At 34.9% G+C, this 72,089-nt stretch overlaps 5 protein-coding genes and 1 pseudogene across 9 annotated transcripts; 3 read left to right on the top strand and 3 right to left on the bottom strand.

Moving 5' to 3' along the window:
* Positions 1 to 9,937: 9,937 nt before the first annotated feature.
* LOC112779341 (11 kDa late embryogenesis abundant protein) lies at positions 9,938 to 11,118 on the top strand. The gene is made up of 2 exons (XM_025823583.2): positions 9,938 to 10,122; positions 10,642 to 11,118. Exons 1-2 carry the CDS (start codon positions 10,015 to 10,017, stop codon positions 10,942 to 10,944), a joined length of 411 nt encoding a protein of 136 aa, XP_025679368.1. The 5' UTR covers positions 9,938 to 10,014; the 3' UTR covers positions 10,945 to 11,118.
* Positions 11,119 to 12,128: 1,010 nt separating this feature from the next.
* Positions 12,129 to 16,426, bottom strand: LOC112775777 (protein EMSY-LIKE 1). Of its 4 annotated transcripts, none has more exons than XR_003189673.2 (10): positions 15,971 to 16,423; positions 15,172 to 15,337; positions 14,969 to 15,078; positions 14,742 to 14,859; positions 14,297 to 14,527; positions 13,977 to 14,045; positions 13,291 to 13,530; positions 13,129 to 13,211; positions 12,964 to 13,027; positions 12,129 to 12,512 (listed from the first exon to the last, which is right to left on the bottom strand). XR_003189673.2 is itself a non-coding variant. In XM_025819619.2 (10 exons), exons 2-10 carry the CDS (start codon positions 15,256 to 15,258, stop codon positions 12,463 to 12,465), a joined length of 1,038 nt encoding a protein of 345 aa, XP_025675404.1. In that variant the 5' UTR covers positions 15,259 to 15,337; positions 15,971 to 16,426; the 3' UTR covers positions 12,129 to 12,462. The 4 variants fall into 4 exon arrangements, 2 of the variants coding, with proteins under 2 accessions (XP_025675404.1, XP_072085119.1); XR_011878167.1 differs by having other exon boundaries at positions 15,172 to 15,845; positions 15,971 to 16,383; XM_025819619.2 differs by having other exon boundaries at positions 13,129 to 13,197; positions 15,971 to 16,426.
* Positions 16,427 to 42,063: 25,637 nt separating this feature from the next.
* On the bottom strand, positions 42,064 to 46,451 carry LOC112777996 (protein FAR1-RELATED SEQUENCE 5-like). The gene is made up of 5 exons (XM_025822368.1): positions 46,353 to 46,451; positions 45,669 to 45,822; positions 45,351 to 45,559; positions 43,612 to 45,240; positions 42,064 to 42,099 (listed from the first exon to the last, which is right to left on the bottom strand). Exons 1-5 carry the CDS (start codon positions 46,449 to 46,451, stop codon positions 42,064 to 42,066), a joined length of 2,127 nt encoding a protein of 708 aa, XP_025678153.1.
* Positions 46,452 to 49,041: 2,590 nt separating this feature from the next.
* On the top strand, positions 49,042 to 50,175 carry LOC112779678 (uncharacterized). The gene has a single exon (XM_025824014.3). It carries the CDS (start codon positions 49,042 to 49,044, stop codon positions 50,173 to 50,175), a length of 1,134 nt encoding a protein of 377 aa, XP_025679799.1.
* Positions 50,176 to 53,215: 3,040 nt separating this feature from the next.
* LOC112779676 (geranylgeranyl transferase type-2 subunit alpha 1) lies at positions 53,216 to 58,796 on the bottom strand. Of its 2 annotated transcripts, none has more exons than XM_025824013.3 (9): positions 58,420 to 58,796; positions 57,773 to 57,898; positions 57,484 to 57,646; positions 57,221 to 57,381; positions 56,497 to 56,601; positions 55,447 to 56,244; positions 55,150 to 55,330; positions 54,142 to 54,325; positions 53,216 to 53,894 (listed from the first exon to the last, which is right to left on the bottom strand). In XM_025824013.3, exons 2-9 carry the CDS (start codon positions 57,886 to 57,888, stop codon positions 53,500 to 53,502), a joined length of 2,103 nt encoding a protein of 700 aa, XP_025679798.1. In that variant the 5' UTR covers positions 57,889 to 57,898; positions 58,420 to 58,796; the 3' UTR covers positions 53,216 to 53,499. The 2 variants fall into 2 exon arrangements, with proteins under 2 accessions (XP_025679798.1, XP_029151208.1); XM_029295375.2 differs by having other exon boundaries at positions 57,221 to 57,328; positions 58,420 to 58,621.
* Positions 58,797 to 65,382: 6,586 nt separating this feature from the next.
* Positions 65,383 to 66,201, top strand: LOC112777995 (tubulin alpha-5 chain-like; annotated as a pseudogene).
* Positions 66,202 to 72,089: the final 5,888 nt, after the last annotated feature.

The following is a 72,089-nucleotide window of genomic DNA, read 5'->3' as shown; positions in this document are numbered from 1 at the left end:
GGAAGGAGAAACAATTGATGAAATGTTTGAAAGATTCAACGTCATCATCAATGGCTTGGATGCTATGGGGATCACTCACTTTGAACTTGTGCTAGTAAGGAAGGTTCTGAGAAGTCTCGCTAAAGAGTGGGAAAATAAAGCTATAGTTATAGCCGAGAGCAGTGGCATTGATCAAATGACATATGATGATATAAGAGGAAATTTACTTGCTTTTGAAACCCCTTATTTGAAAAATGACATAAAAAGGAAAGGAATTACTCTCAAATCATTCACTGAGTCCCTGAATGATGAATCTAATGACAATTTATCTGATAACAAGTTTGTTCTTTTTGCTAAGAAATTCAGGAAAATGATGAAGCTGAAAGAACGAAGCAAAGGAGGCAGTTCAAGAAAATTAAAAAGAGACCTAAGCAAGATCATATGCCACAACTGCAAAGAGGTTGGACATTACGAGTTTGACTGTCCGAAGATGAAGAAAGAAGAAAAGGCCAAGAAAGAAAAGAAGAAATGGCTGATGGCCTCTTGGAAAGATTTGAAAAATGATTCTGATGAAGAGGATGAATCAGAGACCAAATTCCAAACCTGTCTCATGGCCAATCAAACTGATGAGGTAATTTTCATTGAACCTACTACTGAAGACCTTCATCTTATGATCGATCATCTCACTGAGAAACTAAGATGCTTCTTGAATGAAAATCATGAACTTGAATATCAAACTGACATCCTAAAGGCAAAAAATGGTTTTCTCAAAAATAAATTAAGGGAAGCCAAAACCGTTGTTGATCTTGTTGAAGAAAATAAGCGGCTAAATGCTTAACTTAAGGGTTGTGAGAAACAATATTCTGTGATTTCATACTTAAATTGTTTTGAAGAAAATGAAAGGTTTCACAAAGAAATAAAAAGCCTTAAAGAGGATTTGGCTAACTTTGCTCAAAATTCTGAAAATCTGAATAAACTTTTGGCTAGTCAAAAACCTCTCTATGATAAGGATGGTCTGGGTTTTCATAAGAAATCTGAAATTGTTTTTGAGAAAAATTTTTTTTTAAATATGGCATCCACTTCGGATGACATAAAATTTCAAAACCTAACCAATCTGAAAAAACAACAGTAAAAAAGGTTTTGTCATTTATACAATTGGGATGGACATTTTCCTATTCAATGTTTCATAAGTGAAAGAATGATTGGAGACAGAGTGTACAAAGTAGTTGGCAACTACAATGGTCTCGAGCAAAAGAGGTGGTTTAACATACAAGGATCCAAAGAGATTTGGATACCTAAGGTCACTTGAGATTTTTGTGTAGGTATGCCTAGCGTCCAAAAGAAAGGACAACATGTAGTACTTGGACAACGGATGCTCTAAGCATATGACTGGAAGGTCTACATTCTTCATCAAGCTAGACGAGTATGATGGAGGGTTTGTAACCTTCGGTGACAATGGCAAAGAAAAGATAGTGGCCATAGGTAAAGTGGGTAAAAATTTTTCATCTTTCATAAATGATGTTTTTCTTATTGACGGTTTGAAACACAATTTACTAAGCATTAGTCAATTGTGAGATCTTGGATATTTGGTTATATTTAGAACATTAGACTGCTTAGTTATTTGTGAAAAATCTAGTGTTTTTTTTAAGCAAAAAGATGTAACAATGTGTATGGATTCACTCTAGAGGATTTAATAGATCAAAATGTAATTTGTTTTACCTCAATAGAATCCGAAAAATGGCTTTGACACAAGAAATTGGGACATGCAAGTATGTATCAAATTTCCAAGCTCGTAAAGAAGAATTTGGTTAGAGGCATCCCTAACATAAAGTTTGACAAGGATATCACTTATGATACTTGTCAATTGGGCAAACAAACAAAATCTTCTTTTAAGCTCAAGGATGAAATCTCTACCAAAAGGCCATTAGAAATGTTACACATTGATCTTTTTGGTCCCACTAAAACTCAAAGTTTAGGAGGTAAGAATTATGGCTTGGTGGTGGTTGATGACTACTCTAGATTCGGATGGGTTCTCTTCCTAGCTCACAAAAATGATGTGTTCTATGCATTTTCTTCTCTTTATAAAAAGATTCAAAATGAAAAAGGATTTGAAAGTTGCCCACATAAGAAGTGACCATGGAAAGGAATTTGAAAATCAAGATTTTGAAAATTTTTGTGATGAATTTGAAATTTCTCATAACTGTTCATGTCCTAGAACTCCTCAACAAAATGGGGTTGTTGAAAGGAGAAATAGAAGTTTCCAAGAAATGACTAGAGCAATACTTTGTGAGAAAGATGTTCCAAAATTCTTATGGGTCGAAGCTATGAACACAACTTGCTATATCCTAAATAGAACCATAATTAGAAAAGGATTAAAGAAAACACCTTATGAGTTATGGAAAGGAACTCCCCCTAATCTTAAGTACTTTCATATATTTGGATGCAAATGCTTTTTGTTTAATAACAAAGACAATTTTAGAAAATTTGATCCAAAATCATATGAAGGTTTATTTGTTGGATACTCAACCAATACCAAAACTTATAGAGTTTACATACAAGAACATAGAACTATTGAGGAATCCATACATGTGTCTTTTTGCGATACTAACTTCATACTAAGTACTGTCTTAGATGATGATGCAGGAAATGAAGATGAGGGAAGTCCTCAAGTGAATCAAGATAAAGTCAATTCAGGTCCTTCTATGAAAAATGTCAGTTCTGAACCTACTCCTCAAAATGAAAGAGACATTTCATTTTTGTCTCCTGATGATGCCAGAGAAACCAAGACGATGAATGATGTAGAACCAAGTCAAAGCCGAGTTGAAACCTCATCTCAAAAGCCTAGGGAATGAAAGTTCTAGAAGAACTAACCTCACGAATTTATAATTGGAGATCCATCCTAAGGAGTCAATACTAGATCCTCAAGCAAGAAAGTCGAAACCAACAATGTTGCTTTTTTTTGTCCCAATTAGAGCCTCAAAATGTGAGACAAGCTCTTGAAGATCCCTCTTGGGTAAAGGCCATGGAAGAAGAGTTAAGTTAATTCAAAAAGAATGAGGTTTGGTTTCTTGTACCTTACCCAAATGATAAGAAAGTAACGGATACCAAGTGGATTTTCAAAAATAAATTGGATGAGGATGGTAGTGTTGTTCGTAACAAGGCTAGATTAGTGGCCCAAGGTTACGATCAAGAAGAGGGAATTGATTTTGATGAATCTTTTGCACCGGTAGCAAGAATGGAAGCTATTCGGTTGCTACTTGCTTATGCTGCCCACAAAGGTTTAAAATATTTCAAATGGATATCAAATGTGCTTTTTTGAATGGGTTTATTGATAGAGAAGTATTTGTAGCTCTACCCCCGATTTTGAAAACAAAGATTTTTCTAATTAGGTTTTTAAACTATCCAAGGCTCTTTATGGCCTTAGGCAAGTTCTAAGAGCTTGGTATGAAAGGCTTAGTGAATTCTTAATGCAAAATGATTTTCTAAGGGGTACTATCGATACTACTCTATTTATTAAAGAATCTAATAATGATTTCTTACTTGTCTAAGTATATGTGGATGACATAGTGTTTGGATCGGTAAATGAATCCTTATGTGAAGAGTTTGGAAATCTAATGACTAGCGAGTTTGAAATGAGTTTGATGGGAGAACTAACATTCTTTCTTGGACTTTAAATCAAACAAACTCCTAGTGGTATTTTTGTTCACCAAGAAAAATATGCCAAAAAATTGATAAAGAATTTTGGTTTAGAAAACTCCAAACTTATGGGTACTCCTATGCATCCAAATACAAAACTTGACAAAGATGAGAATAGCAAAGATGTTGATGAAACATGGTACAGAGAAATGATAGAATCACTCGTGTATCTTACATCTTCTAGGTCGGACATAGTTCAAAGTGTGAGTGTATGCTCTAGATTTCAATCTCACCTAAAGGAATCACATCTTTCAGCCATTAAAAGAATTATTAGATATATAAAAGGCACATCTGACCTTGGCTTATAGTATACTAGAACTAATGAATTTTGTGTAGCTGGTTATTGTGATGCAGATTATGCGGGTGATCGTGTGCATAGAAGAAGCACTTCGAGAATGTGTTGCTTTCTTGGAAAGTCCCCAAATATTTGGTCAAGTAAAAAACAAGCCACAGTTGCTCTATCCACAGTAGAAGCTAAATACATATCCGCATCCGCTCGTTGTTCACAACTCATTTGGCTTAAAACTCAACTTGCAGATTACAAACTAAAAATTGATAGTATTTTCTTACTTTGTGATAATATGAGTGCAATACATATTTCGAAAAATCATGTATTACACTCAAGAACAAAGTACATTGAAGTTAGATATCACTTTATTAGGGAACATGTGCAAAAGGGAACTATTGAGATTCAATTTGTTAAATCCGAAGAACAATTGACTGATATCTTCACTAAGCCAAAATGTGAAAAAAGATTCTGCAGATTGAGAACTGCATTGGGAATAGTTGACATCAATTCTATGAATTAATTGAATTTTTTCTTTTCTCTATTCTGTTTTGTCTCACAAGTAGCAGGGAGACAAAACTAGGCAAGTAATGAATTCCTCTCAACATGGATTTCTCAAAACTCAAGAATCTTGGGAATAAGAAAACTGGAAAAACTGCTCTCCAACAGTCCAGTATACTCTTACCTTTGGGTTTCAGTAAGACATTTTGTTCATATGAAAGGGGCTCATTTCTAATATCATAAATTTTTATTGAAAATGTTTTTCTCTTTCTTCTTCATATCAAGTCATGTCAATCAGAAACTCTCCTCATTCCTCTTGACTTGTCATTTCAAAATGCATTAATTTAAAATTCAAATCTTTTTCTTTAAAATCGTTTCATTAAAAGTTTTTACTTTAAAAGATAAGGTTTCTACTCAGCATTAATGATGGTTTATCAATGCTAGCCTCGCTCTTCCACTTTCCATCTTCGTCGCTCTCTATCTCCCTTACACCATCTCTTTTCTTTTCAATATAAGAAAGAAGATTGCAACAAGAAGAAGTACCGGAGCTTTCATGCCTCCTAAAAATCTTTCTCACTCCAAACAATCCCATTCACACACATACATTCACATTCACTCCCATTCGTCTTCTTCTCATTCTTCCCAACCATCCGAGTCTATAATTAGAAAAGTCATTCATCCAAAAGCACCTTCAGCGTGAAAGGAAGCTGAATCCTCTCGTGGTAAAGGAGGAAAAGGAAAAGGGCCCATGCATGTAGAAGAGCACCAACCTCCATCACCTCTTCGCCGTTCCACTCCGCATCCCTCCAGTCATTCTGCTCTAAGCAACCGTCCTTCTAGGGGTTCGAAAAGAACCATACTTCAAAATATCAGGGAGCCTTCTAATCTTGACTCTCTTGATTTCAAACAAAAGTATGGTAAATTACACTCTCATTATGATCCTCATCATTTTGCCAGTTGCACTGACTATGAATTTCATAAACAAGTTCTTTCAAACCGAACTCTCTACTCTTCTTTTGTCGTTGATCTTGATGCTCTGTCTGAAAAAGGGATTGATTTTAAAACTAATTTTTATGATCTGAAATTGACCAACCTCTTCAACATTAGAAAGCTTGTCTATCCGAACCTTGTGCGTGAGTTTTATGCAAATCTACTTTTTCATGAAGAGGAACTCCACTCTTTTGTTAAAAATACTCAGTTTGTGTTGAATGCTATCACTATTAGTGAAGCCCTTGGATATCAAGACATAGGGGGTAAGTGTGTATATGTCTGGTAAATGGGATAACCAAGTTGGCATCTCTCACCAAGAAGTCCTGGCTTGAATCTGTGAAAATTTTTCTTCCATAGATGGCACAACTCCCACACACAAGGTCCTAGGTCCTGTTAGGACTCTGTTACATCGCATCATCACTCATATTATCATGTCTCAAAATGGATCCTATCAAAGGGTAACAGTTTGTGACACTCTTGTACTCTATGCTATTTTGAACTCCATCCCTATTTCTTTTTCATATCTTATGATTCGTCACATGTGGGATTGTGTCAAAAATGATAAAAAGAGTTTTCTTCCCTATGGAATATTCTTAACTTGTCTTTTTGAATATTTTGATATTGATTTGAGTAATGAGCCAGTTGAGAACAAGGTGTCTACTATAAAAGACGGCAGTGTACCTCAGCAAGCAAAAGGTAAAAGTGTCAAGGGCACTAAGGCTTCAGCAATGTTTGAAAGTGAGGATGAGAGCCTTCCCTCTCCCTCAGTTGCTGGTATATCTGATTCCTACAAGTACTTATTCTCAGGAGTTGTTAAGGATGTCCTTCAAGAATTTGCTTCAATGACCAAGCAAATGGTCAAATCAAGTAAGGAAGCTCGAAAACTTGCAATGCAAAATGAAAAATCCTGAAAGAAATCTCATGATAAGGTTGCTATACTTCTAAAGCACCTGGATTCATTTGATGAGGATCTAGCACCTTCCGAAAAAGAGGATGACCCCTAAAATCTAATGCCTAATTTTACTCTTTGCTGCTTCTAAATGATCTCTATTATATTGCCTCTGAGTTTGGAACTATGATACTGTTTTAATTTATTTTGAATTTTATTTTCTGTGGATGAATGTAATAACTTTAATTTTGGCACACTCTTTGATATGCATGACTTAATATTATGGCTGCATTATTGAATATTTGTGCTTGCAGGTATCCCTCCTTGATGTCAAAAAGGGAAGAAAGCATAAAAATGAATTGGTTTTGAACTCTGTTTCAGTTTATTTTTATCTCGCTCTAATTTGTCTCCTATGTCTCTTGATTAAAATATCTGAACATGTGGCTGATTGAATTATAATTTTACCAAAAGAATAAAAATGAATTGGTTTTGAGCTCTATTTCAGTTTGTTTTTATCTTGCTCTAATTTGTCTCCTATGCCTCTTGATTAAAGCATCTAAACATGTGACTGATTGGATTATAATTTTTGTCATGTTCTGAATTGGATTACTAATTTATTGTTGGATCAGTTTTTGTATATATAGTTGGAATTCTCTACCTTGATTTTAAGGAATAACATAAAGCAATTATTTATTACAATTTTGTTCTGTTTAAAGGATTTACAATTTTTAAAATTTTTAATTTGGGTCACTTTTGCCTGATCAAAGGAACACATGTCTTATTTGAACATAGGCATTACCTCTATGAATATATTGTTCTAATCAGGTTAATCAAAGCACACATTAAGGAGGAGCATAGTGATAAAAAGAAAGGGGGAGCATCATCAAAGGGAAGTTTCCTCTCCTAATCTCTTTCAATTCATTTTAATCATGTTTGTCATCAAGGGAAACATTGTTGAGTTCGAAAAACTAATATTCAATTAAAATGATGAACAAACATTATTAAAGAATTATTAAGTGTTTATATGATCGTGTTATGCTTGCATGCAGGAAAATAAGTTTTGGAAACATGACCCAACTATTCCATACACTTTGGTTTATCAAAGTTAAGCCAAGTCCAATCACAAGCCCATAAACCAAGTATGAGGAATTAAAGAAATAAACCCAAGAGACCACAAGCCTTATACAGTTACTCCCACTTTTGGTTACTTGAATCCCAAATTCATTTCAATTAATTCCATTGAAACTTTTACCGAAAGCCAAAAAGTTCTCTCTTCTTCCTTCTATCTCTTCACTTCGGTCACATCACTCACTTAGAAAGAAAGAAAAAAAGAAAGAAAAAAAGAAAGAAAAAAAAAGAAAGTGCAGAGGCTATGAAATTTTGAAGGACAAAAAGCTTGTTGCCAAAATGAAGCAAGAAGGAAGGGTTATAACCAAGAAGCTAGTCACTCACGAACAGACCATATCAAAAAGCATCTTCCTCCATTTGTGCTACACCAAGAAATGAAGAAGGAAATCAACAAAGTCTCAAGTACAGAAGAAGCAACCATGAAAAAGGTGAAGTCAACCACAGTCAGAAGAACATCAACGCTCAAAATCAAAACTTGGGGTCAAAGGCAAGCTCAACGGTTAAGATTGAAGAAGCTTGAAGAAAAAGGATGAGAGAGAGAAAAGGTGAGTTGCATGCAATAGAGTCATTTTTCTCTCTCCTCTCTGCTGAAGCCACTACAAGTCTCTGATGATGGAGAAGAAGACAGTGTTAAGGTTGAACGTGATTCAACCTTGGAAGCTTCACTCTTATATATTAAGGGTGAATGACCAAGGGTTGAAGACAAGGAGAGTAAATAAAAAGCATAGAGTTCATTCTCATAACTACCCAAGCTGTTTGAGTTCTTCTCCTTCATGAAGTTTATTTAATATTTTCTTTTTCTCAGTTTAATTTGTCTGAGTATCATTAAAAAAGACAAACATAGTGAGGTTTGTAAGAAAAAACCAATGAGAAGTAAAAGCAGTGAGTTAAACTAGGAGAAAAAGTCATAAGATGTTTCAAAAGTTCTTTATACATCTTTCTATTTTGTTTCATGATCTTGTGAGGATTCCTTTACAAGTTGGGTCAGCACTTTGCGATTGAAAGTTAGATTGAGGTCTAGTCAAATTTAGATTGGATTAGAATCTAGATTTGTCACAGATAGGATTGGGTAGATCCTAGGAAAGAATTGGTGATTTTAATCTGTTTAAAGATAGTGAAATTTCATCACAATTGTGATGTAGACTGGATGTAGGCTACATGGCACTAAGTTGCTAAACCAAGATACATCTGTATGTTATTCCTTCTTCTCTACTTCACTTCTATTTCTGTTACTCAGGAGACAAAATGAAAATGTCTCTCAACTCATCACGAGACAAAAGTAAAAATATCTCCTGAAGTTCTTTGAAAAAGCAAAATTTACATTCAGCAAAAAAAAAAAAAAAGCTAAAATTCAACCCCCTTCTCTTAGTTACTGATAACCATCAATCTCCATATTTATCTTGAACCAAATAAATATTGATATATAACTTAATTTTGTATATTTTATACCAAACATAATACAAAAACTTAATTTAATCTCTGTCTCGTAATCTTTATCTTTTAGTTTTAATTTTTCTTCTAAACACAACTTAAGAAACTTAAGTCAATTAACCGTTAATTTTCAAAATAAATAGGTTGACTTGTTTAGCATATTCTTTTTTTTTAAAGAATATTTTTAACAATATTTTATTAATATAACATAAATATCTTAAGTTCTAACTTAAATATCTCAAATTTTATTGTTCACAATATTTTTTAATCTGACTCAGGAAGGACTAATCTCAAATTTCAGTTCAATACTCAATTAAAATATAAAATTTGACCTAAAATTTCTTTTTAGTTTTAATTAAACATAAACAATTAAGAAAAAGGTAAATGAACTAGTTCATTTAATCCCACAAGCTTCCAGGTCAAATCTCTATTTTGAAAATTCATATATATTTAATCAATCATAATATTTGTATATAAAAAAATTAGTAATTGATATTTGATATAAAATATATATTAAAATAAATTAAAAAAATATTTATTTATATATAAATATATAATAATTAATTTTTATACGTTCATAATATTTTTTATATAAATTTAATTGTAATATATACATTAAAATAATAATTTTATATATATATTAAATTACATAATATTATATTAATAAAAATAATTATTTTTTATATTAACGATATAAATAATCATAAAAAAAATAAATATTACTAGATGCCGTGTAAAATAATTTACAAATATATCAAAAGTATACTCTTTTTATATTTAGTATTAGTATATAATTTTCTAAAATAGTACAAGTGTACAACCCGCCACACAAACTTAAACAGCTAATCCCTAATCTTTTCTCCTTCTCGTAACTTCACATGTAGGTAAATTGTCTAGATACACACGTCAGTTTAGTGTCAAATAGTGACTCAAACTCAATTGCCACTACGATATTTGCCACGTGTCACTTCTGGACACTTGTGAAAAAGAGAGTGGGTCACTTCACTCTATTTAAAGGCATGCCATAATGCCATGCCTGAACCAAATATATCGAAACAAAAGAAGATCAGACATAAAGAAAAATAAAACCGAGTGTTGAAGAAAAGTTGAGAAAATGCAGGCAACAAAGAAAGCAGTAGAGAACGTTAAGGAAACTGCAGCCAACATTGGCGCCTCTGCCAAGTCTGGCCTAGAGAAGACCAAGGCCACTGTAACGGAGAAGGTTTTTCTTTTTTTCCTTTTATTTCTTCAATTATTTTCTAATTAATAATAAAAATAATTTTTTTTAATTGATTGATCCATCCCCTCTTGAATGAATTTTACCCACTATATATATATCCTTGCTTCTTCCCTTTTTATTCTCCGAATTGTTATCCATACTGTTATTATTATTATTATTGAAGATAATGATGATAACGATGATCATGATGATATTGTAGAGAATGTTCAAAGAGAATGCTCAAATGAAACAAAAATTGTCACATGATGCAAAGTTAAAAGTTGAATGATGTAAATGATTTGACACAACAAGTAATTTACATAAAAATAATTACACATGAATTTCTATTTTTCTTATGCATTTTTTTTTTTTTGACAATCTTTTTACTTTTATGCTTATGGTTTTATTAGATAAATTTAATACATTGAGAGAACATATCTTACTTGAACATTGTTTCAAATTTGGAACTAACAGATATGTCCTTTTTGTTTTTGTTTTGCGTGTGGTTCAAACTTTCAATAGGCTGAGAAGATTTCAACTCATGATCCGATACAGAAGGAGATGGCAACACACAAGAAAGAAGAGAAGATCCAACAGGCAGACATGGAGAAGCATGAGGCCCGCGAGCACAACGCTGCTGCCAAAATGTCCGCCATGGCTGGCCACATGGACCGAGCTCCGTACAGCACCACTGGGCCTGCCACTAAGTCCACTGATGTAAATGGGCCTGGGTCTGAGCCTGCTGGTGATGGACAACCAATGGCACGTCCAACTACAGGCATGGGTGCAACCGCCGCCCATGGAAAAGGGTCTAACTTCAATTGAAATTAATAAGTGTGAATCTGTAATTAGGCTGCCTTTGTGACTTGTTTCATTGTTTAGTTTGTGTAGCCCTTAGTACTATACTACTATGTCACATATCTTGTTTGCCTGTTTATTATGTTCCAGTTTCTGTTTAGTTTATAACTGTGTTTCAATAAATTGAAGTGTGTTGTTAAAGAGCACTCCTGCTGACAGTTGCGTTTTCTCTTCTTTTCTTTTTTTGTTTTTTTTTTTTCCTCTATAAATAACATGGTAACGGGCAAACGTTTCCACAAAGATGAAAATAACAATGTACTGTCATGTAACCAACGAAATCGCCTACCATTTTCAGCTGAGATGTTTGAAAATGTACAAAGCCAATCAACTGCATTTCAGGATTAACTTTATTGAAAATCTTTGAAAAAAGTTAATTAACTTCCGCGTGAACTTATCTTCAAGGCCAAAGAAAATGTCACTTAAGAACTGCAAAATCATGGCACAGTAGAAGACTGGTCGCTGAGAGGACGAATACTTAAAAGGTCACGAAGTTGATTCAACACTCTTGGATTACGGGGATCAAATTTTTTGCTATTTAATTTGCTGCTACGGGAATGTGTATATTGAATTATTGATGAACCGGTGAGGCCATAACAGGCAATAGCAATCAAAATTGATCATGAATTTGATATTCGCAGTTTGTGATCATAAAACTCAACTTGTAAACGAACAGTGACGTAGGGCTCGTTGTACTCCCAATCCTAGACAATACAACATTAAAAACTCGCACACTAGGCAATCACAAACACACCACTTAACGATTTCCTACTTGACCTTGTCATGTTTAGTACCCGGAGGACTCGCTATATTTATTATTTGTTTTTTCTTCTCTAAATAAAAATCTAATTTTAATGTAGTGTAAGTAATACATCAATAAAAATAACTATTTTTCACATTAACTGTATGAATGATCATTCAAAATAAAAGATATAATTACACAACTTTATAAAATACTTTACACTGCATCAAAATTAAACTCCTCTAAATAAATACATAAAGATAAGCCAGTTTATTTCAATTCAAAACCAGCCCAGACCCGTTTATGTTTAGTTCATGTCAGTTTAATAACTGGTTCATTCAGACCAATTTTCGAACCAAATCAATTTTCTAGTTGAAACAGCCATGCCAATCCAGATATCAACAACAATGCATACATCGAACCCCTTTTTTCTTTTGCATTCTTTTACACTTGCATGAACATTGAATATGTGCCTAATAATGTTAGTATCTATATTTCTGAATCCTGATTGTCACTGAGGACAAAACTGGCACATACAAGCACCTTTCAGTGACAAGTGTCAGGGAAAGGTTAAAATAAATACATGATAGACAAAGTGCATCATCATCATATCATCTTGGTTACTCGATCCATCTAAAGTCCTACAAGTGCATACAATTTGACTTTTGCCACAAGACTTCATGCGAGAAAAAGATTTATGTTCAAAAGACTTTTGCTCCAACATGCAACCAGTTTCTGTGCTGTCTTCAACCTCTGTCCATTGATTCAATTTGTCCATGTATGTACGGTTCTCCCTCTGTAAACAAGGCAAATAATGAAATAGTTACACAGATTACAGCCATAATAACTATTCTTAGTAAGCATACAACAAAGATCAATCTGCGCTACCTAATCCCAAACCTTAGTATCAAACAAAAAGCTTCAAACACCCCAACAATACTTTAAGAAGCCCAATCATTTGTTACTTCTGTTACTTCTGTACCCCAACATTTTACTGATCCAAAACATAAGAGATAGTAGCGTACACCACACATAACTTCTGTTTAAATTATCTCAACTAATTTAATTTTTTCATAGAGAAGACAAGAGATTCACCAAAGCAAGATGCTAAGACCTTTTTTCTTGTGAACCATACAAGAATAAATTGATCAAACCTAGTTAATTTTTATTATTGAATAAAAAAGAAAAGGAATGGGTTTGAGAATGCAACAGTATGCTGCAATAATATGTAGACATCTAATTACTACCACTTTGGCCTTCAGATGCATCTGCAATCCTTGAAATTGCGTCCACAAGTGCCTGCTCATGCTCCTGTAAAAAAACAATAAATACAGTAAATACAGTGATGAGTATAATAACCATGCACGGTGACAATGTAAAGAAGGAAAATGCTAGACGGTTGGTGATCACACTTTCAGCATTTTCTTTGCCTTCTCAAGTTCCACTGAATCAGGAGGACTCGCAGCGAAAACCCTTTCAACCTGATAAAACATCACTATTGTTGATAAGTAATAGAGTTTCCCTATTTTTCTCATCATAGCATACTGACTGCTACAGCATATCTAAAAACCTACCTCTTTAACTAGTGATTCTGTATTCAGCAACTCAATGTCATCCAAAACTCTCTTTCCAACACCATTTTGTCGCGGGAGAAATTCTTTTCTGAGCTGCTTAGGTCCTCTCCCTCTTCCTGCGCCTAAAGAATCACCACCACGACTAAAGAACTTTTTAACTCCACGACCTTGCCCACTATTTCCAATTCTACGGTGTATACCAGGATCTTCACCATCCCATCGTATATCCTCAGGAGAGATCTGCAGGTGATTGTCTTTAACACAAGATCTTCTCTAACAAATACACATCCACTAATTCACTAGCTATATACATCTTTGGATGGAAATGGTGAAATCATTTTTGTTGTTTTATTTATTTATATCAGTAAATTTTAACATAATAAAAGTATGATCTATCCTGCTACTCTTCAAACATTTTTCTCATTCTCCTTTTGGTGCATATGACTTGGCTCACAAATTTATTGTAAAGATAGAAAGCATCAATTAAAAATATCAATAACAAAGAACAATAACAACAATAGGACTGTGGTGGTGGTTGTCATCTTCGAAAGTACAACTTTGATAATAATATCAACTGGTTCAATGTCTCTCCTTTTCATTAAGGAATTTTCACTATTGCTTTACACATAAACCATTCAAGGCTGATTAGTAATGATCATATAAAACAAATCAAAAGAAACAATTACCTCTTTGAGATCAACCCATTCCCAAGTCTCATTTGCCGTACGAATATCATAAACCAGAGCATGCCGACCCTGCAAAGAAAAAAAATATATGTATATCTTAAAAGATTGATAATTTAACCAAGAAAATTATTCAAAACAACCTGATTTGCACTTACAGGATTTGGTACTAATCCTAATTAATCATAGTTTTCTATGATATCTTACATGTGGAAGCATTAGACTTGTCCACTTAATTCACCTTAAACGAGGAACTGAAACTAACCATGAGAAATATATGTATTAAAAACTAAGGACATTTACAACTATTAAAACAAACATACATCGGTATGACTGTAATCAGTTATAACAGCCTCATAGAAGTGGTTGTCTTCAGGCCATCTAGTCCAAACTTTCTTCCCGATCAATGGATCAAAAGCTGCGGCCTCGGAAGGTACATTAGATGCAAGAGCATTCGAAGAGCTGCGGCTCATGAAATGCCTAGCCCCAGTGGCTCCAGCAGAAGGATAAGGCCCAGGCCTCCCCAAAGACGGAGTAGGCAACGATTGACCACCCTGTGCCAAAATTTTTAGAAAATACAAAACCAAACAGATGTCAAGTCATTATTTTTTTTCTATGTATTTCTCTAGTAATGAAGATAATTGCAATTCAATTATTCAGCTTTTAGCCTCTGGTTCATAATACCTCCTACAATTGCAGTTGTTAATTTGAACATAGAAACAGTGCTGTTAAAGTCAACATAATATATTATACAAGAAAAAGTGGTACCGAATGGGATGTCTTTAGCTTTTTGGGAGCAGAAATACTTGGACTGGGTAAAACGTCATGAATAGGTTGAGATGTGCTGCGCCTTGCAGGTTGGTAAAGTCCAGTTTGTCTCCATTCACTGATTGTATTTTCATCACATAACATTGTAAAACAATTTAATCAATAAAATTCTGTGTCTCACTATATGCATTGCAACAACATTGCAGCTGTTCAACTAATTACAATACCGTATCCGGTGGATAATTTCATCAGCGTTAACCCTATTAAGAAGTTCTCTGTGTTCATCGTCAGAAACCCTCAACTCCTTCCTAAGCTCAGTTATCAAACCTTCCTTCTCCTGATTCATATATAATATATTGTTAATATATCTCCAAAGCTAGAAAATGTAAAGATAATAAAACAGATTTCGAAAATTAAATGAGGTATATACCCAAGTAAGAGCATCAGATTGTGCTTTGAAAGCACGTAAGACAGCAGAATAAGCTTCCTGCTCTAATTGATGAATTTGAGCCTCCATCTCACTATACTATCAAGAGTGCGGAATAGAAGCTACAGCAAATTTCCCATTGCCAGCAAAACCACTGCTGCTCAGAATTCTGTTTAGATTTGAAGGAAAAAGATGGTCATTGGCAACAAAAGTTAATGAAAAAAGGATTTTGCAGATAGGTAAACATTGATGATGTGAATGAAAATTTCCAATTTTTGTTTTTAATCCACTACTAAGGTTCTTAGAATGTGAGAGATAGACATATAGAGAGAGTAGGGATGGCAATGGGGTGCCAAACTCATTTTTCTCATAAGATCAGGAAGATAACCCGCCCATCAAAACATTAAATCAACATAAGATCAAGCATAAAGCACAATTTGAAACCAAATTCAGCAACACATTAGTTATCCTTCAATTCAAACAGTAAACAAATTCAACAATAAACCACAAAAGAGGGCGTGGTCCTTCAATTCTTCAATCGTCATCACATTTCGATTCTCCATCACCATAACTTGTTGGATACTCATGTTTTACAACTAAAACTAAAGTGTGATAAAAGAAAAAACCAGCGCAGGCTCAGCGTCGGAACAGAACGGATTCAATTGCAAGAGAAAACCCTAAATCAGAACACAACATAACAGATTCAATGGAACAATGAAATCAGCACAGAATCACAATGGAAGAGTTAGGGCTAGGGACAGGGAAGGGACGAATTGTGGCTGAGAGGGAGGCGGAGGCCTACCTGAACTGACGGCGACGAGAACCAGAAGTAAAAGCAGAGCAGAATCAGCGAGGAGAAGCATAGAAACGAGTATGGTGACGAGAATCAGCAACGCCGACGAGCTCCAACGAGAGGAGAAACTCAAGCAGGACAGAATTCACGGCGAGAGTTGAGAGAGCAGCAACGATACAAACGAGCTTCGGCGAGCGGTGACAAACCTCCGGCGAGGGGAGAAGAAGCAGCGACGGCAGAGCAGAAACCTCTCTCGGTCCTTCCAACGAAGCAAGGGCGGTGGCAGACTGGCACTGCGACGGGGTTGGAAAGGCGAGTGAGAGGAGAAAGGGAAGAGAGACAGAGGCTGAGACGCTGGACAAGAGAAACCCTAAACGGCTAAACCGAACGAAACGACACTACCAGCGGCTTATCAGTCAGACAGTCGCGGTCCTGTTAACCCGCTTTTTTATTATTATTATTATTATTATTATTATTATTAGACTCCTCTTTATTTTATAAATGTTCATTTTCCTCTCTTCTAACTTTTAAAAAATATCTTCTTTAATCCATTTTAAATTTTTTGTATTAACTAATATTAATTTTATCTATTTTCAAAAAAAATAAATTATTTTTTAAAAAAATACTCGTTAGCAAAAATTTTATTTTTTATCATTAAATTTTGCTTACCAAAATACCCTTTAATAAATTATTTTTTATTGATTAAATTGTATTTTTACCAAAATATTTTTAAAAAAACTTAATAATTAAATTATTTTTTCTAAGATATCTACTCTTTAATAATTTTTAATTATTAAATTATGATTTTACCAAAATTTTTGTTAACAATTATTTTTATATTTTATTATTAATTTTTGAGGAATGTTAGGAGGCCAGCAATTTTGGTGTTTTGTAACTATCAATTGGCCATCAATAGTGTTTCTAACGGTGTGAAATTACATCTAATGATGGAAGATCACTCACTTTTATTTTGATGGTTAAATGCTGGCCAGAAAATACAAAAGTTGCTGCCCCTAGACTTTTTCTTAATTTTTTTATATCAATATTTATTATTTTAATATTAAATAAAAAAATATTACCACTGTTAATATGTATAACAATTAATATATATTGATATTGAAAAATAATCTTACTAAAATTTTTTATTTAATGTTAAAATAATATATATAGATATTGAAAATTAATAGTAAACTATAAAAAAAATTGTTAACGAAAATTTTGGTAAAATTATAATTTAATAATTAAAAAATTATTGAAGGGTATTTTAGAAAAAAATAATATAATTATTAATTTTTTTAAAATACAATTTTTAGAATAATTTATTAAAGGGTATTTTAGTAAACAAAATTTAATGATAAAAAATAAAATTTTTCTTAATAGGTATTTTTTAAAAAATAATTTATTTTTTCTTAAAAAATGGATAAAGTTAACATTAGTTAACACAAAAAGTTTAAAATGGATTAAAGAGGAGGTTTTTTTTAAAGTTAGAAGGGAGGAGAATGTACATTTATAAAATAGAGGAGAGGGAAGTGTCATTTTAGCATCTCGAATTCATTTCAAATGTTCATAAGGTAAAAACTTTTATGATGACTCTTATTCCATTTTAAAAACCTGGTGTCCGACCTTTTAGAGGTCGGTCATTGTTAACTTAAGTTATTTGTGGGGTACGTTTTTGGACCTTTCTTAGACCAACTTAGTCATCGTTTATCTGAGTTATGGTCATGATCAGCGTACATAACTTCTTTACACTAACTTGAACCTCGTCGTTTTATCTTGCCGACCATGTAGGTCGAACAATGATTTTTGCGCTTTTTCGAGCTTAAGTTAGTATGTATCGTAGGATAAATAATGGAATTTTTGAAAGATGAATAACTTATTAAGAAATACTTTACAAATGCTTTTGTTACTAAGAGTTTTTAAACTCCTAACCCTTATCCCTCGTTATGATGCCTCGTTAAAATTCCCTTCAGGAAAATCCTTTTCAGGAAAAAACCATGAAGTCAGTAAAAAAAAGAGTACATCAAGGAACGAGGTTCACTTGTAGCTATAATAACTTTTTATATTGCACGTGTGCCATGACCTAGGGAGCTCGGTTCCTTGTAAGTCAGACACTTTATAGTAGCCTTTTTCCAAGACTTCAATAATCTTAAAAGGACCTTTCTAATTTGCTGCAAGTTTGCCTTCACCCGACTTCGTTACTCTGATGTCATTCCTTATCAGAACAAGGTCGTTTGTGGCAAAGCTTTTTCTAATAGCTTTCTTGTTGTATCTTGTGTACATCCTTTGTTTTAGTGCTGCCTCTTTTATCCGAGCTTGTTCTCGGACTTCTGGGAGGAAATCAAGCTCTTCCTTCTGAGTTTGGATGTTTTTCACTTCATCAGAGAATCCTACCCTTGGACTTTGTTCATTTACCTCAATTGATATCATGACTTCTATTCCATAAGCAAGTCAGAATGGATATTCTCAGGTTGTAGAATGAGGAGTTGTCCGATATGCCCACAGAACTTGTGGGAGTTCTTCGGCCCATGCTCTTTTTGCCTCTTGTAATCTCTTCTTTAGTCCCACCAATATAACTTTGTTTGCTGCTTCTGCTTGTCCATTAGCTTGAGGGTGTTCTGCCGACGTGAATTTATGCTTAATTTTCAGACTTGCCACTAAACTTCTGAAGGTCGAGTTGGTAAACTAAGTACCATTATCGGTGGTAATAGAATAGGGCACCCAAAATCAAGTGATAATATTTTTGTACAAGAATTTTCGATTTCTTAGAGCTATAATTATGGCTACTAGCTCTATTTTAATCCACTTGGTGAAGTAGTCAACCCCACAATGAGGTATTTTACCTGTCCGGATGCCTAAGAAAAATGTTTGAGCAAGTCTAGACTCCATTTTGCGAAAAGCCATGTGATGTTATGCTAATAAGTTCTTCGGGAGGAGCTACATAAAAGTTAGTATGTATTTGACAAGGTGGACACTTTTTGACAAAGTCAATGACATCTTTTTGTAATGTCGACCAAAAGAAACTGGCTCAGATCACTTTTTTAGCAAGTGATCAAGCTCTGAGATGATTTCTGCAGATGCCGCTATGAATTTCTTCTAAGACTTCTTCAATTCTGCAAGTTGGGATGCATTTTAGTAAGAGTGTGGATATTCCTCTTTTATAGAGGATTTTATGCACCAAAGTATAATTTTGTGCCTCTCTTATGAGTCTTCTAACTTCTTTTGCTCCTTAGGTTAGATATCGAATTTTAGGTATTCGATAATTGGAGTCATCCATCCTAGGTTTAAGTTGAAGATTGTTAATGTGTCCGACCTCTCTTCTTCCGACTTGATAATTGATAGTTCTTGTAGGGTCTCTTGGATCAAGCTTTTGTTATTATCTCCTGGCTTGGTGCTCGCTAATTTGGGGAGAGCGTCAGCTCCGCTGTTAAGTTTTCGAGATATATGTCGGGCTTCTGTCCCCGAAAATTATCCAAGCTGTTCTAGTATCTTCTCGAGATATCTCTTCATGTTGGGATTCTTTTCTTGGTAATCTCCATTGATTTGGGAAGTTACTATTTGGGAGTCACTAAAAACTGTGACTCTTGCAGCTCCATTTTCTTTAGCGAGTTTTAAGCCAGCAATCATAGCTTCATATTCAACTTGATTGTTAAAAGTTGAGAATTCAAATTTTAGGGAGAGTTCTATTCAAGTCCCTTCTTCATTTTTCAAGATGATTCCTGCCCCCACTTCCTATTTTGTTGGAAGATCCATCCACATATAAACTCCAACTTGTAGAGGTTCCATATTTTTCTCCTATGTATTCAGCCAAAAAGTCAGTGAGGTATTGAGACTTAATTACTGTACAAATTTTATATTTTAGTCAAACTCGAATAGTTCTATAGCCTATTATAACATCCGTCCTGCTATGTCTGTCTTCTAGAGGATGTGCTTTATAAGTTGGTTGGTTTGGACCTTGATGGTATGAGCCTGAAAATAAGGTCGGAGTCTTCTAGAGGCCAGAATCAAAGCATAAGCAATTTTTTCAATCTTTTGATAGTTTAATTTTAATGAAGTAGATGGGTTATTGTCCAACTTTATCGTCTTGAATAAGGGCCGAGGTTATGCCTTTGTCAGCAACAACTGGGTATAGTACAAGTTCCTCTCCTATCCTTGGTCGAGTAAGGATGGGTGGTTGGCTCAGAAAACTTTTGAAATCTTGAAAAGCTTTTTCATATTCCCGAGTCCATTTAAATTGACATCCTTTCTTAAGTAGTGAAAATAGGGGTAAGGATTTTAACGTCGATCCTACCAGGAATCTGGATAGTGCTGCTAGCCTGCCATTTTATTGTTGGACTTCTTTTAAATAAGTCAGCTTTTTCATTTCCATGATGACTTTACACTTGTCTGGGTTGGCTTCAATGCCTCTTTGTGTGAGCATGAAGTCTAAGAATTTTATGGCTTCCACTGCAAAGGTGTATTTTGTGGGATTTAGTTACATCACATGCCTCTTTATTGTGCCGAATACTTGTGAGAGGTCGGACAAGATTTTTGCTTCCTCCTTGGTTTTTACGAGCATGTCGTCCACATATACCTCCATCAAGTTTCCGAGATGGGATGCGAACACTTTATTCATCGACCTTTGATAAGTGGCTCCATCATTTTTTAATCCAAATAGCATGACCAAATAACAATAATTCGCCCTTGGGGTGATGAATGATGTTTTCTCTTGATCCAACTTATACGTCGAGATTTGATTGTATCCCGAGTATGTATCCATAAAAGATAAATATTGGCAGCCTAAAGATGAGTCTACCAATACATCAATGTTGGGGAGGGGATATGGGTCTTTTGGACAAGCTTTATTGAGGTCCGTATAATCGACACACATCTTCCACTTTCCATTTTTCTTTTTCACAAGCACAACATTTGCTAACTACAAGGGGTATTTCACTTCCTTGATAAACCCAGCTTCTAGCAGTGCTTGAACTTGTTCTTCAATGATCTGAGCTCGTTTGGTCAGAGCTTTCGTCATTTCTGTTGCACAGGTCAGGATCCAAGGTACACGGCAAGTTTGTGGTTCATGAGTTCGAGATCAATCCCGAACATGTCAGATACCTTCCAAGCAAAGAGGTTGAAGTTTTCGTATAGAAGCTTAATAAGGTTTTCCTGCAATCCCTTGTCCAAATTGGCTCCAATTTTAGTGGTCTTTCTGACTTGTACCTCTTTTATCTTCCGTTTAGGTTGTGGCCTTTGTCCACCCCCACCTCATTGTAGCATCTTCTTGCTAATTTTTTGTCTCCCCTTATAGTGGCTATCCTTGCATACGTCGAAAATTTCATACAGAGGTGGGGGTGGACACGACAGCACCAAGCCGATTTAAAATTGACCGATCTATTAGAGTATTGTAAGCTGAGGCTACGTTGACTACAATGTAGTCTATACTCAAAGTCCTAGACTTCATTCCTTTACCAATGGTAGTATGTAGAGAAATGAAGTATAAAGGCTTTATGGGTGCATCTCGTAGTCCAAAGAGAGTATCGGGATATGCTTTCAATTCTTTTTCTTCCAGCCCTAATTTTTCAAAGGTGGGTTTGAATAAGATATCGGTTGAGCTTCCTTGGTCTACCAGAGTTCTGTGAAGGTATGCATTAGCGAGTATCATGGTAGTTACCACGAGATCATCATGATCGGGTATTATGCCCTATGCATCTTCTTTTGTAAAAGAAATGGTAGGAGAGTCGGGAATCTCATTGCTCTCTTCGACTTAATAAATTTTTTTTAAGTGTCTTTTACGAGATGACTTGGTTAATCCTCATCTGATGAATCCTCCTGCTATCATGTGGACATGCCTTTCCAGAGTTCGGGATGGACGATCTCTTTGCCTTGTATCTTCTTCGTCCCTTCTTCTTTTCCTGTGATCATCCGACCTTTCTATGAGATATTTGTCCAACCTACCTTCTCTAACCAATTTTTCTATCACATTCTTTAGGCCGTAACAATCATTTGTAGAATGCCCATATAGCTTATGGTACTCGCAGTACTCTGAACGACTTCCTTCTTTCTTATTTTTAATTGAGCGAGGATAAGATGACTTCTCGGTATGGCAAATTTCTCTGTAGACATCAACAAGAGAGACTCGCAAATGGGTGTAGTTGTGATATCTTCGTGGTTTGTCTGAGTTATACTCTTCCTTTTTCTTGGCCTCCTTCTCTTTTTCCCGAGCTTGATAGGAGTTTGTTTGTCGAGGAACAGGCTCCCTTAACCGAGCATTCTCCTCCATGTTGATGTATTTCTCAGCTTATTCTTACACTTCATTTAAGGAAGTCGGATGACGTTTTGAGATGGATTGGGAGAAGGGTCCTCCTCTGAGGCCATTGACCAGCCCCATTATTACTGCTTCAGTGGTTAGATTTTGGACCTCTAAGTAAGCTTTGCTGAATCTCTCCATGTAGTTTCAAAGAGTTTCACCGACTTCCTGCTTGACTCCCAAAAGATTGAGTGTATGCTTTACTTTGTTCTTCTGAATGGAAAAATGAGTAAGAAATTTCCTTGCAAGGTTGTCAAAGCTTGTGACCGACCTAGGTGGTAGGTTATCAAACCACTTCATTGCTGCCTTTGTGAGGGTTGTCGGAAAAGCTTTAGAACGAGTTACATCGAAGACATCGGCCAGATACATTCGACTCTTGAAGTTGCTTAGGTGATGTCTTGAGTCGGTCTTCCATCATAGAAACTCATGTTGGGGCTTTTAAAGTTTCTAGGAACCCTAGCCCGCATAATCTCTTTGATGAAAGGATCTTCTCCTTCAAAGGGGATATCTTCCCGTGCTGTACGACAGTTCCGACTTTGGAGGCCAGCCTCTAACTTCAAGAGCTTTTCTTCTAGCTCTCTTTACCGTTTTATCTCTCTTTTCAGATCTCTTTCAACTTCTCTTTGTCGCTCTATTTCCTGCTCGAGTTGTTCGAGTCGTCCGTGGTGTTCATGGACTAGTCCCAAAAGCTCTATTGGATGAGGTTGATCTTCATTCTCCGGATGGTGAATATCGGAGTTGATTCTGCTATGATGAAGATTTCTCGAAGTGCCTTCTCCGTGTGATTCTTCTGCTCTCTGAGGAGGTATCACAATGGCTCTATCATCGGTGCCTTGATTGTGATGTTCTGGTTCTGATTCAGACATTGTGGGTCTGTCTTCAAACTAATCGTCTGCCGTAGGAGGATGTTGACTTCTAGGTTCCCAGCAACGACATCAATGTTCCGAGGGTTTCCTGAAATTGGGTTATTTTTGGGTCTAGATGTGAGGTCCAAACTCCTTTAGGGGCAATGTCCGACTTGTATGAATGCCGAGGGGCTCCTGTTCGAGTTCCTCGCGAGGAGGTGGGGTGGTACTTGCAAGAGACTCCGATGCTTAAGTTAGCAAAGGTTTAAGTATGTTTTTTTATGTGTAGATTAGATTCGAATATACCTAAAGAGTATTTAGGTATTTATAAGTGTAGAGTCAATCACTTTCGTAAGATAGTTCTACTTTTGGTGGTGGATAACTAACCTTTTTTGTTAGGAATTTGATAAGATCTTTCTTCTGAAAGTAGGTGAGAGATAATAGGAATTAGTTATGAATAGAATTGCTCTTTGTAACGCGTCTCCCGTCCTCTTTGAGGTCGGATATGTATTGGTTGTACTTGGGCTTCTTTATTTGGGCCTGGCTTATGTGTTGGGTCAGGGTATGAACAGGGACGAAAAAATTTTTGACTTATACCTTAAGGACCAAAATTGTACTTAACCCTTATAACTAATTACTGACTATGCATAGAATACACATTTTGACTTTAAACATCTTATAACTAATTACTAACTATGCATAGAATACACATTTTGACTCTAAACAAAAGGTCAGTTTGAGTAAATAACTTAATTAAGTATTTTTGGAAAAAGAAATCCAAAAGAGTTAAAAAAAACATAAGGACTTGTATTAAAAATAACTTATAAAGAAGTTATTTTGTATTCAGATCTTTGTCATAGAAATACTTGTTTTAAACTTATTTTAACAAATAAGAGTGATAAAATAGCTTTTGAAAAAGAGAAAAGTCAAATATTTTGACTTCTACAAAAGCTCTTAAATAACTTTCCAAAAAGTTAAAAATATATTTAAAAACCTGTATTAAATAATATTAATGTGACTTTTTATAAGTTAAAAGTTCAAAAAAATAGCTTTTGAAACTTTTCAAACGGACTCTTAAAGTGAATTTGGTGCCTACTTTATTTTGAGGAGATGAAGTTACTCGTCTCACTCTTATTTCAAAAACTCGTTCTTATTTTTAGCTAATTATAGTTTTTTGAGAGAAATGGAAAGGAAAGAAATGAAAGGAAAGGAAATTGAAAAGAAAATAATTATTTTTTATTATTTAGTTGAGAAAAAAATAGAGAAAAAAAGTTGAATAATATAAAAAAATGGATAAGACTCACAAATTTTTTTTCTCTCAAATATTGAAAAGAAAAAAAAAAGAAAATTTCTTATCTTTCTCTACATTCAATATTATTCTTTTTTTAAATATATTATAATAAAAAAGTAAAATTATTTTTTATAATATTATTTTTATTTTTCTTTAATCCAAACACATCTAAAAAAATAATAATTTATTCGATTTATTTCTTTTTATTTCTTTTTTTGCTACCTTTTTTCTTTTTACTTTTTTTTTTCCAACCAAACATAGCTAGACTTAGGCGTGTTCATTACCCAGCCCGGCCCGGTTTCGAACATTTTAAGGACTAATTTGGTGTGATTTCACCGGGTCTAGGGTCGGATAAGGGTCTCAAAAATAGACCCGGTCATTATTTCGGGCCAAGTCCGGGTCAAGGCGAATCCGGCTCCACCGAGTTTATGTGCACCTAAGAGAACTAAAAAAGATATATATGTTTTAAATTAAATTCAATATTATGTTATATTAATTATAAGCTTATTGTTTTATTTTTAATCACACTTGTTGAATTAGAAAATAGATCAAAGAAGCATCAAATTAGAATTTATGTACAAATTTAAGTTCAAATATGAATATCAACTTTTCGGTAACAAGTTCCTTCTTTATAAATAAGTACTTCATAAATAAGTTTCTTTGTAAATAAGTTTCTTTATAAATTTTTGTTAAAGCTTTAAAAACCCGATTTTCATCCGATTTGGACCCATATAGTTGTGGCAAAAAAAATTTAAGTTTTATTGGGTCTAAGATCGAATTAGGGTCTAAAAAATAGATCCAGTGTATATTTAGAATCGAATCTAAGTCAGAACAAATTCGATTTCACCCTAGGGGTGAGCACGGGTCGGTTTGGTTCGGGTTCAATGTGAAATTAGAACCGAACCGATCAAAATGTAATTGGTTCGATTTAGTTCGGATTTATATTTTTTTTGTATGTATCCGAACCAAACCAAACCGATGTAGAACGGATTGGTTCGGTTCGGGTAATTGGGTACCCGATGACTTTGAAATTCATAAAAAAACCAATTTTTTATCTTAAAAATTCAACAAGTACAATAAACATGTAACATTAATATAAATAATCTAAATATGTTAAACACCAAATACATTAAAAACTAAACTCATTAAAATCTAAACATATTAATAGTGAATAATCTCACTAAAAGTCATATATATATTTTTATTTAATTAATATATGATCGGATTCACGGGTTGGTTCGGATTCTGCACCCCCAGAACCGATACCCGAACCAATCACTATCAAAGGTCATTGATTTGGTTCCGGTTAGACCCGATTACCCGTTGGTTCCAGAACCAATTTAATTGGTTCGGTTCGAATTCGAACAGATAATCGGGTACCCGCTACCCGTGCTCACCCTTATTTCACCCAATTTATGAACACTCCTAACTAGACTTTTCAAGTGCTCATAATATGTCAAAGTAAAAATAAAGTTCTATTCTATTCTTCATTGTGTGAAAATTGTCCTACTTAGCAAGCCTTTGGTCCTCACTTTTAAATATTTTCTCAACGATGATATGCGTATTTGGATTTGTTCTTTTTATTCATACATGTAATAAACTTTGTTTCATTATATGTATTTGGTAAGTTTGAATATAATAGTTAAATAGAATTTTTAATGATAAATATTTTGATTTTTGTTATATAAGGTAGATGAACAGTGTAATATATTTAGTGAGTTTTATATTAGATTTGTTTGACAATATATTATAGTATTGGAAAGTTTTCCAATGGTCCAAACCACTTTTCTGGAACTCTGATGGTCCATGTAAAGTGTCCATTGGATTTAACAATTAAATAAACAAACGATTATGATTGAGATGGATTTAGGTAAAATGATGCATAAAATTTTTAGCGCACCACATGACGTGACCTCATGTTGCGGTTATCTCCCGTTAGGTGGTTTATAAGGCAGTAGGGGTCGTTAATGCCCCTTGGTGGCGCTTTGGTGGAATTGAAAGCCAGCTATCTTGAGGAACGGCTTACTGAGAAGTGTATGGGCCAGGATGTGAGTTATTTGAAGTATGGGCCAGGATGTGAGGTATTTGAAGTATGGGCCAGGCTGGTGTTATTGGATTATGCCAATGCTTAGTAGCCCTTTGTTTAAGAGATGGTCTTATTGCTTTATGAAGCAATGTGGATAGTGTCAAGTGAAATCCGGTGGGAGGTTGTGGTTCGTGTTCATGCTGGTGTGATTGGTGGGCTTGGGTTTTGGTTCAGGATAAGATTGCGTTATCTTATCCGAAGACGAAAAGAACATAATGGGTGAATGTAGAAGGTTCCAAGTAACGATGAAAGATAATAAAAACTCTAACCCCAATTCAAGACAATCAGAATCAGAGACGTCCTCTTCATCTTTTGTATCATGCCTTCTTGTTTGCTACCTAAGTCATGGTGCCTATCTTCTCCCATTCAGGTGTGTGATATTTTTCTTTGTTGATATGAAACTTCGTTTAAATTTGGTTACTCCGAGATCTGTTTGAGAGAGGCTGAGAGAGATGCATTCCGATGAATCTGAAAGTCTGTCGTATTAGGTGGATGAAATCCTGAGTGTTGATGTCAGCGATTACCGATCGAGTGTGCAGTGTGGTGGGACAAGTGTAGGAAGCATACCCAGACGTTGGAAAAAATGTAAGTATAACCACCTATATTTGGAGATCCTGATATTCTAATTTTGGTTATGAAAGAGGTTATTCGTTTGTTGAATTTTAGTTGTTGAATTTATTTTATATAAATTTTTGGTTATAGATTACTGCCGGAATGTATGGGATGACAGATGCGGATGCAAAACCAATATTGTTCTGCCATAGGCAATTCAGTTGGTGTGTATCAATTGGCGAGGTGAGTGACGTTGAAGTTTGTCCTTGTGTCATTTTTTTAATCAGTTGATGATTGCCTTATAATTATTAAATAATTAATTAAGAAGGAGATTAGTGCTGGTAAATAATGTCACACACAGTTGTTTGGTGCCCGAAATTGCTGAATAAGTTGATAATTAGGTTTGTTTCATGTTGCATCAGAAGTTGCTGGCTTTTTGGTTATCTTTTATTCTCCCAGTTAGAGATCAATGTTGTTGCTTGGATGCCGATATTGAATAGTTTATGAATATATGGTCGTGAAATGTGAATTTTGATTGGTTAAAACCTTGAATGTATTCAAAGTATGTGTTGAAAACGCTGTAAAATTTTTATGGAAATTTGTGAATTAAATAAATGTTATAATATGTTGGCATGAAGATGATTGTAACTTCTTGTGAATGTCTTAAAGAAAGCTAGTAACAGAATTTGAGTACCTGAAGAGAAGTAAAGGATAGTTCTTATTATAAATTTATGTCACGTGAAAGTTGGAAACCATATTAAATTTAGTAGCATTTGTTTTGGTCCATGCAAACAAAAAAGGGTTTTATTAACTTTGTGTCTCCTAATTCAGGGATGCATTTTTTGTGTTCCTATACTGGGTATGTTTGTTAGTTTGCAATATACCAAAAAATTTCGTTCCTATTGATCAGCTACTTCTTTTGCAGACCTATAATATATTGACTGATATTTTTGACATTAATAAATCACTCTCATCATTCATGCATTCATTATCTCACCAGGTAAGATCTGCTGCATTTCTTAGTAGTTCAAAACCGTTTTTTAAGGGAAGGAAAAATTAGCAGCTTGGTAAGAGATAGGAGAGCTTTATCTGTAAGCAGTTGATGTAACCTTTTTTATTCGACCAAGTACCTTGATTAATATATCTTGTCAAGGCGTTTTTCTTCACGTGGTCTTCATTTTTGAGAATTTACGTAGCAGCAACCAATTAAAACTTTTTGAATGTGGAGTTGAACAATAATTAATTTTCTTTTGCAGGTATACTTTCCTGCAATGGAGGCGCTTCTTGTATGGCCTAGTTAATTGTAAATATTGACTAGGAGTAGGTATGGTCAGAATTAACATTTTGCGTTTGAACTTGTTATGAAGTCAAAAATTTATTTTGAAACGCAATGCTATTTAGTAGATTTCTGAAAGAAGACACAGTACTGAGGACCCATTTAAATTTGCATGTTTCGTGTTCAAAATAAAATGTTAGCAAGATGTGGACAGACCTGAAACTACTAAGTAGCTATTCAGTTTTGTTAGTCGATTGTAACTAATTAAACGAGCACATGTTGCCGAACATAATAGGTGGCATAAATTTTGATAAAAGAATTATTGTAATGGAATTTGAAAACTTGAATATTATTGGACGTACCAGCTGGGGATGGAATAAAAGTAAAATGGAGGAAGAGAGAAGATTTTAGTGTTTGTTTGAATGAAGGTCGTTACGGAGTTGTAGAGTTATCGGAGTTAAAGCAAGATTATTTCGTTGTTTTTGAGTATAACAGGGAATTTAAATTTAAATTCCCGGTGATCCATTCGAGTGACTCCGAGATTGATTATTCAAGTTTGATAAGTTTCCATGAAGATGACCGTCGTATGGGAAATAATTTTCCTATTCATATGATGGTGATCAATATGATGAAAACCTCTGAAACTTGAGTAATCAATTTCGGAAGCAGTCGAACGAATCGCCGTGGATTTAAATTTAGATTCTCCTTTGTACTTAAATTCCACGAGAAACTCTTGCTTTAGTCCCAATAACTCTACAACTCTGTCTCAACCTTTGTTCATTCAAACACTATCATTTTCTTTCTTGCTCCATTTTACTTCTATTTCATCCCAATTGGTAGCTCCAACAATATTCGTTTCCGCAGGCTTTTCCAATATTTCTCTTAAAAAAAGTTGATGCTACCTCGTGATGTTGGCAACACATTCTATGATGATTGTTGTTAGTACGATATCCAATAGGAATGCAGGTAATTGAAACTGATCTGATTTATAATCTATTTTTCCGTCGAAGTATTACGCAATAGAAATTAAAAATGCAGTAACTTCTGTTAATGTGCACGTCTTTGTTGCTGACTTCATGAGGAGGAGGCACACAAGCGGGGATAACAACAGGCTGCGTGCGCACATTAGGTTGATGGATCAGACGAGGAAGAATAGCAAGGTTATGGCTTCATGTTGTTTGGTCTTTGGGTAGCAATCATGTTTTCGTCAGGCATGAGGGAGACGTTATGCAATTTGAAGTGACCAAATTTCACACACGGGAGAGACATTTTGCGCAACATGAAAAAGGGGATTTTGTTGGAGAGGTACATATATGTTGTGGATATCTTGTTTTAGTTTTCCTACCTTATAAATTTCGAAGCATGAAATGCCGTACACGTGATTGTGGTTTTTGACTTTGCTGGCCACAGGAGGCTGCATATATTCAGCATTTTTTCTTTGTTGGAAAGAAACTTATTGAATTTAACGTTACTCTCCATTTCTTTAGATTGTGTATCTTGTTGTGGCACAGCTGTGTCGCATTGTGGCAAATAAAATAAAAGCAAATGCATACAAAACTATAATACTGGATGAGGTTTGGGTGAGTGTGTGACTACTAAATACTAATATAAGCAAAGTTTATATTTTTATTTAGGGTAAAGTATACTTTTTATCCCTGAAGTTTGACGAAAGTTTCAAAAATACCCTTAAGTTTTATTTTGTTTCAATTTTGTCCCAAAAATTTTTGATTTGCATCAAATATACCCTTGACAGCTAAATTTTCAAAAAATTTAAGACCAATTCAACAATAATTTTATAATAACAACCCGTCAACACAAGTAAATCAAACATAATTTTTATGCATTATTGTTAGATTGGTCTTAAATTTTTTGAAAATTTAGCCGTCGAGGGTATATTTGATGCAAATCGAAAATTTTTGGGACAAAATTGAAACAAAATAAAACTTAGGGATATTTTTGAAACTTTTGCCAAACTTTAAGGACAAAAAGTATAGTTTACCCTTTTATTTAATAGCAAATAAAATATAAACCATGATCGCATAATTTATTTTCTAAGTTTACACAATACACTGAAGTGGAGCAGTCAGCAGTGTCTTTATAGCATATGAGCTTAAAGCTTTGGTCTTTCTCTTTGTCTTTGAGTGTTTCTCTTTGTCAAAGCTTTCACATTTCACTACTTCTTTGAGCTCAACTCAGCTGAATGCTTAGTTAGATCCAGGTGCTGTTCTTTCTCTCCATTTTTTGTTCTGTTCTGTTTTGTTATTTGCACTAAAAGCTTTATTAGCATAAGATTAATGTTGCATCTTTCTACATTGTTTTGGCTTGGTTCTTCAGTTTTAGTATGTAACATAGGTAAAAGAGGAATCTTTGCATTTTTCTCAGTGCTTTTTGTTCTTTTACATTCTACGAAGGTGCAAGTTCGGTTCTTTCTTGTGATTCTGTCACCATTTTCTATGGAAATCAAAACATGGGTTTTGTGTTTTGTTTAGTGGAAGGAAAAGACACGCTTTGCTCTCTTGGCTGGAAGCCATGTTTCTCTTCTAAGCTTATCTGGTTCAGAAATGCTTCTGTATTGTTCCTATTTTTGTTTTTGTTTTTTCCCATTTTTCTCACACCGCTTCTTCTTCCCTTTTATTTATTTTTTATTTAGATTTTGGATTCGTTTAAAGATCCTTGCTTTACTTTCTCTGGTCCCTTTAAACAGTTTTGTTCTTACTTGATGAAGAAAAGAGAAAAAACAATGAACCACTTTAGCTGTTTTGTACTTTGTATTTGCCAACTTTGTGTTCTGTATTGTTCTTTTTGGTTGATATATTTTTAGATTTTCAAACTGGTCTTAAATTTTACCACTTTTAACTGAAATGTGTGACTTGCATGACAGTTGGTTGATGAAAGAAGTTCTCCATTGATCAGAGAATGTTGAATATATAAAAGAAATGTATGTATGCTGCAAATGGATCAACCGGGTTGTACTGAATTTATATGGTATTTAGACTTTGATTCAAGGAAGAAATACAGTCTCAATCAGATGCATGAATGTGAAGAATCTAACCAGCATTCAAGTGCACTAGTATTTTTACTTGGACAATTCTTGTCCAGCTGCCATTCCTTTTCCTCATCTCCATTTCATCAAGTCTAGTTTTCTACTTCCTAGTAGGGCTAAGAGATGAATTCAACTTCTTAATGTACTTTGTGCTCAACATTTTCATGTCTCTTTTAGCAAGTGAATCACTTATGTTTCTCATGGAAGTTGTTTATCGTTTTCTTGTGTTCATTTTATTATGCAGAAAATCATCTCTGCTTATTAGTTGTAGGTGTCAAAGAGTATGTACAGAATTTAGTAGTTGATTTGGCTTACTTGCATAGTTGCATTGTACAATTAAATTCTTTTTGATCTATTTTGCATTTCCTATATCAGTTTTGAGTTTATCATGAATTTTTGTAGTTGGATATGTCTCGTAAAATTCTTGGTCATTAATTAAATGTATCTCAATTTCAATCTACAATTGCACCAGATCTTAAGATTCTTGTGGTTTTCTGTGGTGAATTACATTGACCTACCCTGAGCTTAGGTAATGCTATGCATGATAAAGTATACAGTAACCTCCCCTGAAATTCATCGCTTATTATTTATTGCTTCATCGTTTCAAGGATCATTTAGTAAGCATTAGCTTTGTTTCTTCAAGTCGAAGATGACTCAACATCAAATACCAAATAGCAGATGAGCTTTGATTCTTGTTCTCAGAAATTTCTGTCATATTCATAGAGAATCCAACATCAGCAAAATTAGTTTGTTGGAAAACCCAAAAATGTCATGTACGTGCTTTTAATAAGATATTAAGCCGAAATACATGTACCATTATTTCACGGTTCAAAACACAATCGTTTGATTATTTAAGCTCACGAAATTATTATCAAAGTAACCACCATTATAAACTTAAAAATGCCCTCAAACAAAAATCAAAATTGGCTATAAATATTGAAGGAGGTTTCATATCATATACATTTAAATATTCATTTGAGTTTGCTACGAATGCTCTAGAGCAATGGAACGGCAACTGCACCACGAAAAATTGGGAGCGGACCTAGATTTCCAAGGGTACTTGTTCCGAACTATGTAAACCGTGTGATACGATTATGATACACTATGTTCTCCAAACAAAGCAACGTTATTGTGATGCCTGGTTACTCTGTGTAAGTTTAGAACTGAGCATAACATTTTTTGCCAAATTGGTTTCATTGAAACAGTACTCTGTGATTCTTAAACGCGTCTCACTAAAAGGGATAAACCAACTAAATCAGACAAAGACAGAAATATAACACAAATTACAGTAGCAATGCCTTAGTTGAATTGCCTTTGTATTCCAAACTACGGGGTGACACAGTACATGCTGCTTTCGTATTCCGACTTAAGCCTCCGCACGTTATCTTCCAGATTCCTTACCTCTTTCTGAAGATCTGCTACTTCCCGCTGTAGCACCCTGACACGAAGGTAGTTGAAGTCCCTCACCTCCTTACCCTTTTTCTGTAGGAGAATAGACAGCATCATGAAAGCGGCGTCTTCCCTGGCATCATCCTCAATGAAGGAGTACCTACCCTTGGCACTGACGTCTACCCCGTATGGGTTTCCTGGAATGATTACACTGAAGGCATACAAGGGTTCGTGATCACGGTGAAATTTCTCCTCACGGAAGAAACATGGGGCGGGGATCGCAGTGTCGTAGCAATACATCGTCAGCCAGAGTTCCATGCTGTTGTTAAGGGCGAAGTCATGAGATGCACTCTTATCACTTGGTACTATCGGGGCTCCTGTTCATTCATAGGCTAGAATTTTAATGGGATGGGTTATTTTTCAACAATCAATAACTACAAATTAATAACAGCATATGAAACGTTCTTATAGTTGCATTTGTAAGTGAGAGAAGGATACTATTACCACCAACAACGGGAGTGACGCGTCCATCAGCGGTTGGGAGCGTTCGGGGTGGACGCCGAGGAGACTCCACTATTCCTGTCTCAGCCATGACATCTGCAATTGCCTCCCTCTCTGCCCGTATCATTGCCATCCTAGCTTCATAGGCATGGAGTGCGAGAAGATAACTATTGAACCCCTGGTATTCGGGTTCTGGATAGTTAAGAATCTACCTATTGGCTTCATCGAAGGAAGCATATACTCCGGTGTTATTTCCCTTTGTTACAACGAAGAAGGTGAAATGCTGCATCCTACGCTCCATGGTGCTGTAGAAAACTGTGGTGGCGGTAGTATTTCTGTGGTTTGGGGGTGCTAGGATTTTATAGCTGAGTTGTGAAAAGCATGTCCTTTTTTGGATTATCATCGCAAATAATGTCTCTGGAGGCTGATGGAGGCTTGTTGGGGAAAATTTGGCATTGTAGTTTTCGAGATATGCGCACACAAATTCAAGGAGTTGGTGTGGTCTATTCATGGACGTCGCATCACACTAGACAGGGCTTGTAGTTGACTACGGAGTCAACGCTGAACACGTTTCATAAGAACGGTACCATATGCAACTTGGAGAAACCTAGCGGTCGGGGCGTATTCCAATTTGTGATTTTGGTTGTCACAAACGGTGAGATTTCAGGATAAGAGAAAATGGCCGAAAACACTTCAATACCCTAAGAGATTGTCACCGTTAATTATGGGGCCTATAATAGAAGAGGGGGTATAGAATTGTTCAACTAAATAGTAGAAGAACTACACAATCCTGACATTGAATATCAAGAAGACTAAAAATTCATCTAAAAAATAGTGGTGCTAAAATTATGGCACGCACTAAAAAAGTTTGTTGAGTTAAGTAAGAATAGTAAAAAACTAAAGAATGCCTTTCAAATTCATTGGAAATGAGATTTTTAAAATTATCTATTTATTTTTAAATTTAATTTGTTCTTTGGATTTGTCAAAAAATTTAATTTGATATTATTTTTAAAAAATTTTTAATTAGAAGTTTAAACTGTAAATTAGATTCCTACGTAAATTAATTATCACATTATTAGTTCTTTAATATTAAAATCAAATATGTCCTTTCTTTAAAACCTGTCATTGTATTTGAAAGAATGAGCAACTTCTGCTTTGAATGGAAGCTCAGCACTTCAACTTTAAAGTTGAAGAAAGCTAAACTCGTTTAGAGTTCCTTTATCCATAAACACATATTAATGTTAATTTTTAGATAAGTTCCTCATCACAATTATATTATCGTTATGTTTACTTTATTCTGTTGGTTCAAACAATTTAGTAAATCTTTTTTTCTAATATTTTATATTAATTTAAAGTATGTAGTTTAATATATACTTTAGGAAAAATTTTAAGTTTATCGGAGAATATCGGTATTTTATTTATTTTAAATGTTGATTTTAATTAATATATATTATATATATTTTTTATAATTCAGATCCACGGTTAAAACAATTGGAACATCAATATTCCAGGTACATCTGAAACTCTTCCTATACTTTATTCGCCGTTCTTTATGTTGGTGACAATTGATTATATGAATAATTTAACAAAAATATTGTGATATGGAAATAAAACGTATGTTGTAATATAAATATTACGTATAAAAGTGAAAACAAATTGAAATAAATCTAAAATCTAGTACTAATCTTAAAATTTTTTTCAGAAAGGTGGTCTAAAAATTAACCAGCATGGTACTTTAATGTTTTAAAAATTAGATTCAACCATCTAATTTATAATTCAATCAAACAATCATGATATTTTTGTTTTGTTAAATTAAAATTTAATTCTGATATATTAATTGTGTAAAATATTTTACATAGTCGTTCAATTATAATTTTTTTTAGATGACCAATCATGCTATTAATGTAAAACGTAGTTATTTTTGCTGACATGTCACTACATAATTGAATACACGTATAAAAGTATTTTACAGTAACAACATCAAAATTAAATTCTTTAAATTTATGCTAAATCACATTTTAGTCTCCCAGAGTAAACTGTATCAGTATGTTACTATTCTTAAAAGTTGAATTTTTTAATTTCTAATATAATTCGATAATCTTAATTTAAAGGATTAATTTTAATGTTTGTAACATTAATTTTAAAATATTATTTTAATTGTTTTAGATTTAAATAAAAAGGTTATCTTAGTATTTTTAATATTTAATTCGAGTGCTTAATTGATACAATTAATAATCTTATTTAATGATATGAAGACAATCTAATATTTTGTTAAATTATTGCTTAAAAGGATATCTTAGTCCTTTAGCAACAAACTAAAAGGTATTTGAGTTTTTTTAAAATCAATCTTCAAAAATTGTTTTCTTCTTTAAAAAATAATTTATTAAAGTATTTTAATATTTTTAAAAATTAAAATTTAAAATTTTTAACATAATTAAAATTTTTTAGGTTTATGTTATGGATGTAGCCCGTGAATCCCCCACGGGAAGCGGTCTTCCACCTCGGTTACCAGTTTTTACCTGCTTCTTCCTTTTAAAAGGCTCGAACCGGCCCCCTAGACTCTTTAAGCAATATTCATATTCAAATACCTCCCTTACTTTAACTAGATAAGATAGGATACAATAATTATCATCACCCTGCACACTTGTCACAAACAAAAAAATATATCACTCTACATGCTTTATACCTCTCTGATCTATTCTGATTTCAGCGTCGTATTATCTTTGCAAGTATCACCCCCCAGTTGCTCCAAGTCAAGACGATCTGGCTTCCGTTTCTACCCAGAAGTCCCCAATCCATGAAGGAGGTGGCTTGGCCCAGAGCAGTGAGAACGACGACGACTCGACTACCTCCGCAACCACCGGAGGCAGCGATCTTCCCTGTACGATGACTGCAGTGATTTCTGAACCGGTGAATGAGATCGTACGAGGCGAGCGGCGGCTGCATTGGTCAAAGAAGCTCCTGCGACACAGAGAGCGTCCACGGAGAGAGGAAAAAGCTCTTCACTTGCGTTGAGTGTGAACGGAGATCAAGAGGGTAGGGTCTGAGTTAGGGTTACCTCAATCGGGGCTCCGGATCAGAAGTAAATGAGATGTGAAATTTGAGTCAAGGTTAGGGAGCTCAGTTACTTCCCCAACCTGTTTGGCGTGTTTGATGTAGGATGGGGAAGAAGAGCGTCGACGGAGAGAGGAAAAAGCTCTTCACTTGCGTTGAGTGTGAACGGAGATCAAGAGGGTAGTGTTTGAGTTAGGGTTAACTCAATCGAAGCTCCGTTTCAGAAGTTAATGAGAGGTGAAATTTGAGTAAAGGTTAGGGTGCTCAGTTACTTCCCTAACCTGTTCAGCGTGTTTGATGCAGGATGGGGAAGAAGAGCGTCTGTCCCCTTTTTAAGTATGGGTCTGGTTGGATCCACGGTTCGGTTTGGAACTCGATTCAACCGGTTCGGTCCTTTCGGTCCAAATTTAGGGTGAAAATTTGCGAAATTGGTGTCAAAATTCTCGTTTCGGCGAGCTCTATCCTATTTTTGGTCGTATCGATTATTAAATCTTTTTAATGTTCATATTATTTCTCTTAAATAAATATACATTAACACAAAAGCCAACCATATTTGCCTGTCTTATAATGAACACTTTACTTAGCCATAACTTGTTGTAGGTGAAACTAGGGGTGTTCGCGGTGCGGTTTGGTTTGGCTTTGAGTGAAAAATTCAACCGATCGTAACACTAATTTTACTTGCGGTGCGGTTTGGATTGGATAACTTAAAAAAAAAAACCCGATCCGATCCGATCCAATTTAAAGCGGTTTGGATTGGATTGGATTTGCGGTTTCGTCAATTAAAAAATTAAATGCATATAACAAGTCTCAACAATATCTTAAAAACCTAATGATAACACAACAATAAAAATAAAATTATAGGTTAGTTAAAATAAATAAATGAATAACATTTTAAACGTAAAATATTAAATAAATAATAATAATAATACATGAATAATATAAAAATATATAACAAATTGAGCATATTATAAGTATAATTGTAAATATAATAATAAAATAATAATGTTATAATACGTTGTGCAGTTTGGATTGGATTGGATCGGTTATTAAAAGTATATCTGATCTGATGTCCGATCCGATCCAGCGGTTTGCAAAAAAAAATCCAATCAAATCCAAATTAGTGCGATTTTAATCGATTTTCGGTTTGGATTGGATTTGATGAGCGGTTTAATTTGGATCGGTTTGAATTTGAAAAACCCTTGGTGAAACTAAATATAATTTTCAGGAAGATCTAACACATAATGTAGATTAGAATTATTTAACATAAGTCCTAAAACAAAATTTACGTATATTTCTCCGTGCAGTATCTACCTCGGCCATCTCCAATGCACTTATGCTGATATCCTTTTTCTTTGCTTATAAAAGAAAAAGAAAATTCACAATCTATGATGCAATTCTTGGTCCACCGATCTTACCTAGTTTATTATATTCTGGTTAATTAATTTGACATGCAATTGGTAAAATGTGGTAGCTTACTAATGCTCTCGTAGTGTCCCTTAGCCAAGTCTCCCTAACTGGGCTTCCCGAACAGTTACATTGAGATAAATGGGCCCACTAGTTTTTAGCGTAGATTTTAGTTGAATTTTCAAAATAAACGAATACAAGGAGTCCTTTAGTAGAAAATGGTATGCTTTCCACATAGGGTATAGGGACTGGGTTGCTTAGCAGTAGTGGCTACGGTTATACAGTCGGAGAACACAGCCACACGTCACTATCTCAGATAGGGTTTCTGATATCTTAGTAAACCTAATCAAAATGGAAAAGATGGATTGCTTAACGTGTAGCGGCAAAGATAATGTTGAAAATTACAAAATTCAAAATTCCGAAGAACAAGCATTAGGGTAGGGGTGAATACTTTTCGTTTTGTCTGATCTTACATACTTAACAAAGCCATTTAGTTACAATAAAGTGGAGATGTATTCTTAAGTGACATGCCAAGCATGTTGTGTTCTTACTTATTTGAAGGTTCCTATTTTTACCGAGAAGCAAGTGGGCCAACCCGAACAGGTCAAATCAGTGGTCACAGTCACTCCAGTATGACTGAATGGAGTTCTATAATAGCAATTTGTCACTGAAGTAGTGGAATACTCCAACTCTCAAAGCAACCTTATCTCTGTACTGTTCTCAGTTGGAAAGGGTAGATCTTCGCGAAAATACAATGTCGGGAGTGGATGACAATGGGCGTGAGATGAACGAGTCGCAGGATCCTGGATCAAACGATGCGTAAGTATCTATCTGCTTCTCTTATATCTATGGGATTATTTTGTTGTTGGACATTTTCGATCGTCCTTCCCCTAATTCGCTTTGTCAATATTCATCTTCTGTTCGTTACGACGACTCATTTCATGGACTAAGCATCTCTATTTTTGTTCTAGTGTCGTACCATCCCTAGAACTGGGTCCTGCTGAAAGCGTCTCAGTAGAAGACGGAACCAAAACTCTTAATTTGGAGTTAACAATGAATGTGGTAAGGCTATCCTTTTCGGAAACCCTTTTTAAGGTGTTCCTTGGAGAATCTTTTTCCCTGTGTATTTCCCAAGTATGTATTGTTTTTTCTTTGACGGTATACACTATGTTTCATAATGTTGGTCATGCAACAGAGTGCTCTAGCCAGGCCGGGGGAGAACGTGATGCATGATTTGAAGGTCCAACAGGATGATTTACTTGTGCTCACAGTTAATCTGCTTGAGGTTCGTTTTAATTCCGTATCTGATTATCTACTAAGAAATGCGTTAAACTTGGGATTTTAAATATTTTTTCGTACAACACACACATGAAATGTGCCTCGCCTTGGAACAAAGTCAGTATCTTTTGTACCGGATACACTGAACTTCATTGTGTGACCCACATGCGGTGATCCCATTTTCGTCCACTGTGTTATAATAAATTTTTTCCACTCCAACTCACCAATCTCTCATCATCCTATTTAAAAATGCGAAACATGTCAATAGTTTTGTAACCACTATCCCGTTCATTACTAATGCTCAACTTTTCTTTCACCAAATTCATAGAAGATCGATGCTAGGACAGTTGCCTTAGAAGAACGCATCTCAGCACTGGAGCGGCCAATGTTCCAGACGGGGAAGTCAGTGACAAAGATCCAATCCTTGCTAACCGAGCAGATGGGGAGTCCCACTGCGGCTACCACTATATCATGCACAGCAGCAGGGATGGTCGGTGTAGAAGGTTACACCATCAGCGAGACTGAGTTATTACGACACAAGGAAACCAGAAATGTAGTCACGAATGCATTTGGGTCCCGTTCCGAAGTCCAGAAGTTGGTAGAGAAAGGGAAGACAGTTTGCTTGACGAAAACCAACTCAACGCTAGATATCATTGTGCCGAACTCTCTCGGTTATAATGATGACATCATCATAGATGAGACACTCTCAACTCCTCGTCCCACACAAGGCAAGGCCGGGTCAGGATTCCCAAAGGGGTCGCTTTCACATTATTGGTGCTCTGGACTGCCAAAAAGGACCTGCCTATCCAGTGGTGTTACACATGAATCTGCTGCCGTAGCTTGTGATAAGGTTAAGTCTGTGAACGTGGAAAATTATTGAATCGTTACCTTTGAAAATAAAATAAATGAGAAACTCATAAGGCTAATTTGTGCAGGTTTTCATGGAACTGCCTAACCTGTCTCAGTTTGAGAGCACCACTAAAGTGTGTGATGTATTCTCCTTACCCAAGAAGTGTAACACTCGACTGAAGATCCCAAAGTTGGAACCGATTGAGTCGAAGCCAACGAACACAACAGAAAAGCACTTCAGTATCCAGCCCACAACCGCTTTAAACACAAAGCAGGCCACCATGCCTACTCCCTTTATGCATGGTGGGACTGGATTCAAACCATACGGGATGCCCAACATGATGGATTCTCCCGTTCTGTCAATTCCACTGGCAAGTCATTGAAATACTGTGTGCTTAACATAGTCATAACGATAATGTAAATTTCTTAAACGTATATATTCACTAATGTTCATGCTTAAATTTGTTTTTGATTCGTTAGGGGTTCCAAATGGTATTTAGGCCAACGGTTCACATGGACCTAACATATGATGAATGCAAAATGGGTACTTACATTTTCGGAAAAAATGATCAATATTTCTAAGTACACATATCTCGTTGTCATTACTTCAAGCCTACTAGATTTGTTTCTCCATGGAAACTTGCATAACACATGAAAAGATACCTGAACGGATGGATGCCGGCAACAAGTAGGCTTGAACATGTAAGGAACTGAACTCTCCTTCTTGTTTATGTTGATAAGCAATTTAAAAAGTCCTTTGACCTGGTTGTGGTGACAGGTTTTTGTGCCAGTATGCGAACCAACATACACATGGTACCTGATGGTTGTGGACATCAAGCATGCTGCTGTGTACAGCCTAGACATCACAAGAGCCCCTGAGCATAAGGAGCGGAGGGAATGCAACATGCAAACTATTGTGAGTAGATCAAAAATTGATTAACGATTTTGATTACTAAAAATGAGTTCTGTTTACACTGTCGCGAATGTCTTCATGAGTAAGTTCTTCATGTAACATCTGACCCGCGTGCAGCTCCTGATGCTAGCGAGTATTTTCAAGCAGGATAGAAACCTGAAGAATTTTACACATGTTTCTGCTGATCCAACGACATGGGGACCGGTTCAGTACTCGGAAGGAGTCCCTTGCCACCCGGACTGGTAAATTTACGATTCACATTGACTAATGCAGTTCAGTTAAACCATTGTTACTTATTTGGCTATTTTTTCCTTCACGAATTCCCTATTATGTTGTTGTTATGCAGTAATGATTCATGTCTATGGATGTTGAACTGGCTCCAAATGGAGGGCAAATTCACACTAGGCAATCTTCCTTGGCAGGTTTGGCTAACAAAATAATTTATTTATGTCTGATAAATGCAAGTGTTGGCTTCTCACGATTCTCCTTTAATTACTGCTAGATGGACTGACTGAAGTTGAGGATGAAGACGGCAACGAGAATAGTTCTTTTAGAATGCAACGAGGTGAGGGCTGCAGTGGATTCCAAGGTAGAGGCCGCTTGGAAGAAACTTGTATGCACTAAGGAGTGACTCTCCATAAACAACTAGGGCAGCGACATAAGTATAGAGCATACTCTTGTAGGCTATCTTTGATTATCATGCCAACAGGCCTTGATGTCGTTGTAATCTTTTAGTAATTTCTTGGTTTATTTTGATTTAGTCAATATAGGGTACCGTAAACTTCGTTTTAGTTTGATGGCTACTTTTGTGTGTGGAAACTAGTGGTCCTGTCGACAGCCTAGAGCACAACTTCCACACTCCCCAGTTACCACTACTTAAAATTAATTGGGGATATGGCCAATAGTAAATAGGTTAGGACCTTGTGGCATTTTGTTAATACATGAAGACATGTCATTATCCATTCATGGAAATGGTTCTTACTAGTATTTATCCAATCATGGAATTGGTACCTAGTAGAAGTCGCAGCATGTTCCTTACCAAAATTTGGTGTACCTTATGCAGTTAATTAGTGAATGGTTAAGGATATTTTATTTAAGAATTACATTGTCATTTCAACAGCGATTTTACTTTTTTTTGGATCCATTCTCATGTTAGAATAGTTAACGAGTTATTAATAAAAAGGCATGTGAATGAAAAAAGAAAATCAATCTACCCTTTGATCCCAATAAAAGGACAATCACTTTTGACTATACCAAATTTTTAAGGCACAGTGAACAATTCAAAAAGAAAACGACACTGTCTAAGCTGGCCACTATAAACAAAATGCAATTTAATCAAGTGCTAATGCGAAACACCAATGACATAAGACCCTGCCAATGTAGGTGGCAAATACATTGAATGAAGAAAAACCTTCCCCCACCCTAAGAGTTTACACTCATGAAATGCATTTAAACAAGCATGGTTGTTGGAGCTTGCGAGAACAGCGATTCCTCAAGGCCACTGACGGAGAAACATGCAATGATGCATGTGATGCCTGTTATATGCAACAAAAATTATCAACCACGACGTTGCGTGAAGGCTTTAACAAAAAAGGAGAAGGGATTCACATTCTGAACATGGTTCGGTTTAGGAAACCAACAGAAACTTCCTTTCACATGTCATTCACAAAAAAATCCTTATAAGGGATACATTACTACTGAATTACAAGTTCTTGAACACATAATAACAGTTCACAGGACCCTATGATATTGGCAGCACAACTGGCCCGGATTTGGATGGATCCAAGGCACCTCACACAGTAGGGACACTATCAGGGGTCTGCAAGAGAAAATTGATTTGGAAATTGGCTAGTTGCCTGATCCGAATTTTGAGCCATGAGTAACACCCGGCCACCTTTTTTTCCTTGTATCGGTAAGAGCATTAAATTAGCAAAGCCACAGAGATGAATGGAATGGAATCGAATTGAAGAAAACATTGCAACTTGAGAAATTAACTAACCACTATCTCCAGTACCAGGCATCATTCAATAAACCATTACTCTCCTGTCTATATTAGGCAAACACCAACTCTACCTTCAATTTTGATTTGCGAGTGAAAAGCATGGGTTCCTCAACACAGGAAAAGAAATGACATATGTACAAAAAGAAATACTATATCTTCTAACTACAGGTACAGTAAGAAAGGAAAATTCAATAGACCATAAACACATGAACGAACAAAGACAATAAACACACATACCCCTAAACGTAAGCATCCTAAAATGACTGATTCACTGATAGGTTCAAAACATGCAATTTAAAGTGATAATGCCAAACCCCTAAATGAATGAAAGAGCCAACGGGATTAATGCTACAACAGATTGTATAATTTTTTTTTGTGAAATTATCACACAGATTCTCATGTCAATGTGAGACATCCCTCACCTGTGACTTTTTTTCATCAGTGTGTGTTTTCCATCATTTGGAAAACTATTACAGGATCCGCAACATGTAACATGATGTTTTCACACACAATTAGTCACGTTCAATACTAACAAACCAACATATGAAAAGTAAATTTGAAGCACAGAAACTATGATGGCCCAAAAAATTTAACTTCACTGCTTAAAATTTAGTTTTTGCCAAAAGTAAATGTGGAGTGTCAATTTTTACGTGTCTGACTAGGAATAATATGCATTGAAAGGTACATTAAAAAAATATAGGTTTCTACTAATGTCACCAGAATACAAGGTCAAAACAAACAATTTGAAATAACAACTATTGTACGTCATGCAGCTTGACAGCATAAAGTTAATAGGCGAAGTATATTTAACACCAAAGCATTAGTTTAAGTGTAGTAAGTTGCATAATATGAAATGATTGAAGGTTTAAATTATAAATAACCTTTGATCGCTTGCGTTTATGCCCCCGAGCAGTGGCAGTCACATTTGTTGTTGCAGTTGGCGTATCTCTGTTAGGACAGCGTGTCCTCCGGTGCCCGAGCTTCCCACACGTACTGCACTTTCTTTTGGTCTTCGCAGCAGAACCCCCAGCTTGACTGCACGGACCTGTGCCTTTTGTTCTAACACGAATTGGGTCTTTCACTATATTATCTGTTGCCGGTGTGGAAATATTGTTTGGTGGTCGAAGGCCATACTTGATTTCAAGGAAAACAGCATCGGATAAAACCTTCTTCGAGTAAACCTTGAAGTCATCATCGCTCATGCAAGCCACCTTCCCTAACCGTTTGCATAGCTGCGAGAACGCACCCAACCTTGTTCTATACGTCACGCTTTGGTCAGCAGTGTGGTGGTCAACCATTTTATTATTTATCTCCATTTTAGCTGTCTTGGACCACCTGCGCAGAACCAGGCTTTCAGGAATTTCCGCTAAATCAAGCCTGACACACACAGCCACAATGTGCACACATGGAATTCCGAACGACTCCATTCGCATGCACGTGCAACTAAAGATATTAGAAGTAGGCTCCCTATAAACCTGCCAAGTCATCTCAGGCCTCCGATACTTTTGTAGAGTATACACATGCAGGTGCAATGTCTCATTGATTTCGCATATTCTAACACGTACGCACCGTTTCAAGCTTTCCCTAAATCTAGCAAACATTTCGCGAGTGAACTTCGTCCACGCCGACTTTTCCAACTCAACAAACTCCGTCTGTAATACAGGTGTACCATACCAAGAGCGAAATTCTAGCTCATCAATGTTGTCGCGAAGAAAATCGACACACCTCTGGAAATTGGTAACAAATTCCAGAATACCGTACCGGCTCTTAACAAACTGACCGAGCTTGGCGTGTAGTGACTCGCACCTAGATGTAGTACGTATCCCGGCAAAAAATCTACCTCGGATGTAAGTTGTTGTCCATGCATACTTTTTACTGTACAAGTCCTTCACCCAGTCAACGTCCCCAACACCACACTCGTTCACCATGTTCTCCCAATGCGCTTCAAACTCATCGGTTTCCATATCAGCCAACATGCAGTGTTTAAAGAGATGTGTGAATCTTGGGTCGCATATGTTAGACGTCGCGTTTCTCAGAAGATGCCAAGCGCATAACCTATGATGCGCATCAGGAAAAACAGACTGAATCGCTATCCTCATGGCTGGGTCCCCATCGGTGATAACAGACTGTGGTGCCTTTCCTTGCATGCATTCCAAAAACTTCTCAAGAACCCAAATGTAAGACTCATGTGACTCGCAGGAAACCATAGCTGTAGCAAAAACGCATGTCTGGTTGTGGTGGTTTACTCCGGAGAAGACAACAACGGGAAGGTTATACTTGTTACGGCCATACGTTGCATCGAATGCTAGGACGTCACCGAACAACAAATAATCTTTCTGACAACGACCGTTGCTCCAAAACAAGTTGCAGAGGTGTTTCCCGTCTCCAACCTTGTACCGCCAAAACATTTTCCCATCCACGCGTGCCAGACCTTCTAGGTACCTTATACTTGCATTTACGTCTCCACCTTGGAGCCCTCTCTGCTTCCGCACCTCGTTATACATATCTTGCTTCGTAAATGTAAGCAGGTTAAAACCCCTAGTTATGCTGCAAATGACTCATATATCTTCAGAATGCTAATCCCAATCTCCCTCATGCTGGTTAGCTAAGCAACTTCTACCTCAGAAATCTTCCTGTGTGACCGTAAATAATCCACAAGCTTCTCATATGCCAGTTCGTGATTATGCTCCTCGACGAAACGCGACACGTACCACTTCCCGCTTCCGTCTTTCCTCTTAATCCTCATCTCGGCAAGACATCCGCATCGGGTAACTACCTTATGTTCCCGAATGCGATCAACCTTTTCCAACCATTTTTTCCCTCGAAATCCTTGCCGGTTACACACAAACGTGTACCTCACAATCTCACCGGCAGTGTTTCTAACCGTCTTACCTCGTCGTGATGCAAAGCCCTTTAGTCGGCTGTAGTTGTTATAGACCGCTTGCATCCTCAGGTGTAGAAAACTCCATTTGAAGGACATCTTCAGCTTGCAACCCCTCCAAACCCAAGAAATTGGGCAACAGCGAAGCCCCCCTACCTTCCCAATCAGATAAGTCACCATCTGCCTCCACTACGGTATCAAACATTGTCTCCTGAAGGAATTAAAAAAAAAACTTTCATTATCAGCTGGCCGGATCTAAATATCATTCTTATGATGTTACTGTAGCTCATTCATTTTCCAACATTTACTCTAATCCAAACAACCGAACTAATCAGGGCATATAAAACGTACAAAATGTGAAAATCTTGAAGGTTACATTATTTTTTAAATTGTATAATCCAAATTCTTTTATTAATAGTCTTAATAATATGGTGACTACTTCAACGATATCAACTTCAACTATATACTTCTAATGACTACGTTTCTGTTCATTATTAATTTGATTAACTTTACATATTCATGTTACAACTTATGATACATTTTACACTTTAAATTTATTGTATGGCCTATGAAAGATATTTTCTCCATTATCAGTTCGCCGAAACTCATTTAACAAATCGCAGACATGACATGCTAAACAATCCCTAATAACTACAACAACAAATCTTAAGAGCACAAAACCCTCTAGTTTAATTCAACTCGCAGCCTATACATAAGGATTGCAAGGTATAGGCACCATACCTGTTGATTCGTAACACAAACATTGCCATCCATCCAGTCATCCTCAAGAGGCTCATTCCACATACACGGCTGCTCACCAAGCTTGCTAGTCGATCCCATTATTCACTGCAAGACACATACAAGTAATTACACGAACCATGAATTACGGACATAAAAAATTTGACGTACACATTCACAACACTCACACTTGCTGTCTCAAAACCTTATCCCCTGAAGCATTACATACATGTATATCTTTTGTTGACATATGCCATATTTAAATTTATAAAGCTTAAAATTATAACAGCACCACTATTCATACTTTTTTTACAGTTCATGCAGGTAGGTTCATTTTTCAGGTAATAATTACTGAACTTGCAACATCTTAAGCGACTACTCAGAGACTGTACCTGTTGAAGTATAACTCATTGGCATCATAATCATTCAAATGAATACAATAATACGATTACGTTTACTGATATCAAATTTAATTCAAATTTTAATTTAAATTTTTTGTATTTGAAATTTAACTTAACAAATTAAGAATACATCTTTTGATTTTAACTTCTGGATTTCATTAGGAATACTAAATTAAATAAAAAATAGTACTCACAACTTATATCCTTGGAAGTGTTTAAAAAGGTAACTTAAATTTACGTATTAAAATTCAGTACTCTTTTTTCATTTAAGTTGTTCTTCCTAATGAAATTAATAATTCAAATTATAGAAACATTTATTTTTAATTTTTAAGATAAATTTTAAATAGTTTTAATAAAAATTAAATTTTTAATAATTCTGATAACAATAAACGTAGTCATATTATTGTATTCATATGATTATTTTTGTCTGTTCAGTTACAACGAAATTAACCGTTTAAAATAAGTCATTTTAAATTGAAAAATCAAAGTACTCCTACACCACTCTCCTGTATTTATAGACTCCTACTCTTGATCAATCGTTAGGGGTCTTAAACTTTATTAACTTGAGTAAATGCTGACTGGGTACCGATGTGGTGTGCCAAATTCAGCATAAATCGTGCAGTGGTTAACGTATTACATAAATCAGAAGACCCTGGGACGATTTATATATTTCTAGAACAAAGGTCATGACTTTAGGAGAATCAGGCAAACTTAGAATGGGCTTATTTTACTTGCGTGAAAATGCCTAAATCAGATTTACAGGATTATCTCAAACCACAACTCAATGCCAACATATGATAAATTCCGATGTTTACCAAATTCTAATGAAATAACAAACTAAGCATTTACAGCATTCAACGATTTGGCTAATTAAGTATTCACAGCAACAATCTCAACATTTACTCATCACATTAAGCAACAAACGCAATGCAGTCAGATTTTTCCAGCAACAAAGCATTGAAGTCAAATCCAAAAATGACAAAAATTTTTAATTTTAAACAACTTCATTAAATTATCATAATTTTCAGCCACAACAGCATTATTGAATTCTACTACGACAAATCCTTATTTCAACAATAAATTAAATTTTCAAAAACAACATCAACATGCAGCAACGAAAATAAAAAAAAAAATACCTGCCCAACTGAAGCTCACTGACTAGTGACCTACACACGGCAAAGGTAGATGACCACTTGAACTGACACTTGAATCAATGAGACCTCAACGACCACCAGCGACACACTGCAACGATCTTCAGGCGTCAGTAGCGTCACTCACAAGCATCGGTGCCAAAAGGTGCGTTCCTCCTACAGCGATGAACAAGCTCTCCGATACGATGCCTGTTGACTTCGATCCCGACCAGCACCGTTACAGAGGTGACGGATCTTCAACGAAACAATAACACAAAAAACAAACACCGCGAACAAAGACAATGACGGTTGACCACAGCATCCAAGCCTCGACGACTGGGTGCTCACCTTCACGTTAGGGCACTGGGGGTTTACAAAACGCCATCGTTTTCATTTTTTAACGAGCAACTCTTTTCCTTGCACTAACCTCCCTCCACAGACCATTTTCATCACGGACTTCATTTTCTTTTTCGAACTGCATCACTAAAACCATCATTATTCCAACAATGCCAACCGTGGCAAAAAGGCCCATAATAAAAAACCCTTCCAAAATTTAATACAAGCCCAAATTCAGTCAATTATGTTTTTATGGGCCTAAAGAATACAACTTTTCATCCAACTGACTCAGCTACAACTTGGCTTGCTTTATGCTTTAAGCTGATCATGGATCACTGCCCCTATATTCAATTTTCACTTTATTGCAGGGACATTCAGGATATTTCACAGTATGCTACACGACAAAAACAACACCTGTAACCTAATCGTACGTGGATCATCAGAATTCCAAAAAAGTGGTCTGGACCATTGAAAACTTTCCTATAGTATTAACTAAAATTAGCCGTATAGACATAGTGATAGTTTTTTGTATTATTTATTATAAATAAATACGATTATCGTTTAAAATATGATTTCAAAATTGGCTGAACCGAAACTAGAAATGGTCCCTTTTCGGTTTTTGGTTAGCTACGTTAGAATATTACAAGCTATATTAAATAAGAGCGCACTTATAAAGTAGCAAAGATAGAAAAGAAGGGAAATAACCCTATCCCCCAATTCTCTCTCTCTCTCTCTCTCTCTCTCTCTCTCTCTCTCTCTGTCTGTTAGTTGCTCTCGGCGCCGCTACCGGTCTGGGCACTTTTCACTTTTCACTACCAACCAAGAATGAAGGCTTCGCTGAAATTCCGCGAAGAACAGAAGCCCTTATTAAGGGCCAAAGTGCCACTAAATATCTTAGGTATGCCCTTCCAATCTGGGATCGTAGCTGGCGACTCCAAAGAACTAACCCTAAACCTCGGAACCTTCTTCGACTCTGGCCCTTCCATTAGGCTCTCCTACAGACCCAACGATTCTCTTAACCCTTTCTCTCTCGTTGTCAAGACTGGAACCGGACCCTTCGGTTCCCCGTTGTCCAGCTCAATGCTCATGAGCTGCGAGTTCAACTTGCTACCTAATCGCCTTACCGGCAACCGGAACAACGTAAATAGCCCTCTTTTCATGCTTCATTTCAAGCCTCGATTTGGGGATTTCTCGTTCAAGAAATCGCAGTCCTCGATTTTCGATAAGAAAGGTTTTGCCGGCGGTGTTGTTGTTGGTGGCGGCGGTGCTGGCTCTGACGACGACGGTTCGATTGAGGTTGTTGATTCGCCGGCGAAGGTGGCGGCAGAGATTGGGGGTTTTGGGGGATACGGCGGCGGCAAGGTTCCGATCTTGGGAGGGGCATCTCCGGCAGCCGGAGCGATTGCGGGGATGTTCTCCGGCATGGAGGTGTCGGCGAGGACGACCCTGCCGGTAAGGGGGCGTGCAGCATTGAAGTTTCGGTGGGGAGTTAGGGTTCCTGCGGAGATGAAGGTAGGCGAGGGAAAAACGACAAGTGGATTTGCGTTTCGGAATGTGCCGTTTTTGGTGATGGATAAGATTGGAATTGAGCATATGGTTGACGGTGGTGGCGGCCGCGGTGGCAATTTGAGGGATGTAAAGGGGAAGGGGAACGGTGAATTGAGTTTTCCGACGAGTGGGGATGTGGCGGAGGCGTGTTTGACGGTGAAGAGGCAGCTGGAGGTTCTTCAAGCTGAGAACGGGTTGCTGAGGAACGCTGTGGAGGATCTCCGGCGAGAAATTGCAGGCACTGGAGGAGGAGGTTTTGAATTTGGAAGGAATGGAATGAAAGGGAAGAATACTGATCCCAGAAAGAGTGAGAAGAAATCTTCTGATTTCAATGGTTTTCCTGGAAAATCAAATGAAGCTGATGCCAGTGCAGAATTGAAGAAGGCGTTTATTGGAGTCACTTCACCTTAAAAAAAAACACTGCCCAAATAATTCGGCACTTCTAAAATGGTGCTGCTAAATTTTTTGGTGTCTTAATCATATATTTGGCTAAAATGTTATTAGAATTCCATGCGATTTTTGCCATAGGTTTTTTAATTTTTTAGTTCCGGTCTATTAGATTGTCAAGTTCTAGTTATCCCCAATGTTTTGATTTTGGTTGATTATGTAATTAGTGAGGCTTTTTGGTGTTTGTAAATAACTAAATAAGTATGAATTAAGTTCTGTCTTAATCAGCTTTCAGGTTTGTTTTTTTTGCTAGTTCATTCTTCTTTTAGATTATTCGAATTTCTGCAATAATAGAGGGAAATTATTTCAATTTGAATTGTGTGTTACATTTGAAATTCAAATATTCAAATTAGATTTCGAATTTATTGTTAGTTCAGACTTGAGACAACCAGATATGCTATTGCCAGCTAGATGCCAATTACGGGATAATAATTGACAAATATAAAATCTGGTACAATGGTGATAACTTTTCTAAGATTTTCAGTTACAATGGTAATAACTTTTCGAATATTTTCAGTTAAAGCATCTAATTATTACTAATTGATTGACCTATCAAATTCATTTCTCATACCATTGTAGTTCTCAAACAATAATATTACACATTTGGCTAATTTTTTTTTGATATTGGAAGAGTGTGTGAGTTGTGCTTGGTTATGGTGTATACAAGTGTTAGACACAAATGTGGGACAGAGAGAAATCGGACCGTCCGAATTCTTTGTAAAAAAATTCGTTAATCACAAATCGGACCGTCCGATTAGTTTTTGTTTTTTTTTTATTTATTTAACATGAAATCGGACCCTCCGTTTACAGTTTTTTTTTTTTTTAAAAAAAAAAACTGAAAATGGACCCTCAGTTTTCCATTTGTGTTTTTTTTAATTTTTCCTTTAAAACAAAACGGACCCTCCGTTTTTAATTTTTTTTTTTTTTTTTTAAAAAATCAAAACGGACCGTCCGAATTTTATAAAAAAATTATTTTTTTGTAGATCTCTTCTAATCGGACCGTCCGAGTTCCTTATTCCAAATCGTTCGGTCCGATTTCAGCCTCCTGACACCACATGCATGAAAAGCACCTCTATTCTCCACAATGCTGTTACACCCCAACCCTTCCCCTATATTAAAAATAAAAAGCGTACACATTTAGATTCTTTTGTTAATTAAATGGTTGGTCTAATATATAAAAAATTAATTATAGCTAAATATTATTTTAAGATTTATTATTTAACTTGGTTAAACTTAATTTATGAAAGAGACTTTAATGTGTAACATTATTAGTTTTTAAATGCATGACTATTGTTTTTCATGTCATTTTATGATGTTACTGAACCCACAATTGCATAATTTTAAAATAGGTTGAGATACTAAAATCGTTTTTGATATTTTATTATATTGACCAAAATAGTTTGTTAATGAAAAAAATATCTTTAAAATATTTTACAAGTAACAAATAACTTTTATATTCAACATATTATTTATACATTTGATCTAAAATTTTAAAAAAATATTTGGAGAATTATTTAAAAATTCACATAAAAAATACTAAAATTCGATCACTTGCAAAATAGAGGAGAAGGCATGCAGTTTTCTACAACTCGCTTCTGGCATCCGCAAGTGCCACATATAATTTAGAGTTCAATTCCATTTTGCAGGACCTTTCACTACATTTGGTTGTAAATTGCCGAAATATCACTTCATAGTTCATACCAAACTTAGGTTTAGTAATATTTATGTTTGATAAATTAAATTAAGAGTGGTTTTTAATAAACATAAGAAATAACAATTGTAATTAGTAAAATAACTTTTAAAATTTAAAAATATTATAATAGATATAAATATAAGAACTAAATTTAAAAATTAATTAATATATAAAATTATATTAGACTTTTTAATTTTGATAATTTTAAGTCAATTTTAAAAATCCCACCTTAAATGCTTTTAAAAATACTCATATCTTTTAAAAGCTACAAGCATATATATATAATTTTCCTGATTTATCAAACATATAATGAAAAACTTGTGTTTTTGAAAAGAACAACTACCTTCTTAAAAAAATTTACCAAATCAAGTTTTGATTTGCAAGCAGATATAAGTATCTTCCACCCAATTAAATCGGTTATAAATGTCAAAATTTTCTCTCTTTTTTGGGCAGATAGAGTGGGCCAGCAGATTGGTCTGCCAAAAGATGTACTTTTGTTTTTTAATGAAATTTTAAATAAAAATTTAAATTTTTAACTTTGAAAAAATAAGAATAAAAATTTCCGAACAATTAAAAGAGAAAAATATATCAAAAAAGTTATCATGGAATATACTTATTGTTTTAGTGCCACCTTTCAAAAGTTTTTTTTAGTTTAGGATTTAAGGTTTAAAAAATTAAAAAAATCAGTGCGTCCTTGATTTTGAATATCTGATCATTCGTCATGGAATAATTACTTTTCTTTTTTTCGTTAACTCTACATTCGGGAAATATATATATTTTTTAATGTGTAATTCTCGAGAACCTCATGCCCCGAGAATATAGAAAGAGGGAAGAAAATAGAACACATAACGCTAAGCTTTATGACATCAAAAACTGCTAGAGATGTTATACATTTCTAATTCGGCTTAATTCACAATAATGGGTGGGTTTAGAAGTGAACGATGCAAGATTAACTTTAAGATGGGAATATATCTCCGTATTTTTTAACATGCAAATGCAAAACAAACAAAAAATATCAAAGACAGTATATGATTTTAAAAAGGGAAAAAACATGACATGACAGAACAAAACACAATCACACAAAGTATAAACACAAAAAAATAAAATATTTTTATGTTTTGTTGAATAATAAACTGAATATAAGATATAATAAACAATAAAAAATCTAATTTACCTTATTTACCTTATTTTTCTTATTATGTTTTGTTTTATGCTTGCAAACAAATGCACCCAAAAAGGCTTGCACGTGCTTAGCTTAAGCATCAGGAAAATATAATTAACGTTTGATTAGGGTAGTGAAATAAAGGTCTATTCAATCATAAAGGATGTAATTGATAATATAGCCCCCAAAACAGGTAATAGGTATCTGCATACAGTTCAGAAAAGAGGGGGGGGGGGGGGGGGGAGAAATAAATGACAGAAGAAAGAAATAGTTGCCTTTATACTCGTTCAATTGAACTTACTACAAAAACCTGATGAGGAAAAACAACTTACAATTTATCAAGGGAAAGCATACCCTATTTGTGAATAATCTGAATGAAAATGTTACATTGTTGGAGAAGAAAGATGATAATTCATTTATTAAAAACCTCAGTTCAAGATAAGTCCTCTTCATCAAGCCACTTGAGCGTAGGCAAGACTTTGACAAGAAATGACCTGAAGTTCTCATCAGCAACCGGATTTCCTTTTGTGTCTAATTCTGTCAAGTTCAAACTCTGAAATATCAAGAAAGGCTCCCAAAATGTTGCTGCACTAATGCCGATGCTGTCTGCAAAGATTTCGAACTGGTCCCATGCAAATTCTTCAGTGTGAGACAAAGGAGAAGAACACAGGTACCTTCTTGTGTCAATAGAGTGTGATCCAATCTCATTGTACGAGATATTTAGCACTTTAAGTGACTTAAGTAATCTGAGAGGCCCCAAAGCAGTAAAACTACCCAATTTATTGTGACTCAGATTCAAACAAGACAAAAGTTGCATTGCCTCCAATCCTGTCAAAACATTCAGTATGTTGATTGTTGATAACTTTAATTCCACTATATATATATATATATATATAATGAGAAGGCATAATTCTCGAAAGTGCATCGCCAAGGATAAAATCTTATACATTTCACCATCCAAGATGGAATCAAGTTTCCATTTTGTTCTTTCACCAGATTTTGTACGCAATACAAAATAAGACCATGTTAAGTTATTAGAAAGTTATAGAAGAAAATAAATACATGGAAGTTATACCTTCAATTGATCGAAGTTGATTGTGGCTAAGGTCTAAAGTCTGAACCCATAATAAATTCTCAATCGACCCCATTCGTGACAATGAAAGATTTTGCAGTCGGAGACAGACATAACCGGCAAATGCCTCTATAGCAGTTTTCTTGTAGTGGCAGTATGGTAGTATAGAATCCCTAGATGAAGTTATCTGCAGAATGACCAAAATAGAAAGTGAAAAATTATTTGAGTGACTGAAAAAACTGACCATTTGCAAAAGAACAATTAACTGAAATTTTATGCTCTTAAAGCCTAAGCTTCTGGCTTTCCTCTGTCGCAACAATGATGGAATATACATATATCATAGTTAGTGTCGAACTTGGTAACCGGCACCTATTGGCAATGTTGAAAGCTTGGATTCGGACTGTTATACAAGCTGTTCAGTTTTGGGAAGGCAGACCTACTTGACTTTTAAGTAATCAGATGATCATCTTTTGGGAACAAATAGAAGGAAGAAAGAGTGTACAAAAAAACTATCTATTGGGTTTCTTGGCAAGCTTATCACCAGACTGCAATTTTCTGTTGAGGTGACCAAGAATGCAAAAGTGGAATCAATATAGAGAAGCAACAGAAGGCTGATGCAAACAAGAAGACGAGATGGAGAGAAAAAGTTTCAGATATCAATAAATGAGCCAACAGATGTAGGAGGAAACATCTTTTATTGGATTTCCTAATTTCAGTCGATTTTGAGAAACATCTTGACCATTTCCTAAGTTAAAGCTGATCAAACATATTTGGAGTATGGTCTATTATAAATTATACTAGAGCAAGAATAATCAAAGTAAATTTATCCATTTTAAGAACAAAATTGATAGTATAGTACTATCGCATAAATGTGAAATGCAAGTTATTTGGTATTTTTTCCTTGTTGTTCTTTGTAATGCATATTCATTGAGATTCACATATCTATTAACAAAAGTAGATGGAATTTCAAAGCATGCTTTCATGGATATTTAATACTTGAAAAACAATTACCTGACGAAGTAGCACTAGACTATGCTCATCCTTGTAATAAAGATAATGTGTTGGATCCAACCTCATCAAATCGTCATAAAGTTGAAGAATTTCTTCAGTATTAACCATATTATTAGCACGTGGAGATGGTAAGGAATCAACAGCAGTCAACAGTCTAGCAAGTGTAAGCTTTCCAATTTTACTACAAAATGCAGCAAGCATAATAATTAGAAAGAAAAATGGGTAAAAAGGATCAAAATGAAATTAGGTGGTGGCATTTCAAACCACAAAATCATCCAATTAGTGAATCAATCTTACCAGTCAATCTCTGACAACAAATCCCGAAATTGATTAATTTCATTAACAACTGCCTCCTCACATCGACCGGAAGTTGTAGGAATATGGTCAATCTCACTAGTTACTTGATCAGCAGAACAAATGGGATCCGATTCCTGAAGATGATCAAACTTTTGAAAATCGTCATCCTTCCATGAATTACTTTTTCCCTCCTGTTGCTCAACAGGCTCTGTATACGCAGTCTGTATACAGAGTTCAAAGGTCACACGAGAAGGGTGGCCATAATCATATCCACTTGAAGATACAATACCCTTAGAATGACCAAGGCTGATTTCTACAACATAAGTTTTAGAGAGTTGGACCTCCAAATTTCTAATGTCCAGATATGCGACCCAAACTTGAGCATTATTTGAGTTGTTTGTTGAAAGCGGTTTCCAAACAAGATCCCCACTTAAAAGTTCGGATTTGACATTTACTGTGGACGAATTGACACCTTCAACAGCTTGATTGAAATAAAGAATAATTGGAAGTGTCCCTGTGTTTGGTAGTGTAGAATTTAACACACATAAACCAGAACCATGAAGACATTTGTTTCCCTGTAGAGTTATATTAAATCCATGGGAAGGCCAAGATGAAACAAGTAGAGGAGCATCAATTTTCACTGTTTGATCAATAAGCCAAAGATGATAAAACCAGCCACTTTGATCATCTGGATCAGTAAAAATAGCATTGTGGACAAGTTCAAATTCCCCTTCCAAAACGTTCTCTTTAGGGAAATACCCTTCAGCCTTTCTCTTTAGCAAATTAGATAAAAGGATGCTGAAATTTTCCCAATTGGGAATGAAAAATAAAACAAATTCATCAAGAATCGCATTTTATCCAGCGAAACAGAATTATAAATTAGCTGAGCACTTAAGAATGGAGTTTAGGAGAATTGAAATGAGCCCTGAAATAAAAAACCTTTAACAAAATGCAAACATAAAATACTTCAAAAAATATAAGAAAAATATACATATACATACTGTTTATAAAGATTAAAATTTTTACAACTAACAAATACTTATATCATACCTACGATTATGCCACGCAGAGTAATTGCTAAAATTAGCACCTATCACTTCCTCCGTGTACTTCAACTCATCCTCATCTGGTCTTTTCATTAGCGCAGCAACAAACCTGAAACAAGCACCACCAATCTTAACAAATAAAAAATGAGGCATCAATTCAATTTGCATAAATGCTTTTCAATTATTTTCTTTCATTTTTGTTTTCATTTACGGAATAGAAGTTTAGATAAACTAGGAACCAGTTATCCTATCAAGATTAGGGTATGCCTTTAGTTCTTTGAGCATTTACAGATATATTTATCGATTAGGACCCACCAAAATGGTTCTCTCACAGGAAGTGAGAATGGAAGTCGCATCGTTGTGAGATATGGAACGGTTCATTACCAACTCAGCCAACCGTCTTTCAAAACAATAACGGTCATTTATAATTTCTAGTTCACTTCTAACCTATGCCGGCTAAACCCAATCAACAAAAAGAGAAGGGGGAAGAGAGAGAAGGGGGGGGGGGGGATGAACACTTTGATTAAGATCCTCTAAAGGAACTAAGGAAGACAGCATTTTTTTCTTTATAAGTAATAACAGTTTATCAATATTGATACTGATCTAGGACGACTTCTGTATTTTTCATATATTATTACTATGTCATGTATTTTCATATCGACAAGCAACATCAGAAAATCATATTGCAACACATAAAAGAACAAAGAAAAAGGAGCAGGATTTCAAACCTTCGGTAGTTCCAAGCATGGAAATTTCGAGGATCGGCCTTCTGAAAAGCATCAAGAAGTCGCAACTCTTTGTCAATGGAGGAGTGACCCTTGCTCAATACCCATTTCCTGTGATACCACGCACCGTACGACTTGAAATTTTTCCTCAGTGCATTCTCAACCTTTTAAAATTATTACTTATTAAAAACAACACTCCACCTTCAAAATTTTACTTCAATCAACCTTTTCTGTTTTGAAATGACTGGACCTATAAATTAACTCACCACCCTGAGTTCTTCATCGAGTATGGATTTAACAGTTTCAGGATCTGAGTGTGAATCAGAGAGGAAGCTTTCAACTGCGAGCTTTCTGTAATTCCAAGCTGTGTGCCATTCTGGATTGTTCTCTAGTAACTTCGCATTTCCCTCTAGAGCTTCCTTTGTATATCTGTTAAAATTAGGTTTGCCATTTTCTTTAAGAAAAAATCCAATTTGAATTGAGAATAATAGTTATCTATTATCACTGAATAAACAAGAAACAAGTGGTTTTGAAGAATTAGAAAAAGGGACTGACATGCGGTTGTGGTGATTGGCAAGGAAGTGCGACTGAAGCGATCGGAGTTTTTCTGCTTTGACTGATAGAGCTGCTGTGTCTTCTTCCTTCAAAGCATTCCGAGGACGACCGTGCATCTTTCTTTTCCTATCGAATGAGTATGGTGTATTAGTAATGGATTATTAATATAAATGAATGTGTATTTATTTTCTTCGTAACATGGATCAAGTAAATATCTACATGCACAGATACATATAAAAAGGAATCAACAATTTCTGAGAGTAAAGCCGATTGAAACTTGATAGGCTTAGTATATGCCTATATGGTATGGTATATAGGAATTGTATAGTGTAAAGAAATTGGACAGTTTAGTACAGTGCATTTTGCTATCAAAATCAATTCTCTTGGATGCAAATGAATATTGTACTCTAAATCCACGAAAAGGTAAAAAAATTCAGCCAAAATCATTGTAATTGACAGGTGCAACCATTTGATCACAAAGTTTCAGCACAAACATCATTTAGCAACAACAGAATTGATATCATGAAACAGAAATTGGAATTGCAACAAACAAGAAACGTAATTGAACCATTCAAGAGATCGTGGCAAGAACAACAAATTGGGGCAAAAAGGAAAAGGAGAAAGAAGGTGGAACATAAGAGCAGAACCGGAAGGCACGGGGCAGAACAGCAACAGGAAGAAGGCAAAAGGCGAGTCTTGAAACAATCGTCGCCGCCGCCGGAGAAGGACGAAGACGTGCCGCTGGTGTTGTTGTCACCAAAGAGGGGTTTGCACGGGATGTTGGTAGGTTAAAGGTAGGGCGGAGACTGAGCTTAACAATCAGTCTACTACTGTAAAAGTGTAAAGTTTAAATTTGGCTATGGTAGAAAATTGATTGAATATCCATTCCTACCCTCATCATTTTTTCGAAGTTTTACCAGTTTCCATAAAAAAAAAGTTATTCTTTGTTGTGATAAGGTGATGACATGGATGACCATTGATTACATTGGCGGCTGATTTTTCAAGTCAGATTGAACTTTAATGAAATTTGAAAATGATGTCTATGTATGTTTATAAATAGAGAACTTGATATGGAGTAACAATTTTTTATTATGTCGAAACTCTCTCATCTTAAATTTAATGCTCTTAATATATCTGGAAACAATTATTTATCATAGATATTAGATGCTAAAATCCATCTTGATTCAATGGATCTTGAAAATACCATTAAGGCTGAAAATAATGCATCCCAAAAAGGTAAAACTAAAGTCATGATTTTTCTTCGTCGTCATCTTGACGAAGGATTGAAAAATGAATATCTCACATTAAAAGATCCTGCAGATCTTTGGAAAGACCTTGAAGAAAGGTATAATCATCAAAAGACTGTGATACTTCCTCAAGCCCGATATGAATGGACGCACTTGCGTTTACAGGATTTTAAATTCATAAATGAATATAATTCTGCAATGTTTCGAATCACCTCACGAATGAAATTATGTGGGGAAAAGATAACTGATAATAATATATTAGAAAAAAATTTCTCAACCTTCCATGCCTCGAATGTGCTCCTGCAGCAGCAGTATCGAGAAAAGTGATTTAAAAAATATTCTGAGTTAATTTCTTGCCTTTTTGTTGCTGAACGCAACAATGAGTTGCTCTTAAAAAATCATGAAGCGCGCCCAGCTAGCGCTGCCCTATTTCCTGAAGTAAATGTGGCAAATTACCCCAAAAGAGGTAAATGACAAGGTTTTAGTAACAAGAAAAATTATGGAAGGAAGATGAATTATGTTCAAAAAAGATGATCTCACCAGAAGTGGAATAAAGAAAGAAATATTGGGCAAAATAAATCAATAGAGGATAAGTGTTTCCATTGTGGTGGAAAGGCCATTGCCCATTGGTCACGTACCTGTTGTACCCAAGGCACCTAGTCGATCTTTATCCAGCATCTTTGAAAAAAAACGACAAAGGAAAGGAGACGAATTTCGTTTCAAATGATGTTGCTGAAAATTCCACCGCTACTCATTATGATGTATCTGATTTCTTTGAGGACCCTGAAAAAAATATTAGTCATTTGATCAATGATGGAATAGCTTAATATGTGAAATTGTTAAGTATCAATATAAATAAATAATGTAAAGAACTTATTGTTAAGTTTTATTTTCTATGTATTTAAGTTTCAAATATGATGTATATAAATAATAAAATATTAATGTTTATAAATTTTGAAATTATTAAACGTGTCAAGTTTTAAAATAAAATTTTAGTATATGACATTATGTGCAGTGTTTCTTAGAAAAATAATTCCAATCAAGAATTCAATTTAACTATGCATACTACTCATTTTATTATTATTATCTGTCTTTGAAAAAAATGGCAAGGATATATAATGAAGATGTGTGCCTTGTGGGTAGTGCAAGTTCGCACACCATTCTCAAAAGTGATATATATATATATTTTACCCATCTTGTGCCAAAAGAAGAATATGTTAATACTATTATTGGCTCAGGTAATGTGATAGAAGGCTCCGGAAGAGCTATAATTTTGTTTCCTGGAGGAACAAAATTCATAATAAATAATGCACTATTATCTACCAAGTCTCTGAGGAACTTGTTGAGTTTCAAAGATATTCGTCGAAATGGATATCATATTGAAACAATGAATGAGGGAAATCATGAGTATTTATGTATCACAACTCATGATTTAAATAAAAAGATTATATTAGAAAAGTTACCCTTACTTTCATCTGTGTTGTATTATACAAAAATTAGTGCAATTGAATCACATGCCATTGTAAACCAGAAGTTTAATAGCGCAAATGAATTCATAACTTGGCACGACCGATTGGGTCATCTGGGAACAACCATGATGAGGAGAATTATTGAAAACTCACATGAACATTCACTAAAGAATCAGAAGATTCTTAAATCTAGTGAATTTAGTGAATTTTGTTGTGCTGCATGTTCTCAAGGGAAGTTAATATTAAGGCCATCACAAGTAAAGATTGGATTTGAGTCCTCTGAACTCCTAGAAATGATTCAAGGCGATATATGTGGACCTATTCATCCACTATGTGGATCTTTTAGATATTTTATGGTCCTAATAGACGCATCTTCGAGATGGTCTCATGTGTGCTTATTGTCTTCTTGCAACCTAGCGTTTGCGAGATTACTGGCTCAAATTATTCGATTAAAAGTACAATTTCTAGAAAATCCAATCAAAGCAATTCGTCTTGATAATGCTAGTGAATTTACTTCCCAAGCCTTTGATACTTATTGTATGGCTAATGGAATAAGTGTTGAACATCCAGTAGCTCATGTTCACACACAAAATGTGTTAGCAGAATCACTTATTAAGCGCCTCCAATTAATTGCTAGACCCTTACTTATGAGAACAAATCTCCCAACCTCGATTTGGGGCATGCTATTTTACATGCCGCAGCACTTATTCGTTTGAGGCCAACGAGTTACCATCAATTCTCTCATATGTAATTAGCTTTTGTCCAGCAGCCAAATGTTTCCCATTTAAGAATATTCGGGTGTGCGATATATGTTCCCATTGCACCACCTAATCGCACCAAAATAGGACCCCAAAGAAAATTGGGGATATATGTTGGATATGATTCTCCCTCTATAGTAAGGTATCTTGAGATACAAACTGGGGATGTATTTAAATTCCGGTTTGCGGATTATCATTTTGATGAATCAAAATTTTCAACATTAAGGGGAGAGAATAAGCTTTCTGAAAAGGAACTTAATTGGAATGCATCATCCTTGATGCATTTAGATCCTCGATCAGGGTAATGTGAACTAGAAGTTCAAAAGATTATATATTTGCAAAGAATAGCAAATGAATTGCCTGATGCATTTTCCGATACAAAGAGGATAACCAAATCTTATATATCAGCGGAAAATGCCCCAATTCGAATTGATGTCCCAGTTGGACAAATTGCCACCGAAGCAAATACACGCCAGAAGCGTGGCAGACCTGTCGGTTCCAAAGACAAAAATTCTCGAAAGAGAAAACAGGTAAATACTATTTCTGTTGAAAAAGACATAGTAAAGACACCTGCAGTTGTCCAAAATTCTGATATAGTTTTAATGCCAAAAGACGTTCAGGTACCTGAAAATTGTGAAAATAACGAGATCTCGATAAATTATGTCTTTACAGGAGAGAAATGGGACCGAAATAAGACAATTGTCAATAAAATATTTGCATATAATGTGGCATTAAATATCATGCATGAAAGTAAGGATCTTGAGCCAAGATCAGTCGAAGAATGTCGACAAAAAAATGATTGGCCAAAATGGGAAGAAGCCATGAAGGCTGAATTAGACTCACTTGCAAAACGTGAAGTCTTTGGACCTGTAGTCCGTACACCTGAAGATGTAAAACCTGTTGGATACCGATGGGTATTTTGTGAGAAAACGAAATGAGAAAAATGAAGTTGTGCGCTACAAAACCCGACTTGTGGCACAAGGTTTTTCACAAAGGTCCGGTATAGATTATGAAGAAACGTATTCCCTGTAGTGGATGCGATAACATTACGTTATTTGGTCAATTTATCTGCATATCATAAACTGCATATGCATTTAATGGATGTGGTAACAGCCTACTTATACGGCTCATTAGATCGTGATATCTATATGAAAGTCCCTGAAGGACTAAAGATATCTAAACCATCCAATGAATATTCACAGGGGTTATACTCAGTCAATTTGCAAAGATCTTTATACGGTCTAAAGCAATTTGGACGAATGTGGTATAATCGTCTTACTGAGTATCTGGCCAAAAATGGATTTAAGAATGATGATATCTGTCTGTGTGTTTTCATAAAGAAATCTGTATCTGGATTTATTATAATTGCTGTGTACGTTGATGATTTAAATATCATTGGAACTCCTGAAGAGATTCCAACAATTATAAAAACTCTAAAAGAAGAGTTTGGGATGAAAGATCTTGGAAAGACTAAATTTTGTCTCGGCCTGCAGATCGAGCATACAAAAAATGGGATTTTTATTCATCAAACAACATACACAGAAAAGATCTTGAAGAGATTTTATATGGATAAGTCGCATCCATTAAGTACTCCAATGATTGTAAGATCTTTAGATGTGAAAAATGATCAATTCCATCCTAAAGAAGAGAATAAAGATATCCTTGGTCCTGAAGTACCGTATCTTGGTGCCATTGGAGCACTAATGTATCTTGCTAATAATACACGACCTGATATATCATTTGCTGTGAATTTTCTAGAAAGATATAGTTCCTCTCCAACCAGAAGACATTGGAGTGGAATCAAACAAAGCTTTCGATATCTTCATGGAACGGTTGATATGGGATTGTTTTATCCATATGAATCCAAGTCACTATTAGTTGGCTATACAGATGCTGGATACTTGTCTGATCCACATAAAGAGAGATCTCAAACAGGATACCTATTCACATATGGTGGTACAGCTATATCATGGAGGTCCAGGAAACAGACGATTGTTGCAACATCCTCTAATCATGCTGAAATACTAGCGATACATAAAGTAAGTCGCGAGTGTTTTTAGCTCAGGAGTTTGATCCAATATATCTTATCATCATGTGGACTGATTGATCATAAGATAGCTCCAACTGTCCTGTTTAAAGATAATATAGCATGCATTACTCAACTTAAAGGCGGATACATCAAAGGTGATAGAACTAAGCATATTTCTCCCAAATTCTTCTTCACCCATGATCTTCAAAATCAAGGGACAATTGATGTCCAACAGATCTGGTCAAGTGACAATCTGGCAGATTTATTCACAAAGTCACTCCCAAAATCCTCCTTTGAAGGATTAGTACATGAGATTGAGATGCGCCGATTTCGAGACATTAAATGACGTCGACAAGAGGAGAAGATTGTACTCTTTTTTCCTTGGTCAGGTTTTTTTTCCATTGGGTTTTTCTTGACAAGGTTTTTAATGAGGTAGTCCCTATCACAAAGGATATTGTACTCTTTTTCCTCCACTAAAGTTTTTTCCCACTGAATTTTTCTTTAGTAAGATTTTAACGAGGCATAATCTTGAATGGTCATCCAAGAGGGAGTGTTGTGATAAGGTAATGATGTGGATGACCATTGATTACATGGGCGGCTGATTTTTCCAAGCCAGGCTGAACTTTAATGAAGTTTGAAAATGATGCCGATGTATGCCTATAAATAGAAAACCTGATATGAAGTAATACACACAGCAATAATCAAATAAATTCTCTCTCTTTACGTTCCAATTTTACTAAATACTTCTCTCTCTTTATATATATATATATATATATATATATATATATATATATATATATATATATATATATATATTACAACATATAATATTAGTAAATATATATATGAATTATTATTATTGAGCTAAGTATATTAATACTAGAGTCTTCTATTTATACATCTTTATTTTATATTTAGTATATCTTTATTTATTTTACAACATTCTTTTCGATTTTGATATTTAACTTTATGAGATTGATTAATCTATTTGTCAATAATCTCTCTTTAAAATATATTTATATGACACATTAATTATTAATATATTTTTTATTTAATTTTTATAAGTAAAAATAATTTAAAAATTATTAATATTTCTTAATTTTACACAATAAACTTAGTTAATGTATTTAAAAGATAATAAAAAAATTAAATGGTATTAATAATTATTCTTAAAAGACAATGAGACTTCTAATAAAAAAATTGTCAATCTTAGTTAATTTTTAATAGATAAATTAACAATTTAATATGTCATATAGGCTTATTCTATTAACACAGAGAGAAAATATTAATAAAAAAACTAATAAATCTCATAAAAATAAAGATCAAAAACTGAAAAAAAAAATTTTTTTTTGTTGAGAATGTTGTTATTTTTTAAGATAATTGTTAGAGCTATTTAAAATTTTTCTCTAAAAAAATTGTACATGTGTTTAAAAATTAAAATTATATATTATTATTATTATTATTATTATTATTATTATTATTATTATTATTATTATTATTTGCTTAACTTTAAATTTGGCGTATTTAATATATTTATGTTCAAAATTCACGTCACAAACTTATAGAAGGGTTGATGAATTGAGTTTGAATTGATTTACAAGTTAATCTCACTTATTAGTTCTAATTAAGGATTTTAGTAGTGTCTCAAATTTTATTGCATATTTTTTATTTTATTCTTTAATTATTTTTTATTTTTTATTTAAATAAATTCAACTTTTAAATTTTTTAATTTATTTACATATATTTTTATGCAATTCTTTTTTTTTTTTATATATATAGATATTTCAAACCCTAAATTTCAAAGTAGTCTTGAAGTTACATTCGAATCTCGTAGTAGCCCTTCAAGTTAATAATTACTTATATTCATCCTTGAAGTTGCACTTCGAAATCCAGAGTTGTTCTTCAACCAATTTCCATCAACAAGCGTCATTGGAAAGCTGATGTGAACTTGTTTCTGACACGTTGGCAAGATAATAGGTAACTGATGTGGAGGACGAAACTTTTCTATGACAATTTAGTCCTTAAACAAATTTTAAAAACCCTAATCCCCAAATTTGCTTCAGACCTTCTCTTATTAATTGTTCTTCACCAAGAGAAAATGATGCTGATGACGAAGCCTTCCTCTATCAATGGCATCCAGCCTGATGGTATGATGCCTAGGTAATTAACTAACTAGGTTTCAATTTCAATTTCAATTCCAATTCCATTTTACGATTCATCAATTTTTCAATCTGATTTCTATAACTGCCAGTGACACTTTCTTTGAAGTGGCGCACGATGCATTCAACATTTTCTTCAGCAAGAGAAGATCCGGCAAGCACATTCCTCATGCCGTCTTCGTCGATCTGGATCCAACTGTCATCGATGAAGTCAGAGCCGGCACCTACTGCCAGCTCTTCCACCCAGATCAGCTTATCTCCGGCATGGAGGACGCCGTAAACAATTTCGTCAAGGAACACTACACCGTCAGCAAGGAGATCGTCGACCTCTACCTTGATCATGTTTGCAAGCTCGCCAACAACTGCACCAGCCTTCAGGGCTTCCTCGTTTTCGACACCATCGATGGCGATACTGGCTCCGACCAGGTTCCCTCCTCCTTGAGCATCTCTCTGTCAATTACGGCAAGAAGTCCAAGCTCAGCTTCACCATCTATCTTTCCCGTTAGGTATTATTTGAAGATTTATTGTTCAAGAATTTACCTTATGTGTTCTATTCTCTAATCCTTACTTTAGGGTTTGTTTTTCCTGAAAATAACAGTGTTGTTTTCTCCTTTCTAATTTTTTATTTCAGGTTTGGACGGCTCTTGTAGAGCCATACAACAATGTTCTTTCCAATCATGCACACTGATGTCACTGTGCTCTTAGACAATGAAGCCATCTATAATATTTGCAGGAGGGCCCTTGATATCTCAAAGCAACGCTATTAAAAAGTAACAAAGAGAAAAAAAAGGTCTTTATTTGTGTTTTGGGAGGAAGAGAAATGATGAGTTAGGAAAGGACTAATGTACTTACGCAAATAAAACGACGTCGTCTAGCATAATTTAGGTGCCAAACCAAATACTACATCGTTTAGGCTTGCCAACGTGTTAGAAACCTGTTTACATCAGCTTTTCGATGGTATTTTATTGACGGAAATTGCCTGAAGGATGTCTCTGAGTCTCGGAGTGCAACTTCAAGAATGAATATGAATAACTATTAATTTGAGGAACCACTATAAGACTCGAATGTAATTTTAGGGACCACTTTAAAACTTAACTCGATATTTTATTATTTTCAGCAATTTGTAGAGAATTTTATTCATTTACACCAACACCATGTGAACAGTAAACACAAAGACATTAGAAAGAAGGGGAAACAAAATTTTAATATAGAGTTACAACGTAATATTTTTAAATATATTGTCTTTTTGTTTTTCTAAAATATAAAAATTATTTAGCAAAAAACAAAATTAAAGGGTATAATTTTAAATTTAATTTTTTATTTTTTAAGATAAAAAATTAGTAGGTTCGATTTTAATATTTTAAGTTTTTTCAATTTTTAAAAAGTGAAATCACTGATATGAACTTTAAAAATATTTAATTTTTGAAAACAGAAATTAGAAGGTCTAATTTTAATATTATAATTTTTAATTTTTAGTTTCTCAAAACAAAAGCTAATCTAACAATTTGTAATATTATACCATTTTTAACTTTTTCAACACAAAATTGGATCTACTAAGTTGTGAAATGGCTTATATCACTGCAATACACTTTAAAATGAACATATGTGTGCATTACATCTTTTTTTTTCTCATAAAAAATTACTTTCCGAAAAGAAGCTAGGAGCACCAATAATTTTAAAAGAATATATATATATATATATATATATATATATATATATACATATATATAGAATGGATATTTTCATTCAAATTTTAATAATATTATAAATACATAAAATATACAATTTAAAAAACTATATATAAAATGACATTATAAAAAATAGAAGGGTTATAACTACATATATTATATGTTATGTTTAGTGGTCATTATATATGAGAACAAAATTTTTTTTTAATTTTTTGTAATGCCTAAAAGATCCTAGGTAAAAAAACTAAAATAAAAAAAATCAACGAACTCATATTAATATTAAGTTAATTTATCAATTTTATATTTTAATAAACTAAGATTTTATTGTTGAACTCACAAGTTAAAAATCTAAATAAAAGTCCAAAATAAATCTCCCTATAAAACTTGAGAGGGATTCTATTATGGATCCCGCTAAGAAGACAATGGACTATTTGTACAATGTGTATAATGGGCTATTGAGTTACAAAATGAACATCCCCTATACTATCTAGAATAACTATCTGAATACTAGTGATAATAAACATCTTCCCAAAAGCTTAAACTGATTTTGGGGTTCACCAAAGATTGAACTCTTGACCTTTCGGATCTAGCGCTCTAATACCATGTCATGATACCACTCATCCCAAAAATTTCAGTTGATGAAAAAAGGTAACACTAATGATTATATCTTTAATACTCCCTAAACCTCCATTGTACACATTGTATAAATATTTCATTGGCTCCTCATACTTTTCCTTCTATTATTGATAAATTCAAAGATTTTTTTCTCAAAAAAATATATACATGTATGACACATAATTTAATACTTATTGAATGATATAATAATTTTATTAGCATTAGAATTTATTTTTTTTAATATATATTATGCATAGTCTTTGTTCTATGTCCTTTTTATGATATTTTTAAATTCATTTGTAGATAATTAAATATCACTTTTTAACCAAATATATTTTCTCCAATTTTTTCTTCTTTTTTTTTTCTGATAAACTACCATTTCTGTCCATAAATATTTAAAATGCCGACAAATGTACTAAAAAAACTGACTTTATACCCATAAAAAATGAATTTTGATTGACAAAACTACCCAAACTTTAAAAAATTATTAAAACTCTCTAAGGTATCCTTTTTAACCTAATCTATCCTATTTTCAATCTCTATCTCTTCACTACCACTAGAAATGGCAAAAAAAATTCGCACTCGCAGATATCCGTGGAGATTACCCATAACAGAAAAGTTAACAGAAATTTGTAAAATTCTTTCGGAGATGAAAGTCTGCTATTGTGAATAATTGGAGATGGGGGCAAAAATTGAGGTGCTCACTCTGCTGAGACCCGCAAAAAATCTTTTACTTACATGTCTTTAAATATAAGTTATGTATGTAACCCTAATTTATTTTATTTTAATTTATATGTTGAAAATTTTATGTGTATGTTATTATGTTAAATTTCTGTTTGAATTATGCTTGATTTGATATATTTAGTTGAATTATATTGGATTTTATTATGATTATGTTAATTTTTTTTTTAATTTAAAACTTAATATCCATAGATACCTACGGGTATCTATCTCCCCTAGAGAGAAATAAACAAGGATCTGTAATGAAGATGAGACAAGAAAAGAGAACATTTTAATATTTTACTAAACAGAAACGGGAGACGGATCCTAACTACCAATTTCTATCCATGTTCCACGACTATCTTTATATATATCTCTCTCAATCTTCTTATATATCTTTGACTCCCTTTAATTCTTATTGATTAGAGATTTCATATTTATTTATATTCAACAAGGATAATGTAATTCAAATGAATAGAATAGAACTTGGATAAAAAAAAAAAACCAATAACAAGAACAATGTATGTTGAGGATAAAAATTGAAAGAGAAAAGATTTAAATGATGGTGGTAAAAAGTTGGGAATCAGGGTGATGGTGAAGGAATAAGAATTGGGAATGGAGTAAGTTAGGTTAGAAAATGTAGTTTAAAATTTTTTTAACTTCTGATAATTTTGTCAATCGAAATCCATTTTTCATAGAAACAGTAATTTACTCCTTTTTCATATTCTATGTTTTTATCCTTTTTTTTGTTCCGCTTTTTTATTCATATTTTTTTTATCTATTTTTTATTTTTTCATAATTCTTTTTTTTTCTCTTCCTTAAGATCCGTTACATATATAGAGTAAATTATTAAAAATGACCATGAAAGATTATAATATTAATAAATTTGACCATAAAATAATTAAAATTAACTTGTAATCATAAAAGATGAACTTTAATAGATAAAATTATCAAAATCCTAAAAATACTATTAAAATTTTTTAAATTATACCTTTTTTTATGAGAGACCGGGTCCAAACCCTAAAGAAAAAAGAGAAAAAACACAGATGAGGCACTCAAACGCCCCTAATTCTAAATAAACTTGAAACATCCATAGCTAAAGCATAAAGAGTATCTGGTGGTGCTGTATCAAGAAGGTGAAGACCGACAGGGAGGTCTTGACCTTTCTTGGACAAAATATCAGCAACTGTATTGGCTTCGCGAAGAGTGTGGGTGAACTCAACTACCTGAATTCTGCTATTGAGAATATTGATATCAGACAAAAAGTTATGACAAGGATGATGGGATGGGCATCTATTCTTCACAAAATTAATTGCCATACAAGAATCAGATTTGATGATTACATGTTGTATTTCCTTTGCACAAGCAATCTGTAGTCCTTTGACAATACTCCATAGCCCGGCATGCATGATTGAATAACTTCCTAGGTTGCATGAAAAGCCACAACAAATCTGCTCGAACTGTCTCTAAAAATACCAACAAACGATGCATTATTTGTCTAGAAAAAAAAGAGCCATCAACATTCAGTTTTAGTCTCTATTCTGTGGGAGGAGACCAACGAATAAGGCGTTCATGGGATGGAATGCTCCTCTTTGTAGCAAGGCAGCTTCTAGTAACTCTTTGGATTTTAGAAGTTCGGAATTTGATGTTGTCTGAGGCAACAGATGGAAGAAGGAATTTTTTCTCAAAAATGATATTATTTCGATAAAATTAGAGAGAAAAGATAGCAACTCCAAATAAGCAAGGCCAATCATTGTTTTGAGCCAAATTGTTGATGAGCTAGTCACGATGGTTTAGAATAAAGAAATTTAGTACCGAATTGGGAGGAAGGAAAGAAATGGAGAGAAGAGAAGAAAAGAAGGTGAGTGAAACAGGGCAATCCACGCGTGCGCGTCATGTGTGCGTAAGCGTGGATTGATAAAATGGAAGCGACGCGTACGCGTGCAGTGCGCGTACGCGTGCATGGCAAAGCAGAGAGTCGACGCGGACGCGCAAGGTACGCGTTCGCGTGCCCTAGGGCACCAAGTTGGCACACTTCAGGCACAACTCTCGGGTGAATGTATGGACGGGTGGAAAAACTCAATCCACGCGTACGCGTACATGGCGCGTCTGCGTGGATGGTCGAAAATGCTTGAGGTGCGCGCACGCGTGGGTTGGTGCTCTATTTTTCAAAAAAATTTTCTATGTTTTTGCACCAAACCAAGCATTCCCAACCCCCAAACAACTACCGAAACATCACAAAACCTTATTTGACCTACTAGACTCCCAATTAAACTCAACTAATCAAACAAAACATGAAATTAAATCTAAATTACCAATATTTACAAAGAGGAAAAGGGAAAGATGTTACCATGGTGGGTTGTCTCCCACCTAGCACTTTTGTTTATTGTCCTTAAGTTGGACTTATGGGGAGCTCTTCATCAAGGTGGCTTGTGCTTGAATCCATCCTGGAACATCCACCAATACTTGGACTTCCATTGTGCTTCATCATTCAAAGTTAATAACTCCAAGCTTTGATAGAGTTCTTCACAAACCATAGGCTCCCAAAGTTGATCTTCCTTGTGCGATCCGGGATCCCACACTTTGTTTTCACACCCGTCCTTGAGTTGATCATGGTGGTTTCCTCCGGGTGGCAAGAGAGATGAATTCTCATGGAAGTACTAAACTATCCTCCTAGACCCATCCAATTGAGCACTAGTCCAACCTTTACTCCTTGAAGCTTCAACCATAATGAGCCTTGATTTGCAACGCCAACCACGAAACATCTTTCTTTTACGCTTCATCCCACAAAGCATCCTAAGTTGACCATCCGTTTCAAGCAAGCCATATTCAAGTGGGATAATAAAGATAATAGAAATGAGTTTCATCCACTCAAATGAAGGTGTAGATGGCAACCTAGGCAAAGGTGATTCCAAGGGTCTTGCTAAAGCATATTCAATTCCCATCCTCCTTTTTCTAAAGATCTCCACCTCTCCACAAGATCTCTTAATTTCAATCCTTTGTTCAACAATTTTATCTAAACATTTTTCCTTACTCAAATCATAAATGGGAGGGTGAGAGACATTTACCTCCACATTGCTTTCTATTTCATCGAGAGAAGGTTCTTCATCCTCAAAGGATTCTTCACCACTAAGACTTGATGCTTGATCTTCATCACCAAGGGGACTCAATTCTTGCTGTATTCCATCCAATTCTTCATAAGAGATATGCCTTGGAGGTTGTGCACATTCCTTCTTAGCATCAAGTTCAATAATTTTGGAGTGGTTTTCTTCAATCTTAGACTCCCAAGGTGGTTCTGTATTTCCTAAGTCTTCAACCACTTCTTCCTCTTGTTCAATAATCTCTACCTCCTCCTCTTGTTGTATTTCTTACTTTAACTCCTCTCCTTCTCCTTGGAGCTTCAAGTTCACTCCTTCACTAAGCTCCTTGGTTGCTTCTCCATATTCCACAATGGAAGTGCCTTGATCGCATAGGCTTAGGCGGGATGAGATTATGTTGCCAATGGTTTCTACCATGATGGCCATTTTTGCTCTTAACTCCTCAAAATTCTTTTCATTCTCCTCGTGTTGCCTTAAGATATGAGATTCAAGATCTCTTAATTCTAGCATAGAGGCTTCATCGGGGGGTGATGG

This window comes from Arachis hypogaea, chromosome 19 (genome assembly GCF_003086295.3).
Source record: "Arachis hypogaea cultivar Tifrunner chromosome 19, arahy.Tifrunner.gnm2.J5K5, whole genome shotgun sequence".
Classification (NCBI taxonomy): domain Eukaryota; kingdom Viridiplantae; phylum Streptophyta; class Magnoliopsida; order Fabales; family Fabaceae; genus Arachis; species Arachis hypogaea.
The sequence above is the reverse complement of the archived record's forward strand: the minus strand, read 5'-3'. Positions and strand labels throughout refer to the sequence as shown.

Coding starts and splice junctions, on each gene's coding strand:
- LOC112779341 (XM_025823583.2), top strand. CDS start 10,015: ATGCAGGCAACAAAGAAAGCAGTAGAGAACGTTAAGGAAACTGCAGCC. Junction 10,123..10,641: donor AGGCCACTGTAACGGAGAAG/GTTTTTCTTTTT, acceptor AACTTTCAATAG/GCTGAGAAGATTTCAACTCA.
- LOC112775777 (XM_025819619.2), bottom strand. CDS start 15,258: ATGGAGGCTCAAATTCATCAATTAGAGCAGGAAGCTTATTCTGCTGTC. Junction 13,531..13,976: donor AATGGGTTGATCTCAAAGAG/GTAATTGTTTCT, acceptor AATCACCTGCAG/ATCTCTCCTGAGGATATACG. Junction 13,028..13,128: donor AGGCAAAGAAAATGCTGAAA/GTGTGATCACCA, acceptor GTTTTTTTACAG/GAGCATGAGCAGGCACTTGT.
- LOC112777996 (XM_025822368.1), bottom strand. CDS start 46,451: ATGGGATCGACTAGCAAGCTTGGTGAGCAGCCGTGTATGTGGAATGAG. Junction 45,823..46,352: donor TTTGTGTTACGAATCAACAG/GTATGGTGCCTA, acceptor TAATTCCTTCAG/GAGACAATGTTTGATACCGT. Junction 45,241..45,350: donor CACACAGGAAGATTTCTGAG/GTAGAAGTTGCT, acceptor ACATTTACGAAG/CAAGATATGTATAACGAGGT.
- LOC112779678 (XM_025824014.3), top strand. CDS start 49,042: ATGAAGGCTTCGCTGAAATTCCGCGAAGAACAGAAGCCCTTATTAAGG.
- LOC112779676 (XM_025824013.3), bottom strand. CDS start 57,888: ATGCACGGTCGTCCTCGGAATGCTTTGAAGGAAGAAGACACAGCAGCT. Junction 55,331..55,446: donor TTGTTGTCAGAGATTGACTG/GTAAGATTGATT, acceptor TGCATTTTGTAG/TAAAATTGGAAAGCTTACAC. Junction 54,326..55,149: donor GTCTAGTGCTACTTCGTCAG/GTAATTGTTTTT, acceptor GTCATTCTGCAG/ATAACTTCATCTAGGGATTC.